Source organism: Triticum urartu, chromosome 1 (assembly GCF_003073215.2).
Source record: "Triticum urartu cultivar G1812 chromosome 1, Tu2.1, whole genome shotgun sequence".
Classification (NCBI taxonomy): domain Eukaryota; kingdom Viridiplantae; phylum Streptophyta; class Magnoliopsida; order Poales; family Poaceae; genus Triticum; species Triticum urartu.
The window spans coordinates 417,835,358-417,906,816 of record NC_053022.1 but is presented as its reverse complement, the minus strand read 5'-3'; the positions used below and the strand labels follow the sequence as shown (position 1 = coordinate 417,906,816).

Sequence of the window (71,459 nt, the reverse complement as noted above, 5' to 3'; positions counted from 1 at the left end):
GGCTCAACTTTTTAGCCATTCGAAGACCATGGAGCAACGCTTCATATTCCGCTGCGTTGTTAGTGCAAGGAAACATCAGCCACAACACATAACCAAATTTTTCACCTCGAGGGGAGGTTAAAACAACTCCAGCCCCTGAGCCTTCCAACTGTCTGGACCCATCAAAGTGAATAGGCCAATATGTGTTGTCTGGTTTCTCCTCCGGCATCTGCATCTCTGTCCAGTCATTAATAAAGTCAACCAGTGCTTGAGACTTGATCGCAGTATGTGGTACATACTTCAACCCATGAGACCCAAGCTCAATGGCCCACTTGGTGACTCGTCTAGTGGCTTCTCTATTTTGAATGATGTCTCCCAAAGGAGCAGAGCTAACCACAGTGATTGGGTGACCCTGAAAGTAATGTTTGAGCTTCCGGCTCGCCATGAACACCCCATACACGAGCTTCTGCCAATGTGGATATCTTTGTTTAGATTCAATCAACACCTCACTGACATAGTAAACTGGCCGTTGAACCGGATGTTCCTTGCCAACATCCTTACGTTCCACCACAATTGCCACACTAACATCCCGTGAGTTGGCGGCTACGTATAACAATAGCGGCTCTTTCTCAACTGGAGCAGCTAGGACCGGCGGCTCAGCAAGCTGTTTCTTCGGATCCTCAAAAATAGAGTTCGCGGCATCGCTCCAAACGAAATCATCTGTTTTCTTCATCATCTGATACAAATGCATCGCCTTCTCCCCTAACCGGCTTATGAACCGGCTCAAAGCAGCAACACAACCCGCTAGCCGTTGAACGTCATTGATGCATGTTGGCCTGGCCAGGGATGTGATTGCCTTAATTTTCTCTGGGTTAGCTTCAATACCTCGGTTGGACACCAAAAAACCCAAGAGCTTGCTAGCTGGGACTCCAAAAACACACTTGGTCGGGTTAAGCATCATTTTGTAGACCCTGAGGTTATCAAATGTCTCTTTCAGATCTGTGACCAAGGTTTCCTCCTTCCTGGACTTTACCACTATGTCATCCACATAAGCATGAACATTACGCCCAATCTGATTGTGAAGTCAATTCTGCATACACTGTTGATAAGTTGCCTGGGCACTCTTAAGCCCGAAGGGCATAGACACATAGCAAAAGGCTCCAAACGGAGTGATGAAAGTTGTCTTCTCCTGGTCCTTGATTGCCATCTTGATCTGATGATAGCCTGAATAAGCATCCAGAAAACTCAAACGTGCGCAACCCTCCATAGCATCAATGATCTGATCAATACAGGGGAGATCAAAAGGGTCGGCTGGACAAGCCTTGTTTAAATCGGTGTAATCCACACACATACGCCAGGTGCCGTTCTTTTTTAGTACAAGCACCGGGTTGGCCAACCACTCTGGGTGAAAGACTTCCACAATGAACCCGGCCGCCAATAGCCGGGCCACCTCTTCTCCAATAGCTTTACACCTTTCCTCGTTAAACCGTCAGAGAAATTGTCTGACCGGCTTAAACTTTGGATCAATATTGAGAGTGTGCTCAGCGAGTTCTCTCGGGACACCAGGCATGTCAGAAGGTTTCCATGCAAAGATGTCTTGGTTCTCACGGATGAACTCGATGAGCGCGCTTTCCTATTTTGGATCCAAATTGACACTAATGATGAACTGCTTGGATGAGTCGTTGGGCACAAAATCAACCGTCTTAGTGTCATTAGCTGACTTGAATTTCAACACCGGTTCATGCTCCGTTGTTGGCTTCTTTAGTGACATCATGTCTGCCGGGTCAACATTATCTTTATAAAACTTTTGCTCCTCCGTTGCACAAACAGACTTGGCATATGCAGCATCTCCTTCTTCACACTCCAGAGCTATTTTCCGGCTTCCATGTACTGTAATGGTGCCCTTATAACCCGGCATCTTGAGCTGCAGATACACATAACACGGCCGAGCCATGAACTTGGCATAAGCCGGTCGTCCGGACAAAGCCTGATATGGGCTTTTGATCTTAACCACCTCAAAGGTTAATTTCTCCGCTCTGGAATCATATTCATCCCCAAAGGCTACTTCCAGTTCAATCTTACCAATTGGGTATGCCGACTTGCCAGGTACCACACCGTGAAAAATAGTGTTGGATTGCTTAAGACTCTTATCAGTCAACCCCATCTGACGAAACGTCTCATAGTAAAGGATGTTGATGCTACTGCCTCCATCCATGAGTACTTTAGTGAATTTATATCCACCAACCTGAGGCGCTACTACCAAGGCCAAGTGACCCGGATTATCAACCCGGGGAGGGTGATCCTCTCTACTCCACACAATAGGTTGTTCTGACCACCGTAAGTAACGTGGAATCGCCGGCTCAACGGCATTGACAGCCCTCTTGTGAAGCTTTTGGTTCCTTTTGCACAAGCTAGTGGTAAATACATGATATTGCCCACTATTCAACTGTTTTTGGTTGCTCTGATATCCGGATTGCTGCTGATTACCTTGGCCGGGTTGTGGATTGTAACCTCCTTGGTTACCCGTATGACACTGACCGTGAAAACCGCCTCCACCTGAACCGGCACCCGGGCCATGAAAGCCGCCTCCGCCTAAACCGCCGCCAGGGCCGTGACTTCCATCAAAAGCATTTGAATTTTTAAACGCCTTCATGATTGTACAGTCCTTCCACAGATGGGTGGCTGGCTTCTCCCAGGTGTCGTGTCTTGGACAAGGTTCATTCAATAGTTGCTCAAGGGTGGGACCTGACCCGCCCGACCGAGGGGGTTGCCTACCCTTGCGTCGTTGATTGTTGCCCTGCGCATTGGTGTTAGCCACAAATTCGTCAGTCTTACGTTTATTACCTCCTTGATTTGCCGGATTATGCTGGTGACCCTTGCCGTTGCCATTCTTTTTTCCCTTCCCTGTCTTTTCTTCATCAGACACAGGGTCCTTGGTACTATCAGAATCAGCATACTTTACGAGAGCTTTCATCAACTGGCCCATGTCATTGCAGTCACGTTTAAGCCGCCTCAGCTTTTTCTTCAGAGGTTCAAAACGGAAATTTTTCTCCAACATTAAGACTGCCGAGCCGGCATGCATCTTATCAGATGAATGAATTATCTCCTTGACCCAACGCACCCAATGGGTTGTGGACTCACCTTCCTCTTGTTTACAATTAGTCAGGTTGAAATGCCCCATATGTAACCTGCCATATTTGTATCCCAACTCTTGCCATTTCCGGCACTAAGTTATGATATTTCCTCGTTGTTGGGTTTCGTCTTTGTTTTGCATTTTGTCTTGTCATGCATCTCATATCATGTCATCATGTGCATCGCATTTGCATACGTGCTCGTCTCATGCATCCGAGCATTCTCCCCGTTGTCTGTTTTGCATTCCGGCACTCCTATGTCCTCCGGCGTCCCCTTTTGCCATTTTTCGTGTGCGGGTGTTAAACATTATCGGATTGGACCGAGACTTACCAAGCGGCCTTGGTTTATTACGGGTAGACCGCCTGTCAAGTTTCGTGCCATTTGGACTTCGTTTGATACTCCAACGGTTAACCAAGGAACCGAAAAGGCCTCGTGTGTGTTGCAGCCCAACACCTCTCCAAAGTGGCCCAAAACCTCTCCAAAGTGGCCCAAAACCCTCCTAAACCCCCTCCATCATCTCGGTCGTTCGATCACGATCGCGTGGCCGAAAACCGTGCTTAATTTGGAGCCTCCTAGCTCATTCTATGTATAAACTAGTGGACCCGTTGCGCCAAATGGCGCAGAGGCACGCTAAATCCATGTGCGCGATGAAAAGCATATCCATGGTTTAATCCCCTTTAATAGGAAACATGGTGGATTGTTATCTACAATGAGATGTATATACACATTTTAATTTGATAGCACAATATATTTGCTACCATGTTCGCAAAGACCCATTTGTAACCATGTTCGTATTGAAAATATTTGCATCTTCAGTGACTATGTGTTTGAGCAAAAAATACATAGGCTTTTGTTTAAAAATATATGTACCTTTAAAATCATGAGTGCTTTCAAAATATTTTCATTAGTTAGGAGCTTTAGGTTTGAGCAAACATGTATGATCGGAGCTTTAGCCCCTCTATATAAAAATAATGAAGGAGCATCAAACGTTAAATAGCAGATGAACAATAGTTTGAAACGTCTCCATAACAGCAATAGCTATCGTCTATGACATTTGTTTTATAACTATCAAACATGGCTAAATCATCATTTCTATTGAATCTACATAACAAGTATTTATGGCAAGGGACATCATCACATAGATTAAAGAGAAAAGAGGGATTCATCAACAGTTCAACACTAAAGCATCAACCACTTGCATGGTGGTAGGAGCAAGTGGCAACGTCTCAAGTCTCTAAGTTGGCTCCATGGTCAGCAATACATCATCATACGCACATCTTGGCTACAACTGATACATGCATCTCAAACAACATGTTGGTGTTTTTACCTGATGAAATAGATAGTGACACAAATTTATTTGCTAGGTACAAATTATACCAGCGACTTGTATGGAAAAAATGCAATGTTTCATTAAGATCACTATTCGACCATATTTACAAAAAGAACCAAAACTGAATCCAGAAAACAAATGTTGTTTTCCCCTGTAATACCTGAATGAGCTAGTCCATAGATTTAATCTGAATTCGACATCGAATGGATTCTATTCAATTTTGTGAGCACGTTGAACACAACCTACTATATTCTAACAGTCGATAAACCATCAAAGTAAACAATTCAAAATTTGCATGGGTACAAACATAGATAAGATAAACCTCCATGTTCGTTATGGTTTACTTGAACTCTACATACTAATGAGAAATTTCAGGAAAATGTGAAAGCACCTCAAACCACATTTTCTTACTACCAAGCTCCCATGCGCTGTCACCTCTTCCTGAACTCAAACTAATGGCTCGTCTCCTTAGCTACCTACTATTCAATCACGCGATCACATAATATCTTTCTTTCTCCAAGGGAGGGTATACCTTGCATCACTACAACTAAAAAGGAAATAATATGAATGAATTAGATGGTGATGGCTTCCTCACCAAATAAGCATGTAAAGATAATAAGAACTTACATATGTTCAAGCGGGAAAAGGAAGCAAACCAAGTACATGTTTGAATGAATATATAATCTATTGTAGACCTTGCCTAGTACAAATAGTGACAAGCAAGCACAAGATGCATCAGCTTACATGCTTTAAACCACTTCCATTGACATGCACAACTGATTACATTACAAAGAAGTATATCGTGTCATATAGGCATGGGCATGATACCACCCGTTGCGCCAACTGGAGCAGAGACCCACTAACACCATGTGTGCTTTGAAAAAAATTCCATATATTAGTAGGTTTAGCTGTGGCCAAGCACGTACACTGCTTTACACCCGTTTCAGAATCATTCTTTTTTAAACCATGCAATAGGATTGCATATATTCCAGAGGAGTCTTTACACAATCGGGGATGATCAAATGACCCAAGCTCACACCAGCCTACTGCCTAGTATCAGGATCGATGACTCTCTGGAGCAGCGCGAAGACACTATTAAAGCCCGCTATCTTGTCCCTCCATATGCTCCAAATGACCACGGAGATAAAAGCATTCACAATTTTCTTTCGCCCACCCTGCATTCTTGACCTAGCATCCTGCCACCGGACACGAAGAGCAAGATCAGTAGGAGTGACCTCGTTTCAGAATCATTCTAAAAAAATACCTAAAGTCTGTCAATATAGACGAAAACAAAATTCTTGAGTACTTACCGAGGCTTCTTTATGTAAACTAGAAGAGAGATAAAAATCAGACATCACAACATATAAAATCCCATGAAAATGTGTTGCTCAACAGTTCTTCCAGTTGGTGTATTCTCATATTCCAGGGAAACATGAAATTCATACAAAATGAAAAACCTAGGACATGGCTGGGTATAGTCTTTAAGACAAAACCAGGATTTGACTAATCAACACAGGAAAACAAAGCACAAATTTTGAGAGTTCAGAGCAAGCACAAAATTTGGAGAGCCAGATTGCATAAAAGTTGACAAAAGGTCACTTGATTAGCCTATAAATGCAGGAGAAGTCAAATTCTAAGTAATTTTTTCTCCTCCATAAGTGCTTACATCATACAGCTCACCTCGACAACCCAGGAAGTAGTCTTTGCTGTAACAACAAAAAGAACAAACTTGTAGGGAAAGATCCCTCCATCTTCAAGCAACATCCTTGAAAGGCTTAGTTATTCCTGCAAGGATTTGAGTAAATATCTTGTTTTATTACAGGACAGCACCGAAATGAGAAAGGTAAACAAACATGAAGCATTGTGAGCGCCATAACGAGAGGCAAGTACATACATAATCTAGCACCTGAGAGCTGAGATTACATGGCACAGCTGAGAGGGTCTCAATAGTTACATAAAAGGGTAAACATTGTAGCTGGCCATGAATTATTTGATAGCAGAAAATCTTGACAGAATAGCATCTCTACAGATCAATTGTTAGCAATGAAAAATATACCAAGAGATAAAGCAAAAGGCAGTACAATTTATTTGGAAAAGATGAATGCTAGCTATTATAATAGAACCAATTATATATGTCATTCCTCATTTAAAGAAAACACTTTATTGAGAGTGACATATTAATCAACTCATAAGTCCTAAATGAGTAAAGAAAGGACATTAATAGAGACGATTTGCGAACATGATGGTTGTTGTAAGGTGCAAGTATATAGGTGCAACAAAGAAAGCAAAACTGCTATTTGGAAGCTACTGGGCAACAAATGTTTCTGAAAATTGATGAACCAATCACACACACATATATACTATTTTATTAGCTGAATGAAACATGGTCCAACCAAGCACCGCAGGGAAGTCCTCGGCTTGATCAACCAACCATTGCATAAAGAAAATGTCAAAGGACGATAGCTAAAGAAAATATATAAGCTTAAGTGGCGAACAAATAGCTTTTGCACTCAGTGTATATAGCCATACTATTTATATACTAAAAGAATAGTCTGCTTGGTTGAAAGCTTTTTCTATACATATCTATCGTATCAAATCGATTTATAATTTAACTCCACAACAACCGAAATTGTAAGTGTGCACACATTTCAGGCACGTATCCTACTATGCAATAGATTTTAGAAGTATCATGAGAAACTAGAGAATTAACTTGCCTGCCTGACCTATCATCTGGAGATTAACAGAAGGCCGAACCAACACATCCAAGCATTTGTAGAATTGGACCCCAAACAATTGAGAAATGATGCCTAGAATGGAAAGGCTGCACAAGGCACACAAGAATAATCTAAAGCAGGGTAATCATAAAAATGGAATATTATCAACCTACCACAAAGCAGGATGCTGAACTATACAACTCATGTCTTTTCAGGAACATATTTGCACACAAAAAATTTAGATGCACAAAATAGAGCCAGGAAAGCTGGATACTATAATCTGAATCACCAAAAATCAGTTGAACTATTCATACCCAAAAGTAGGCAAAAGGGAGAGTACATATATTAGTTCTTCCAAACCATCTAAGACGGGTCATATTTAGCTGTAGGCAAAGAAAGGTACATTTCTGTAGTTATAGACTTATAGTTGCATAAGCACCATGCATGCGGTATGATGGCATCATGACCAAAACTATGAAATTCAAAAGACATTTTTGTACTAATTGGCTCCTCAGTGCAGTGGCGGAGCCAAGGGGGGGCGAGCAGGGGCCTGGCCCCCCCTAACGATCGAGCAAGCAGTCACCAGCCACCACGAGGTAATTAGCGATAACAACAGTGAACACTTGTACCTGGCCCCTCCTATCACCTCAAGGTAAATTCTGGAAAACGGCAAAGAGCCCATGAGAAAGCCCATTAATGGCCAGATGGCCACGTCCGTAGTTTCGTAGGTCGTGGCGCTCTCCCGTGATTAGCGTGTGCGTGGGATTAGCCCTTGCACCGCTGCCATCCGCTCCCCTGCCGCCTGCGTGCCCCTGGCCCTCCCTGCTCAACTTAGGATCAGATTGGATTCAAACGGCGACGCAGTTGCTTCACTTGTCGATTCATTAGGCTCGAGCCAATCGTACTAAACTTGCCAAGGTTAAGATCCTACAGTATATTCTAATCATTCTCAATTCTTTTTTTGTATGTGTGTAATTTATAGATTTCATTTATTCTCTTTGGGTGATCAGTGATGCCGTGAGATTTTTTATATTTTACTTGTTCAAGAAATCATCGTGATGCAAATTATCGTATACTAGTTCCTATATGTGGTGCAAATATTTCATATGACGAACTTATACAGTACAACAAATTCTGAAACTTCAGTTCAACGGCTATGAAGAGAAAAACACCATCAAGCATCAAGATTAATTCATTTCGAAGCATGTTGCTGCATCTAGTTATAACTCTCCCAATTTCAACGGCAAGTGTTTTTTTTACTACTAAAACTGTGAACACCCGTCTTAGAAGTAAAATGTGAGACGGCTTGCTTTGTCATGGCATGATAATCTACATTGATAAATAATTAGTAGATGCCTCATTTCTCTTATAAAATGTGGCGGAGGGAAACCCCTTCTCATAAAAATAATAATATAATTTGCAGCCAAGACCCCTTCTGATGAAATTATTAATATTAAGATTTTTTACTAGCAATCATGGAGGCAAATTTAAACTAATTCAAATGTAATGATCTTTTTATAGCACCAAAGCACCACCTATACGGGTTTTTTTTCTGCACTAGATATTTTTCTTGTCAACTTAGCTTGGCCCCCCCTATGTTCAAATCCTGGCTCCGCCCCTGCCTCAGTGAAGCTGGTACAGAAGAAGAGGATCGTACTGGGTATTGTTCTTATCTTTCTAGAAAAGAAAGGGTAAAAACTGATTCGGAGCTGTCTGCGGATAGGCAAATCTATTCATCTTGATTAACTAACGAGTTTATATACTTATTCCCTCGATTTTATTCTGTCTAGTAGGTTTGCAGTAGACGTGGGTACAGGTTACTCAATCTGAAAGCCGGAACGGTAGTGTTGGAGCAGATCAAACGACTGGGCCACTCAAATGTGATTTTCATCAGTTGGTCATCACAGATACTTGACTCGCATACTTCTTCCCTCGACTTTGTTCTGTCCAGTAGGTTCTGCAGTAGATGGAAAACAAACGAGATGTTTTGTCCTCAATGTGCTAATTCAAACTAAACAATCAGAATGAGGCGTGCTCTCTAGAGATGGAAAGCAACGAACTGAATGTCCCAGCAAAACAATAAACTGTACCACAAGAGTTTGAAGAATTTATTGGTTGCACCATTACTAATGAAGTTAACATCCACCCGCCAAATGATATTTGATCTAGGGGTAGGATAAACAGAACTAAGGGGAATAAAGAGAAGGGAAGCAGAAAAGGTAACAACAATAAGGCGAAGGTGTCGCAATTGTGCGAGATTCTATCTATTTGTTCGTGTTTAAGAATCAGCTTTTTTATCTGTCTGACTTCATGAACTTTTAATTGGATATTCACTCTTGCCGTGATACTTTTTTATTTGTGTGAATGACTTAGTTAATATTCATTCATCGTCATGTACAGTTTAGTTGCAACTGAAATATATGTACTTATAACTATCTGAATGCTTAGATTTTCATGTCTACATATATATGACCAAACAGCAAGTTAGAGGCTTGCAGAAAACACACACAAATCGCCAGATATCTTGTAATAATGCAGTATAGGATATCTTGCAGTTCCGGGCAATACTGACCAACTGACCATCTTCTTAATAGCCCCAAGCTACTGAGAAACCTGCAAACCCATCCAAACCAACAAAAATGACATTAGGAACAGACCCCTTGCATCACCTGCACTTCTCCAAGCTCTACTGATAGAGACATACCTTGCATCTGGTACTCATAGAAGCATGGGGGATGTGGCTGATATACAGGACAGGGGCCGTGTTCTCCGGCTCCTCTGGTTGCTTCTTCTCCCGAATCCTCTGCTCTTTCCCCTCCAGAGGCTACAACAATCACAACACAACATCAGGGACAAGGAAAAGATGCATGTGCGTGTGTTTTTCTATTGGGTTCGATTTGGTTCGAAGGCAAAGCACGCACGCAGCATGAAGTCCTTCCCCTCACGGTCTTGGAACCAGCCGAGCGCCGCAAGAACACCCGCCTCTGTTTCCTCTTCTTCTCCATCAACCCCATCTCCCTCAGTGAAACCTCCATGTAGCTCTCTCTGTCATTGAAGAATTCAGGTTATCAAATGTAAAAGTGTACAATATATGTATTTCTAACTATCAAAATTGACCAGCGGCGCAGGACTGTAGAGTAAAAGACTAGCACGCTATGCATGCCTACCATGTTTCACAATGAAATAAAGCTGGATTGCAACTGAAATATCTCTCCTTGTATCTCCTATATCCCACACACCTAAATTAAACAAGCAAGTTAGCATGTCATTATTTACAAAGAAACACCACAACAACCTTATCAACTACTCCTTTCTTCTCTGTCGTTGTAACTTTTTAACAAGGTGCAATGATTTATCCCTATTTACTCTTACACTAAGATGTAAATTTAGTGTGTGGCATATATGTTAATACACCCAACCTAAAATCTGAGGAGAGTAAAAACTTATGCAGGACAGGAGCATCATGAGGCCTAGGTTGGGATCAGCTCACCTTCTAGCATAGGACGAACTCATCTGGACAGTACCAAATAGAACATTCAATCCTTAACAATGTATTCAATAATATGAAAGAGAAATGCATCCTGTTACAGGCGAAGAAGATCACCTTGCGCCTCATAAGTCCAGTCAACCAAGAGTTAGCTGCATTGTTCCAGATCTCATCTAATACTTTTGTCACTCGTTGCTCTACAATGTTCCAGATCTTAATATATTATCACTAAAGAAACATTCGTGAGAATATTTCGATCAGATTAGAGAATCAACTAATAACTATCAACTACTTTTTCGACGTTGTATTTTTATACGCACCTTAACAAGGCCAATCCAGCTATAGCCTGTAGGTTTGGCCCATGCGGTTGTGGACTATCTTGCATCTCCTCGTTTTATCCAAGAATCCAGTGATGGAAATCCACTCCCTCAAGCCGGAGAAGAAACATAGCTGAGAAAATCTCGCCGGAGAATAAGAACAGAGCATGGGCTGGGACTTACCAGGGTGATGCACATGTAGTTGGCCGGCGGGCGCGGAGGACTGCGCGAAGGGGACGGCGGAAGCGGGATCCGGCACCGGCGGCTCGAGGGGATGGGAGGCTCCCTGCCGCTACTGTCACTCCCCACGGTGAGGAGATGCAGTGGCTGCCGGCCAAGGAAGGAAGAGGCCGCGGCGGGGAGGCGGAGGAGGAGGCGCTCATGGTGGAGGACAGGAGGATGGGGGCGGAGTGCTGCGGCGGCTGTGGGGCTGGGCGTCTGGGCGAAAGGAGTCAGGCACGTCGCGCGCGGCGGGGGAAGTGCGGCCTGGCCCAAAGCGCTCTCGCATGTTCAACGGGCTGACCCAGCCAATAAAGAAACCACTGACGAATAGGACCATCAGCCAACTCGGGCCACTCGTCATAGTGCGAAAGGGTACCGGCGGGTGTGCATGCGACGATTCATCCTTTCCATCAACTGCAGACGAGCCAGGCAACCCACGACGCGTGGCGCGTAGGGAAAGGTTCACGCGGGGAAGTCTCACCCAGCCAATAGACAGGTGCTGAGAGCCCATCAGTCATGGAGGAGAAAAAATAATAGCAAGGTAAAATGTGCAGTAAAGATCTAACGGTCTGGACGACTCGGTTGACCGAAATCTGGCAGATCGAACGGCCAACGAAGGAGCAAATCGGGGGAGCTTCCTGATGGGGAGTCGCCCAGCATTCTTATAGGTTAAAATAGGCATCTCCCCCGAAAATCCCGGATCATTTCCACCCCTAACCCTAGCCTCTTCCTCCTCTCACCGCCGGACGCGTCTGATCGGGCCGGACACGTCCGCGCCGCCGCCACCGACGAATCGCAAGCCGCCATGTGGCCGTCGCCGCGCCAGGCCCGAGGCTGGCCCCCGAGGCCCAGTCGCCCGCGCCGCCGGCCGAGCCTCCCTAGCCGCCGTCCGCCACCGACCGCCGCCTCCTCTCCGCTCGCCGCCGACCCCGACCGCGGCGGCCACCCTCGCCGCCGCCTCGTGCCGCCCCGACGACTCTGGTGGCCGGATCCGGCGTCCCCCGCTCCGGCGACCTCGCCGACCCTCTTCCCCGAGCTCCGGCGCCGACTCCGGCGAGCTCCCCGTCCAACCTCGTCAACCGTGCCCGATCTAGATCCGCCGCTACAGTAAACCCTAGAGGTTGACCCGTTTTCTGCCTAAGTCCCCAGTATTTTTAGCTAACTTCATCATGTCATATCTTTGCATCTGTGGCTCCGTTTTGGGCGTGTAGCATATCAAATTGTTCGTCTGGATGTGCACTTCATTTCATTCCATTGCACCATGTTCATTTGAGTTCATCTTGATGCCCTAAATGTTGTTGCAAGAGTGCTATGTGATGTTAGTCTCAGATTCTTATCAGATTATGGACATTTGTCATTTTTGCCATGTTTAATGTGTGCCTCGTATGATCTTGAGCTCTACATGTGTTTTGTTGTATGTCATGCCATCTTTACAGGGGTGTATGCCATGTATTTTTGTGATCTTTGTGGTGACTAGCACAAGCATGCAAAGTAGCTCTCGTGATGTTGCTGATTTCAGTGACTTAGAATTTTTCTAAGTCATTTTCCTGATGTTATTTTTATGCCATGTATTCATGTTGCTACAGAATGATCCATGCCTCTTTTGAGCATGTTCAATAAGGATGTTTTTGAGATATTGTTATGTTATATCCATCAATGTCTTTGTTTGCAATTATGGAGTACCCTAGCATGATTCAATCTTGCTCTACTTTTGCTATAAAATGTTCCTTGCAGATTGTTTACGTGTTAATCAATCTTGCCGAGATTGTTGTAGTTGATCCATGCATGCTATGAGAGTGTTCTTGTCATGGTTAGCTTATTTATCATGTCTACTTGCTGGGTGTATGCTTAGATTGTCATGCAATGCCTTGTGGTGAGTGCATCGTGCTCGCAAACATGCCTACGTAACTCTGTTTTGCCATGTTCCAGTTTTCTGCTAAGTCTGAATCTGTTAACGAACTTGCTATGTTTACATGGGTGCCATTGTATTTCCTGATCCCTTTTGGCTTATGGTCAGTAAAGGACTTTTGTTGTATGCTTTGTGTAGTTTCATGCCATGCCTTGTTTTGCCATGATATGTTCCTCTAGCATGTTGTTATCTTGCTCTAAACATTGCTTCCTGATGTTAAATCATGTCATGTTGTTATTTTCACTAAGTCTGTGAACCTGATATCTTTTGCACTTTTGCCATGCTTGTTTGAACCTGTTATTGTGTGAATTAGCCGTAGCTCAGTGTTCATATTTTGTCAAGCATCTTGAGTGGATCTCTGCCATGTGCTTTGTTGCTATGTTAGAGTGCAGTAGCTTATTTTTCTTGATGCATTTAGATGGCCTCTTGCTGTTAATCGCAGCTTTGTGCCATTATTGTTTTGCTTGCCATTTGCAAACCGTGCATCCGATTCCGGTGATCTTTATATCGATTTTGACCGAAATCAACTCATCTTTCCAGTGGCACTCTTGGTTTGCCAAGTTGAGGCATGGTTCAATCTTTCCCGTCCAGAGCACGCATATGCATTGCATATCACATCCCGCATATCATGCCATGTTTTGCATCATGTTGTTTGCGCATTGCACCGTGGTTGATTGTTTCTCCCTTTGCTTGTGTTCTTGCTTTGGGTAGAGCCGGGAGACGAGTACGTGATTGAGGAACCCGTTGAGTACGCTTACGAGCATCAAGCTTACGTCAACTCGGAGAACTTTGCAGGCAAGATGACCATACCCTCGAAATCATTTCTATCTTTGCTTGCTAGTTGCTTGCTCTATTGCTATGCCTATGCTACGATACCTACCAATTGCTTATCATGCCTCCCATATTGCCATGTCAAACCTCTAACCCACCTTGTCCTAGCAAACCGTTGTTTGGCGACCGCTTTGCTCAGCCCCTCTTATAGCGTTGTTAGTTTCAGGTGAAGATTGGAGTTTGTTCCTTGTTGGAACGTGTTTATTGTTGGGATATCATTATTATATCTTGTTTACTTTAATGCATCTATATACTTGGTAAAGGGTGGAAGGCTCGGCCTTATGCCTGGTGTTTTGTTCCACTCTTCTCGCCCTAGTTTCCGTCATACCGGTGTTATGTTCCTTGATTTTGCGTTCCTTACACGGTTGGGTTATAATGGGAACCCCTTGACAGTTCGCCTTGAATAAAACTCCTCCAGTAAGGCCCAACCTTGGTTTTACCATTTGCCACCTAGCCTTTTTCCCTTGGGTTCCGCGGACTCAAGGGTCATCTTTATTTTAAACCCTCCGGGCCAGTGCTCCTCTGAGTGTTGGTCCAACTTGTCAGCCACCGGTGGCCACCAGGGGCAACTCTGGGCTGGCCTACCGAAAGTTTGGACAATCCGGTGTGCCCTGAGAACGAGATATGTGCAGCTCCTATCGGGATTTGTCAGCACATTCGAGTGGCTTTGCTGGTTTAGTTTTACCATTGTCGAGATGTCTTGTAAACGGGAATCCGAGTCTGATCGGGTCATCCTGGGAGAAGGAATATCCTTCGTTGACCGTGAGAGCTTGTGATGGGCTAAGTTAGGACACCCCTGCAGGGATTTGATCTTTCGAAAGCCGTGCCCGCGGTTATGGGCGGATGGGAATTTGTTAATGTCTGGTTGTAGAAAACCTGAAACTCTACTTAATTAAAATGGATCAACAGCGTGTGTAGCCGTGATGGTCTCTTTTCGGCCGAGTCCGATAAGAGCACACGGTCTCGGGTTATGCTTGAACGTAATTAGACTTGGATCACTTCTTGATCATACATTCTCGAACGTGCTTTTCCTTCTCTTCTCGCTCTCATTTGCATATGTTAGCCACCATATAAGCTAGTGCTTGCTGCAGCTCCACCTCATACCTTTTCCCTACCCATAAGCTTAAATAGTCTTGATCGCGAGGGTGTGAGATTGCTGAGTCCTCGTGACTCACAGATTACTTCAAAACCAGATGCAGGGACCAATGATACTATTCCAGGAGATGCGACTGAGCTCAAGTGGGAGTTCGATGAGGACTCAGGACGATACTACGTTTCCTTTCCAGACGATCAGTAGTGGAGCCCAGTTGGGGCGATCGGGGACATTATGCATTTGGGGTTGTCTTTATTTTGGTTCCGTAGTCGGACCTTGATTGTATCTGGATGATTGTAATGCTATATTTATGTATTATGTGAAGTGGCAATTGTAAGCCAACTATGTACCTCTTTTCTTATTCACTACATGGGATGTGTAAAGATTACCCCTCTTGCGACATTGCCTACAATGCGGTTATGCCTCTAAGTCGTGCTCTGACACGTGGGAGATATAGCCACATCGTGGGTGTTACAAGCTGGTAATCAGAGCCTTCCCCGACTTAGGAGCCCCCTGCTTGATCGAATCATTGGCGTTGTTGAGTCTAGAAAAATGTTTTGAGTCTTTTAGGATTATATATATCGAAGAGTAGGATTCTTTTTTACTCCTCAGTCCCTTCGTCGCTCTAGTGAGGCATCCTGACGTAGATTTTTGACTCTTCTCTTCTCAAATTTCACTAAAAAAAATTTAGGATCATGCGGGTATCTTGGAATCGTTCCGATGGTTTTGTGACAAGAACATTGTTCTTGGTGCCTCCTGACATTTAGGGGTTGTGCCAATGTCCCGGGAAGTTGAGCTCCGAGGTGTTGTCGTCACAATTTTATCGTTGCAGTTCTGGAATACCCGAGTTTCGCCGACATCGAAAATCTCCTTTATGCAGTTGTTGGTGATATAACCTCGACGCCACCCAGTACTGGGGCGGGAGTTCGGGAGTATTGCCATAACTCGTATAACGGATGCTTTTTGAAGGTTGAGGTAAATGATTTCTGAAGGTTTCTTGGTTATGTGTTGAAGGATGGATACAGCTGGATGTAGGATTTGCTAGTTTTGGGTGAGATATTATGCTTCCCCTGTATCCCCAACACCTGATTGCATAACCGGGAAAATTTCGGGAGTATCATAGGTGGGAATTCATGTAGCTCTAGTATTTCTTCCGTAGATATTTGGTTTGTGATTGGGTAATCCTCACCAAGTATTTGTTCATGTCCGTACCTTGTTGTTTTATTCATCTACCTCTATCTAAGTGGCTTCTCAATTTATGGAAGTGTGACCATTTAATTTGGAATGCATTCGTTCATTCTTGTTCGGATGTTAAGGCTATATGTTGCTATTTCGATCCATTTGATTCAGCTTGAATATATGTCTTTCAAGATGCTAACGGATGTCACCCTCTTCAGGATGGCTCCTCCAACGTGTCAGAATCCGGAACCGCCGCCACCACCTCAACCTCCGGAGGCATGGCAAGCTGTGATGGCCGCTACCAACGCCAACACACAACTGATTATGCAACTCTTGCAAGAGCGCAACCAAGGAAATCAAGGCAATGGCAACAACCAAAATCAGTTTGGTACACTCAACCAGTTCCTCGCAAACCAGCCAAAGACCTTCAGTAACTGTGTCGAGGCCACAGACGCTGATGATTGGCTCGTGGATATCTGCAAACATTTCGAGTGCAGCAACGTCAGGCTTGAGGACTTTGTCAAGTTTGCCTCGTTCCAACTCAAAGACCAAGCGGCAGAGTGGTATCAGCAATACAAAGATTCCAGAGGAGGTCGTGTGATTACCTGGGATGAATTCCGTCAAGACTTCAAAGCTCACCACATTCCTCAGAGTGTTGTTGAGAGCAAGCGTGAGGAGTTCCGCAATCTGAAGCAAGGCAGCTTGTCTGTTTACCAGTACAACATCATGTTCTAGAAGCTCGCTCGTTTTGCTAAGCAAGACGTCCCTAACGAGAAGAGCATGATTTATTAGTTCAGAGGTGGCCTCATAGAAGATCTGCAACTAGCCCTTGTGCTTTTTGAGCCGAAGAAGTACGATGAGTTCTACAACATGGCACTAAAGCAAGAGACTGCTCAGCTCAAGTGCGATGCTTCCAAGAAGAGAGTCAGGGATGCAACTCCTTCTTCTTCCTCAACTCAAGTGGCAACTAAGCAGGAAAAGTATTGGTTGCCTCCTCCTCCTCCATTCCGTCAGCCTTATCAGCAGAAGAGCAAAGGTGGAAATGGATCTTCCCACCCACCCAACCCAGGCTTTCAGAACAAGGCTTCATCTCATGCTCCAAGATCAAGTGCTCCGTATCACCGTCCTCTCTCAGAGGTCACGTGCAACAAGTGTCAGCAGAAGGGTGAAGGAAATATGCCCTAGAGGCAATAATAAAGTTATTATTTATTTCCTTATATCATGATAAATGTTTATTATTCATGCTAGAATTGTATTAACCGGAAACATAATACATGTGTGAATACATAGACAAACAAAGTGTCACTAGTATGCCTCTACTTGACTAGCTCGTTAATCAAAGATGGTTATGTTTCCTAACCATGAACAATGAGTTGTTATTTGATTAACGGGATCACATCATTAAGTGAATGATCTGATTGACATGACCCATTCCATTAGCTTAGCACCCGATCGTTTAGTATGTTGCTATTGCTTTCTTCATGACTTATACATGTTCCTATGACTATGAGTATTATGCAACTCCCGTTTACCGGAGGAACACTTTGTGTGCTACCAAACGTCACAACGTAACTGGGTGATTATAAAGGAGCTCTACAGGTGTCTCCAAAGGTACATGTTGGGTTGGCGTATTTCGAGATTAGGATTTGTCACTCCGATTGTCGGAGAGGTATCTCTGGGCCCTCTCGGTAATGCACATCACATAAGCCTTGCAAGCATTGCAACTAATGAGTTAGTTGCAGGATGATGTATTACGGAACGAGTAAAGAGACTTGCCGGTAACGAGATTGAACTAGGTATTGAGATACCACGATCGAATCTCGGGCAAGTAACATACCGATGACAAAGGGAACAACGTATGTTGTTATGCAGTCTGACCGATAAAGATCTTCGTAGAATATGTAGGAGCCAATATGAGCATCCAGGTTCCGCTATTGGTTATTGACCGGAGACATGTCTCGGTCATGTCTACATTGTTCTCGAACCCGTAGGGTCCGCACGCTTAAGGTTACGATGACAGTTATATTATGAGTTTATGCATTTTGATGTACCGAAGTTTGTTCGGAGTCCCGGATGTGATCACGGACATGACGAGGAGTCTCGAAATGGTCGAGACATAAAGATTGATATATTGGAAGCCTATGTTTGGATATCGGAAGTGTTCCGGGTGAAATCGGGATTTTACCGGAGTACCGGGAGGTTACCGGAACCCCCCGGGAGCTATATGGGCCTTAATGGGCCATAGTGGAAGAAGAGGAGAGGCAGCCAGGGCTTGGCCGCGCCTCCCCCCTAGTCCGAATAGGACAAGGAGAGAGGGGGCCGGCGCCCTCCTCCTTCTCTCTCTCTCTTTCCACCTCGCATCCTATTCCAACTAGGATTGGGGGAGAAGTCCTACTCCCGGAGGGAGTAGGACTCCTCCTGGCGCGCCCTAGTGTGGGCCGGCCTCCCCCTCTTGGTCCTTTATATACGGAGGCAGGGGCACCCCAGAGACACACAAGTTGATCCACGTGATCATATTCTTAGCCGTGTGCGGTGCCCCCTTCCACCATAGTCCTCGATAATATTGTAGCGGAGTTTAGACGAAGCCCTGCTGTAGTAGTACATCAAGATCGTCACCACGCCGTCGTGCTGACGGAACTCTTCCCTGACACTTTGCTGGATCGGAGTCCGGGGATCGTCATCGAGCTGAACGTGTGCTAGAACTCGGAGGTGCCGTAGTTTCGGTGCTTGATCGGTCGGGCCGTGGAGACGTACGACTACATCAACCAAACGCTTCCGTTGTCGATCTACAAGGTACGTAGATCACACTCTCCCCTCGTTGCTATGCATCACCATGATCTTGCCTGTGCGTAGGAAATTTTTTGAAATTACTACGTTCCCCAACAGTGGCATCTGAGCCTAGGTTTTATATGTTGATGTTATATGCACGAGTAGAACACAAGTGAGTTGTGGGCGATATAAGTCATACTGCTTACCAGCATGTCATACTTTGGTTCAGTGGTATTGTTGGACGAAGCGGCCCGGACCGACATTACGCGTACGCTTACGCGAGACCGGTTCTCCCGACGTGCTTTGCACATAGGTGGCTTGCGGGTGACAGTTTCTCCAACTTTAGTTGAATCGAGTGTGGCTACGCCCGGTCCTTGCGAAGGTTAAAAAAGCACCAACTTGGCAAACTATCATTGTGGTTTTGATGCGTAGGTAAGATTGGTTCTTACTTAAGCCCGTAGCAGCCACGTAAAACTTGCAACAACAAAGTAGAGGACGTCTAACTTGTTTTTGCAGGGCATGTTGTGATGTGATATGGTCAAGACATGATGCTGATTTTTATTGTATGAGATGATCATGTTTTGTAACCGAGTTATCGGCAACTGGCAGGAGCCATATGGTTGTCGTTTTATTGTATGCAATGCAATCGCGATGTAATGCTTTACTTTATCACTAAGCGGTAGCAATAGTCGTGGAAGCACAAGCTTGGCGAGACGACAACGATGCTACGATGGAGATCAAGGTGTCGCGCCGGTGACGATGGTGATCACGACGGTGCTTCGGAGATGGAGATCACAAGCACAAGATGATGATGGCCATATCATATCACTTATATTGATTGCATGTGATGTTTATCTTTTATGCATCTTATCTTGCTTTGATTGACGGTAGCATTATAAGATGATCTCTCACTAAATTATCAAGAAGTGTTCTCCCTGAGTATGCACCGTTGCGAAAGTTCTTCGTGCTGAGACACCACGTGATGATCGGGTGTGATAGGTTCTATGTTCAAATACAACGGGTGCAAAACAGTTGCACACGCAGAATACTCAGGTTATACTTGACGAGCCAAGCATATACAGATATGGCCTCGGAACACGGAGACCGAAAGGTCAAGCGTGAATCATATAGTAGATATGATCAACATAGTGATGTTCACCAATGAAACTACTCCATCTCACGTGATGATCGGACATGGTTTAGTTTATTTGGATCACGTAATCACTTAGAGGATTAGAAGGATGTCTATCTAAGTGGGAGTTCTTTAAGTAAATTAACTGAACTTAAATTTATCATGAAACTTAGTACCTGATAAGTATCTTGCTTGTTTATGCTTGTTTGTAGATAGATGGCTCGTGCTGTTGTTCCGTTGAATTTTAATGCGTTCCTTGAGAAAGCAAAGTTGAAAGATGATGGTAGCAATTACACGGACTGGGTCCGTAACTTGAGGATTATCCTCATTGCTGCACAGAAGAATTATGTCCTGGAAGCACCGCTGGGTGCCAGGCCTGCTGCTAGAGCAACGCCGGATGTTATGAACGTCTGGCAGAGCAAAGCTGATGACTACTCGATAGTTCAGTGTGCCATGCTTTACGGCTTAGAATCGGGACTTCAACGATGTTTTGAACGTCATGGAGCATATGAGATGTTCCAGGAGTTGAAGTTAATATTTCAAGCAAATGCCCGGATTGAGAGATATGAAGTCTCCAATAAGTTCTATAGCTGCAAGATGGAGGAGAACAGTTCTGTCAGTGAGCATATACTCAAAATGTCTGGGTATAATAATCACTTGATTCAATTGGAAGTTAATCTTCCAGATGATTGCGTCATTGACAGAATTCTCCAATCACTGCCACCAAGCTACAAGAGCTTCGTGATGAACTATAATATGCAAGGGATGAATAAGACTATTCCCGAGCTCTTCGCAATGCTGAAAGCTGCGGAGGTAGAAATCAAGAAGGAGCATCAAGTGTTTATGGTCAACAAGACCACTAGTTTCAAGAAAAAGGGCAAAGGGAAGAAGAAGGGGAACTTCAAAAAGAACGGCAAGCAAGTTGCTACTCAAGAGAAGAAACCCAAACCTGGACCTAAGCCTGAAACTGAGTGCTTCTATTGCAAGCAGACTGGTCACTGGAAGCGGAACTGCCCCAAGTATTTGGCGGATAAGAAGGATGGCAAGGTGAACAAAGGTATATGTGATATACATGTTATTGATGTGTACCTTACTAATGCTCGCAGTAGCACCTGGGTATTTGATACTGGTTCTGTTGCTAATATTTGCAACTCGAAACAGGGACTACGGATTAAGCGAAGATTGGCTAAGGACGAGGTGACGATGCGCGTGGGAAACGGTTCCAAAGTCGATGTGATCGCAGTCGGCACGCTACCTCTACATCTACCTTCGAGATTAATATTAGACCTAAATAATTGTTATTTGGTGCCAGCGTTAAGCATGAACATTATATCTGGATCTTGTTTGATGCGAGACGGTTATTCATTTAAATCAGAGAATAATGGTTGTTCTATTTATATGAGTAATATCTTTTATGGTCATGCACCCTTGAAGAGTGGTCTATTCTTGTTGAATCTCGATAGTAGTAACACACATATTCATAATGTTGAAGCCAAAAGATGCAGAGTTGATAATGATAGTGCAACATATTTGTGGCATGCCGTTTAGGTCATATCGGTGTAAAGCGCATGAAGAAACTCCATACTGATGAACTTTTGGAACCACTTGATTATGAATCACTTGGTACTTGCGAACCGTGCCTCATGGGCAAGATGATCAAAACACCATTCTCCAGTACTATGGAGAGAGCAACAGATTTGTTGGAAATCATACATACAGATGTATGTGGCCCGATGAATATTGAGGCTCGTGGCGGATATCGTTATTTTCTCACCTTCACAGATGACTTAAGCAGATATGGGTATATCTACTTAATGAAACATAAGTCTGAAACATTTGAAAAGTTCAAAGAATTTCAGAGTGAAGTTGAAAATCATCGTAACAAGAAAATAAAGTTTCTACGATCTGATCGTGGAGGAGAATATTTGAGTTACGAGTTTGGTGTACATTTGAAAAATTGTGGAATAGTTTCGCAACTCACGCCACCCGGAACACCTCAGCGTAATGGTGTGTCCGAACGTTGTAATCGTACTTTAATAGATATGGTGCGATCTATGATGTCTCTTACTGATTTACCGCTATCGTTTTGGGGATACGCTCTAGAGACGGCCGCATTCACGTTAAATAGGGCACCATCAAAATCCGTTGAGACGACGCCTTATGAACTGTGGTTTGGCAAGAAACCAAAGTTTTCGTTTCTGAAAGTTTGGGGCTGCGATGCTTATGTGAAAAAGCTTCAACCTGATAAGATCGAACCCAAATCGGAGAAATGTGTCTTCATAGGATATCCAAAGGAGACTATTGGATACACCTTCTATCACAGATCCGAAGGCAAGACTTTTGTTGCTAAGTTCGGAAACTTTCTAGAGAAGGAGTTTCTCTCGAAAGAAGTGAGTGGGAGGAAAGTAGAACTTGATGAGGTAACTGTACCTGCTCCCTTATTGGAAAGTAGTGCATCACAGAAAACTGTTTCTGTGACACCTACACCAGTGAGTGAGGAAGCTAATGATGATGATCATGAAACTTCAGAATAAGATACTACTGAACCTCGTAGATCAACCAGAGTAAGATCCGCGCCAGAGTGGTACGGTAATCCTGTTCTGCAAGTCATGCTACTAGATCATGATGAACCTACGAACTATGAAGAAGCGATGGTGAACCCAGATTCCGCAAAGTGGCTTGAAGCCATGAAATCTGAGATGGGATCCATGTATGAGAACAAAGTATGGACTTTGGTTGACTTGCCCGATGATCGGCAAGCAATTGAGAATAAATGGATCTTCAAGAAGAAGACTGACGCTGACGGTAATATTACTGTCTACAAAGCTTGACTTGTCGCAAAAGGTTTTCGACAAGTTCAAGGGATTGACTATGATGAGACCTTCTCACCCGTAGCGATGCTTAAGTCTGTCCGAATCATGTTAGCAATTGCCGCATTTTATGATTATGAAATTTGGCAGATGGATGTCAAAATTGCATTCCTGAATGGATTTCTGGAAGAAGAGTTGTATATGATGCAACCAGAAGGTTTTGTCGATCCAAAGGGAGCTAACAAAGTGTGCAAGCTCCAGCGATCCATTTATGGACTGGTGCAAGCCTCTCGGAGTTGGAATAAACGTTTTGATAGTGTGATCAAAGCATTTGGTTTTATACAGACTTTTGGAGAAGCCTGTATTTTCAAGAAAGTGAGTGGGAGCTCTGTAGCATTTCTGATATTATATGTGGATGACATATTACTAATTGGAAATGATGTAGAATTTCTGGATAGCATAAAGGGATACTTGAATAAGAGTTTTTCAATGGAAGACCTCGGTGAAGCTGCTTACATATTAGGCATTAAGATCTATAGAGATAGATCAAGACGCTTAATTGGACTTTCACAAACCACATACCTTGACAAAGTTTTGAAGAAGTTCAAAATGGATCAAGCAAAGAAAGGGTTCTTGCCTGTGCTACAAGGTGTGAAGTTGAGTAAGACTCAATGCCCGACCACTGCAGAAGATAGAGAGAATATGAAAGATGTTCCCTATGCTTCAGCCATAGGCTCTATCATGTATGCAATGTTGTGTACCAGACCTGATGTGTGCCTTGCTATAAGTCTAGCAGGGAGGTACCAAAGTAATCCAGGAATGGATCACTGGACAGCGGTCAAGAACATCCTAAAATACCTGAAAAGGAATAAGGATATGTTTCTCTTATATGGAGGTGACAAAGAGCTCATCGTAAAAGGTTACGTTGATGCAAGCTTTGACACTGATCCGGACGATTCTAAATCGCAAACCGGATACGTGTTTACATTAAACGGTGGAGCTGTCAGTTGGTGTAGTTCTAAACAAAGCGTTGTAGCGGGATCTACATGTGAAGCGGAGTACATAGTTGCTTCGGAAGCAGCAAATGAAGGAGTCTGGATGAAGGAGTTCATATCCGATCTAGGTATCATACCTAGTGCATCGGGTCCAATGAAAATCTTTTGTGACAATACTGGTGCAATTGCCTTGGCAAAGGAATCCAGATTTCACAAGAGAACCAAGCACATCAAGAGACGCTTCAATTCCATCCGGGATCTAGTCCAGGTGGGAGACATAGAGATTTGCAAGATACATACGGATCTGAATGTTGCAGACCCGTTGACTAAGCCTCTTCCACGAGCAAAACATGATCAGCACCAAGACTCCATGGGTGTTAGAATCATTACTGTGTAATCTAGATTATTGACTCTAGTGCAAGTGGGAGACTGAAGGAAATATGCCCTAGAGGCAATAATAAAGTTATTATTTATTTCCTTATATCATGATAAATGTTTATTATTCATGCTAGAATTGTATTAACCGGAAACATAATACATGTGTGAATACATAGACAAACAAAGTGTCACTAGTATGCCTCTACTTGACTAGCTCATTAATCAAAGATGGTTATGTTTCCTAACCATGAACAATGAGTTGTTATTTGATTAACGGGATCACATCATTAAGTGAATGATCTGATTGACATGACCCATTCCATTAGCTTAGCACCCGATCGTTTAGTATGTTGCTATTGCTTTCTTCATGACTTATACATGTTCCTATGACTATGAAATTATGCAACTCCCGTGTGCCGGAGGAACACTTTGTGTGCTACCAAACGTCACAACGTAACTGGGTGATTATAAAGGAGCTCTACAGGTGTCTCCAAAGGTACATGTTGGGTTGGCGTATTTCGAGATTAGGATTTGTCACTCCGATTGTCGGAGAGGTATCTCTGGGCCCTCTCGGTAATGCTCATCACTTAAGCCTTGCAAGCATTGCAACTAATGAGTTAGTTGCGGGATGATGTATTACAGAACGAGTAAAGAGACTTGCCGGTAACGAGATTGAACTAGGTATTGGAATACCGACGATCGAATCTCGGGCAAGTAACATACCGATGACAAAGGGAACAACGTATGTTGTTATGCGGTCTGACCGATAAAGATCTTCGTAGAATATGTAGGAGCCAATATGAGCATCCAGGTTCCGCTATTGGTTATTGACCGGAGACATGTCTCGGTCATGTCTACATAGTTCTCGAACCCGTAGGGTCCGCACGCTTAAGGTTACGATGACAGTTATATTATGAGTTTATGCATTTTGATGTACCGAAGTTTGTTCGGAGTCCCGGATGTGATCACGGACATGACGAGGAGTCTCGAAATGGTCGAGACATAAAGATTGATATATTGGAAGCCTATGTTTGGATATTGGAAGTGTTCCGGGTGAAATCGGGATTTTACCGGAGTACCGGGAGGTTACCGGAACCCCTCCGGGAGCTATATGGGCCTTAATGGGCCATAGTGGAAGAAGAGGAGAGGCAGCCAGGGCTTGGGCCGCGCGCCCCTCCCCCCTAGTCCAAATAGGACAAGGAGAGAGGGGGCCGGCGCCCTCCTCCTTCTCTCTCTCTCTTTTCCACCTCGCGAGTCCTATTCCAACTAGGATTGGGGGAGAAGTCCTACTCCCGGAGGGAGTAGGACTCCTCCTGGCGCGCCATATGTGGCCGGCCGGCCTCCCCCTCTTGGTCCTTTATATACGGAGGCAGGGGCACCCCAAGACACACAAGTTGATCCACGTGATCATATTCTTAGCCGTGTGCGGTGCCCCCTTCCACCATAGTCCTCGATAATATTGTAGCGGATTTTAGGCGAAGCCCTGCTGCAGTAGTACATCAAGATCGTCACCACGCCGTCGTGCTGACGGAACTCTTCCCCGACACTTTGCTGGATCGGAGTCCGGGGATCGTCATCGAGCTGAACGTGTGCTAGAACTCGGAGGTGCCGTAGTTTCGGTGCTTGATCGGTCGGGCCGTGGAGACGTACGACTACATCAACCAAACGCTTCCGTTGTCGATCTACAAGGTACGTAGATCACACTCTCCCCTCGTTGCTATGCATCACCATGATCTTGCATGTGTGTAGGAAATTTTTTGACATTACTACGTTCCCCAACAAAGGGTCACTATGCAAACAAATGGTTCAACTAGAGGCATCTTCCTCCTCCTCCTATGAGATCTGCCAGCACCGCAGTGGTCAAGCATAATCCCAAGTTCGCAAAGGTCAACATGATGAACGCAGCTCAGGCAGAGGACTCGTCAGAAGTGATCATGGGTAACCTTCCTGTTAACGATATCCCTGCAAAAGTTCTTTTTGACACTGGTGCATCGCATTGTTTCATCTCAAGACCATTTGCATCTAAGCATGAGTTGGCTTTCCAAGATTTGCATAGTCTGTTAGCAGTTGTCTCACCGGGTAAATGCTTGCACGCAAGCTATGTGGTGCCGGATGTTTCTATCACGTTGGGCGACTATAAGTTTCTGTCTTCTTGAATGGTCCTTGGTAACTCAGATATTGATCTTATTCTCGGAATGGACTGGCTTTCTAAGCATAAGGCTCAGCTTGATTGTGCTGCCAGGCAGATTCAATTGACACACTCGTCTGAGGATGTGATCGTCTTTGTCGCTCGTGATGATACCATTCGACTATTTTCTCTCAATGAGAAGGGCGAGTTGGATGCCATTTCTCAGATTCCAGTCGTTTGTGAATATCAAGACGTCTTTCCAGAAGAGCTTCCAGGGATGCCTCCTCACCGGCCAGTTGAATTCGTCATTGATCTTGAGCCTGGCACGGAACCTGTTTGCAAACGTCCTTACAAGCTTGGACCTGAAGAGTTGAAGGAGCTGAAGAAACAACTCGATATTCAAGAGCGTATGGGTCTCAACCGACCAAGTTCTTCTTCATGGGGTTGTGGTGTTCTTTTTGTCAAGAAGAAGGATGGAACGGACCGACTTTGTGTCGACTACCGTCCGTTGAACAAGAAGACCATAAAGAACAAGTAACCACTTCCCAACATCAATGAGCTTTTCGAACAACTCAAAGGTGCTCAAGTATTCTCCAAGCTTGACCTCCGTATGGGCTATCATCAGATTCGCATTCATGAAGAAGATATACCCAAGACAGCATTCAGAACAAGCTATGGTTCTTATGAATACACTGTCATGTCTTTCGGCCTTGTCAACGCTCCTCCAACATTCTCTCTCATGATGAACTTCATCTTCAACCCCTACACGAATGACTTCGTCTTGGTCTATCTCGATGACATTCTGGTCTTTTCCAAGAACAAGGAGGATCATGCCAAGCATTTGAGATTGGTGCTGGATAAACTCAAAGAACATCAGTTCTATGCGAAGTTTTCAAAGTGCGAGTTTTGGCTTGATGAGGTTCTCTACCTTGGGCATATCATCTCCGCCAAGGGCATAGCTGTTAATCCTGAGAAGGTGTCTGCAATTGTGAATTGGGAACCGCCTCAGAATGTGAAGCAACTCCGCAGTTTCCTTGGGCTCGCAAGCTATTGTCGAAGGTTCGTTGAGAACTTCTCAAAGATCGTGAAGCCTCTTTCCAACCTTCTCCAGAAGCATGTGAAGTATGTCTAGACGCCTGAATGTGACATCGCTTTCAACACCCTCAAAGAGAAGTTAGTCACAGCTCCAGTTCCGACTCCCCCTGATGAATCCAAACCATTCGAGGTTTTCTGTGATGCTTCCCTTCAAGGTCTCGGTGCAGTGTTGATGCAAGAGAAGAAAGTTGTGGCCTATACCTCTCGCTAGTTGAAGCCCAACGAAAAGAACTACCCCACTCATGACCTCGAGTTGGCGGCAGTTGTCCATGCTCTTTTAACATGGAGACATCTCTTGTTGGGAAGAAAAGTGGACATCTTCACTGATCATAAGAGTCTCAAGTACATCTTCACTCAGCCCAGCCTCAACCTCAGGCAGACTCGTTGGGTCGAAATGATTCAAGAGTATAATCCGAGTATCGAATACACTCCAGGCAAGGCCAATGTCATTGCTGACGCATTGAGCAGGAAGGCTTACTGCAACAGTTTGATTCTCAAGCCCTACCAACCAGAGCTTTGTGAAGCTTTCCGCAAACTTAATCTCCAAGTTGTTCCTCAAGGATTTCTTGCCAACCTCCAAGTCTCTCCTACTTTGGAAGATCAGATTCGTGAAGCTCAACTTCTTGATGCTATGGTGAAGAAGGTGAAGATTGGGATTGCCAAGAGCCAACCCAAGTACAAGTGCTATCGCCTTGATGACAAGGATGCTCTATTCTTCAAGTATCACATTGTTGTTCCTAAGGGTGACCTTCGTAAAGTCATTATGAACGAAGCTCACAATTCACTCCTCTCTATTCACCCAGGAAGTACAAAGATGTACCATGACCTCAAGCAGTCGTATTGGTGGACTTGAATGAAGCACGAGATTGCTCAGTTCGTGAATGAATGTGATGTCTGCAGAAGAGTGAAGGCAGAACACCAACGGCCAGCTGGTCTCCTCCAACTTCTTGCCATTCCAGAATGGAAGTTTGACCATATTGAGATGGACTTCGTGACTGGATTCCCAAAGTCCAAGCGTGGCAATGATGCTATCTTCGTTGTCATCGACAAGCTCACTAAAGTGGCTCATTTTCTCCCTATCAAAGAATCTATCACAGCAGCTCAGTTGGCAAAGCTATATACCTCCAGGATTGTCTCTCTGCACGACATTCTGCAGTTGATATCTTCAAATCATGGAAGCATCTTTACCTCCAAGTTCTGGGATTCTTTTCAGAAGGCCATGGGCACCAACATTCGCTTCAGCACAAATTTTCATCCTCAAACTAGTGGCCAAGTTGAGCAAGTCAATCAAATTCTTGAAGATATGCTCAGGGCATGTGTCATTTCTTTCAGTATGAAGTGGGAAGATTGTCTTCCATATGCCGAGTTCTCCTACAACAACAACTTCCAAGCGAGTTCGGGCAAGGCCCCATTCAAGATTCTCTATGGCAGAAAGTGACGTACTCCTCTTAACTGGTCAGAGACTGGTGAACGCCAACTTCTTGGCAATGACTTGATCACAGAGGCTGAAGAAATGTGCAAAGTCATTCATGAAAATCTCAAAGCCGGGCAATCGCGCCAGAAGAGTTACTATGATAGCAAGCATCGTGACTTGGCTTTCGAGATCGGAGACCATGTCTACCTCCGCGTCTCTCCGATGAAAGGTACTCGTCGCTTCGGTATCAAAGGGAAGCTTGCCCCTAGATATGTGGGTCCTTTCAAGATCATTGGCAAAAGAGGCGATCTCGCCTATCAACTTGAGCTTCCATCCAACTTTGCAAATGTGCACGACGTGTTTCACGTGTCTCAACTCTGCAAGTGTTTCAAGACTCCTGACCGCACCATCAACTTTGAAGAGATTGATCTCCAAGAAGACATGTCTTATCATGAGCACCACGTTGCTATTCTTGAAGAAACTGAGCACAAGACTCGCAACAAGTCTATCAAATTCCTGAAAGTGAAGTGGTCACATCATTCCGACCGTGAAGCCACCTGGGAACACGAGGACCACCTTCGTTCCGAATATCCGGAGTTATTCCAATCCTAGATCTCGGGACGAGATCCTTTCGTAGTGGTGGAGTGTTGTAACGCCCCATATGTAACCTGCCATATTTGTATCCCAACTATTGCCATTTCTGGCACTAAGTTATGGTATTTCCTCGTTGTTGGGTTTCGTCTTCATTTTGCATTTTGTCTTGTCACGCATCTCATATCATGTCATCATGTGCATCGCATTTGCATACGTGCTCGTCTCATGCATCTGAGCATTCTCCCCGTTGTCCGTGTTGCATTCCGGCACTCCTATGTCCTCCGGCGTCCCCTTTTGCCATTTTTCGTGTGCGGGTGTTAAACGTTATCGGATTGGACCGACACTTACCAAGCGGCCTTGGTTTATTATGGGTAGACCGCCTGTCAAGTTTCGTGCCATTTGGACTTTGTTTGATACTCCAACGGTTAACCGAGGAACCGAAAAGGCCTCGTGTGTGTTGCAGCCCAACACCTCTCCAAAGTGGCCCAAAACCCTCCTAAACCCCCTCCATCATCTCGGTCATTCACGATCGCGTGGCTGAAAACCGTGCTCAATTTGGAGCCTCCTAGCTCCTTCTATGTATAAATAGGCATCTCCCCTGAAAATCCCGGATCATTTCCACCCCTAACCCTAGCCTCTTCCTCCTCCTGCCGCCGAACGCGTCCGATCGGGCTAGACACGTCCGCGCCGCCGCCACCGATGAACCGCAAGCCGGCACGTGGCCGTCGCCGCGCCTCTCCGCCGCCCAGCCCGCCAGGCCCGAGGCTGGCCCCCGAGGCCCAATCGCCCGCGCCGCCGACCGCCGCCTCCTCTCCGCTCGTCGCCGACCCCGACCACAGCCGCCACCCTCGCTGCCGCGGAGCGCTGCCTCGCGCCGCCCAGAGCAGCACCGCGCCACCCCGACGACCGGATCCGGCGTCCCCCGCTCCGGCGACCTCGCCGGCCCTCTTCCCCGAGCTCCGGCGCCGACTCCGGCGAGCTCCCCGTCCAACCTCGTCAACCGTGCCCGATCTAGATCCGCCGCTACAGTAAACCCTAGAGGTTGACCCATTTTCTGCCTAAGTCCCAGTATTTTTAGCTAACTTCATCATGTCATATCTTTGCATCAGTGGCTCCGTTTTGGGCGTGTAGCATATCAAATTGTTCGTCTAGATGTGCACTTCATTTCATTCCATTGCACCATGTTCGTTTGAGTTCATCTTGATGCCCTAAATGTTGTTGCAAGAGTGCTATATGATGTTAGTCTCAGATTCTTATCAGATTATGGACATTTGTCATTTTTGCCATGTTTAATGTGTACCTCCTATGATTTTGAGCCCTACATGTGTTTTCTTGTGTGCCATGCCATCTTTACAGGGGTGTATGCCATGTATTTTTGTGATCTTTGTGGTAACTAGCACAAGCATGCAAAGTAGCTCTCGTGATGTTGCTGATTTCAGGGACTTAGAATTCTTCTAAGTCATTTTCCTGATGTTATTTTTATGCCATGTATTCATGTTGCTACAGAGTGATCCATGCCTCTTTTCAGCATGTTCAGTAAGGATGTTTTTGAGATATTGTTATGCTATATCTGTCCATGTCTTTGTTTGCAATTATGGAGTACCCTAGCATGACTCAATCTTGCTCTACTTTTGCTATAAAATGTTCCTGACAAATTGTTTACGTGCTAATCAATTTTGCCGAGGTTGTTGTAGTTGATCCATGCATGCTATGAGAGTGTTCTTGCCATGGTTAGCTTATTTATCATGTCTACTTGCTGGGTGTATGCTTAGCTTTTCATGCAATGCCTTGTGGTGAGTGCATCGAGCTCACAAACATGCCTACGTAACTCTGTTTTGCCATGTTCCAGTTTTCTGCCAAGTCCGCTGTTAACGAACTTGCTATGTTTACATGGGTGCCATTGTATTTTCTGATCCCTTTTGGCTTATGGTCAGTAAGGGACTTTTGTTGTATGCTTTGTGTAGTTTCATTCCATCCCTTGCTTTGCCATGATATGTTAGCATGTTGCTATGTTGCTCTGAACATTGCTTCCTGATGTTAAATCCTGTCATGTTATTTTCACCAAGTCTGTGAACCTGATATCTTTTGCACTTTTGCCATGCTTGTTTGAACCTGCTATTGTGTGAATTAGCCGTAGCTCAGTGTTCATCTTTTGTCAAGCATCTTGAATGGATCTCTGCCATGTGCTTTGTTGCTATGTTAGAGTGCAGTAGCTTATTTTTCTTGATGCATTTAGATGGCCTTGTGCTGTTAATCGCAGCTTTGTGCCATTATTGTTTTGCTTGCCATTTGCAAACCGTGCATCCGATTCTGGTGATCTTTATATCGATTTCGACCGAAATCAACTCATCTGTCTAGCGGCACTCTTGGTTTGCCATGTTGAGGCCTGGTTCAATCTTTCCTGTCTGGAGCACGCATATGCAGTGCATATCACATCCCACATATCATGCCATGTTTGGCATCATGTTGCTTGCGCATTGCACCGTGGTTGATTGTGTCTCCATTTGCTTGTGTTCTTGCTTTGGGTAGAGCCGGGAGACGAGTACGTGATCGAGGAACCCGTTGAGTATGCTTATGAGGATCAAGCTTATGTCAACTCGGAGAACTTTGCAGGCAAGATGACCATACCCTCAAAATCACTTCTATCTTTGCTTGCTAGTTGCTCACTCTATTGCTATGCCTATGCTACAATACCTACCAATTGCTTATCATGCCTCCCATATTGCCATGTCAAACCTCTAACCCACCTTGTCCTAGCAAACCGTTGTTTCGCTATGTTACCGCTTTGCTCAGCCCCTCTTATAGCGTTGTTAGTTGTAGGTGAAGATTGGAGTTTGTTCCTTGTTGGAACGTGTTTATTGTTGCGATATCATTATTATATCTTGTTTAATTTAATGCATCTATATACTTGGTAAAGGGTGGAAGGCTCGGCCTTATGCCTGGTGTTTTGTTCCACTCTTGCCGCCCTAGTTTCCGTCATACCGGTGTTATGTTCCTTGATTTTGCGTTCCTTACACGGTTGGGTTATAAGGGGAACCCCTTAACAGTTTGCCTTGAATAAAACTCCTCCAGCAAGGCCCAACCTTGGTTTTACCATTTGCCACCTAGCCTTTTTTCCCTTGGGTTCCGCGGACTCATGGGTCATCTTTATTTTAACCCCCCCCCCCGGGCCAGTGCTCCTCTGAGTGTTGGTCCAACTTGTCAGCCGCCGGTGGCCACCAGGGGCAACTCTGGGATGGCCTACCAGAAGTTTGGACAATCCGGTGTGCCCTGAGAACGAGATATATGCAGCTCCTATCAGGATTTGTCGGCACATTTGGGTGGCTTTGCTGGTTTAGTTTTACCATTGTCGAGATGTCTTGTAACCGGGAATCTGAGTCTGATCGGGTCGTCCTGGGAGAAGGAATATCCTTCGTTGACCGTGAGAGCTTGTGATGGGCTAAGTTGGGACACCCCTGCAGGGATTTGATCTTTCGAAAGCCGTGCCCGCGGTTATGGGCAGATGGGAATTTCTTAATGTCCGGTTGTAGAAAACCTGAAACTCTACTTAATTAAAATGGATCAACAGCGTGTGTAGCCATGATGGTCTCTTTTGGCAGAAACTGGGAAGAGAACACGGTCTCGGTTTATGCTTGAATGTAAGTAGACTTGGATCACTTCTTGATCATACATTCTCGAACGTGCTTTGCCTTCTCTTCTCGCTCTCATTTGCATATGTTAGCCACCATATAAGCTAGTGCTTGCTGCAGCTCCACCTCATACCTTTTCCCTACCCATAAGCTTAAATAGTCTTGATCACGAGGGTGTGAGATTGTTGAGTCCTCGTGACTCACAGATTACTTCAAAACCAGATGTAGGGACCGATGATACCATTCCAGGAGATGCGAATGAGCTCAAGTGGGAGTTCGATGAGGACTCAGGACGATACTACGTTTCCGTTCCAGACGATCAGTAGTGGAGCCCAGTTGGGGCGATTGGGGACATTATGCATTTGGGGTTGTCTTTCTTTTGGTTCCGTAGTTGGACCTTGATTGTATTTGGATGATTGTAATGCTATATTTATGTATTGTGTGAAGTGGCGATTGTAAGCCAACTATGTACCTCTTTTCTTATTCAGTACATGGGATGTGTAAAGATTACCCCTCTTGCGACATTGCCTACAATGCGGTTATGCCTCTAAGTCGTGCTCCGACACGTGGGAGATATGGCCGCATCGTGGGTGTTACACAGGTCAACGATTGACATAGTTTGCTTACATGTGTCCTTGAAGTTTTGAATGAACCGGGCCTTCAACTCCGCCCATGAGCCGTTGGATTTGGGTGGCAACCCTTTCTACCAAGTGCGAGTCGTTCCATCCAACATCATGGTGAAGTACTTAGCCATCGCTGCATCGCTGACCTCCAAAAGCTCCATTGCCATCTCGTAACTCTCAATCCATGCCCCAGGCTGCAAATCGGCTGTGTAGTTAGGCACTTTACGAGGTCCCTTGAAGTCCTTAGGTAAGCGTTCATTACGTATAGCCGGCACCAAGCAAGGAACACCTCCGGTCCTTGTGGCTACTCCTGCCTCAACGGGGGTTGCTGGATAAGCCGGAAAAGTCTGATGAGCCGCCTGCGCAGCTGCCAGTTGAATCGCCCGCTCAGCTTCTTGTCGAATCCTCTCCTGATCCGCTAAGTTAAGGGCCCCCGCCTGCACCGGCTCTTGCCTGCGCGGCTGGTTGCGGCGTTGAGCGTTGCTTGACATCTCAGCTGAGTCCATATGCCTGCTATAGCTCGGGCTCCGGCTCGGGCAAGGGGTTGAATGGATTCTGTCTCGACTGTAAGAGTACGCATCCTGCTGCGCCAGAGCTATCTGAAGAAGCTCCCTCACCCTTCGTGTCTCGACTGCTGTCGGAGAGTCGCCTTCCATCAGGAGAGCCGCCAAATGAGCCGACGCAACAATGAGGTTTTCCAAAGGATTGCAGAAGTGACCCGGCGGGGTTGGTGCATAATGAGGCGGAGCGGTATGCATGCGAGGCAGTTCCATGGCCCGTGGCTGAACCGGTGCTCCGGGTGTCGTGATCCGATTTGCCTCCGGCGGATTACTTGGACCGGCCCCAGGTGTATGGAAAAGGTTTCTAGGATCGAGCATCAGAGGTAGACGTGATTGAGTTTTCTGGTGCCTTCTCCTCATGACCTAGTTTGACGCATTCAGATCCACCGAGAGCCAGAACGTTTCTGCTTGAAGCTACTGAGCACGAGCGTCCAAAGCCGCCCGCTCCGCGGCCAACCTGACCTCTTAGGCCGCTAAGTTTTCCTTGGCCTGTGCCATCTCTTCACGCACCCGTGCCACCTGCGCATCATGTTGAACTTTATCCGCCGGTTCCACCACGGCAGTCAACAGGGTCATCAGCTTATCTGTGAGGTCCATTAGTATCTGAGCCGGGGAGCACGCGGGGTCTCCTGACCCGGCCGCTGCTGACCCGGTGGCCATCGCTGCCGCAGCCGTGGAGTTCTGCCCAGGCTGGGTGCCTGCCATGAAAACTCCATCTTGATTTGGTGGCTCAAAGGTGTCCGGAATACTGCTGCCATCGGAACAGCCCCCAAGCATGCCCTCCAGCAGCTGATACAACAAGTCTGTCTCGCCTGTTGATGACGTAGCGTCCGAACAGATGGCCGTCTCACCGCCATCCACTGATCCTTCCGAGTATTCACCTGCATGGATGCAACCCACAAAAGCATGGTTTATGGCGGGTCGAGCCTGGGCGGGTCTCACACGCTGAGCCGTCTCGATGATGTTGGTGCAGATGTCCGGCTTAGGGCCTGATTCAACGATCCGGCCAATGGAGACATGAATCCCGCCAAAGGGGACCCGGTACCCGTACTCAATTGAGCCGACCTCGGGGCCCCATCCTTCATCGTCGATGTAGAGCTTGCCGCGACGACTCTTGGTCATCCGGCCCACAACGTATCCCTTGAGCCCTTCGAAGTTGCCCTTCAAGAACTCAAATCCACCATGCGCTGGCCCCACGGTGGGCGCCAACTGTCGTGGAATTGTCACGGTAGATGTCCTAGCAGAAGGACTTAGTCGTAGGGCCATCGCAACCAGGAAGCTTAAAGGGGTTAATCGAGACAAAGGACACGAGAGGTTTTATACTAGTTCGGCCCCTTACGATGAAGGTAAAAGCCTACGTCTAGTTGTGTTGATATTGCTGGGGTTTCGGTCACCAAGAGGCTAGTTCGCCGGCTTGGTTATCGATCTCTTATTTCTTGCCCTAAGCCGCCACTGGGTCGTCCCCTTATATACATGGGTTGACGCCCGTCGGCCTACAGAGTCTCGGCCGGCTTATAAAGCTTGTCCGGCTCGGTGGCTTCTTTTACATGCCTTTCCTTACAAGTCTTTCCGTACATATGGCGGTTTACAATATTGGGCCTTAAGCCGCCTCTGGGCTTAGGCCTTCTATAAACTTTAATAAACTATCGTCTTGACTATTTTCTGGGCTTCCTTTGTGACCCTTCATTGGGACTGACCCGGCCCCTCCTGGGCGGGTTATAACTGATAGCTATATCCCCAACAATGTGGTAAATAAAAATATAGCTCCAAGTAAAGTTACCGATGAACGAAGACGAAAGAGGGGATGCCTTCTGGGGCATCCCCAAGCTTAGGCTCTTGGTTGTCCTTGAATATTACCTTGGGGTGCCTTGGGCATCCCCAATCTTAGGCTCTTGCCACTCCTTATTCCATAGTCCATCGAATTTTTACCCAAAACTTTAAAACTTCACAACACAAAACTTAACAGAAAACTCGTAAGCTCCGTTAGTATAAGAAAATGAATCACCACTTAGGTACTGTTGTGAACTCATTCTAAATTCATATTGGTGTAATATCTACTGTATTCCAACTTATCTATGGTTCATACCCTCCAATACTACTCATAGATTCATCAAAATAAGCAAACAACACATAGAAAATAGAATCTATAAAAAAAAAGGATAGTCTGTAGTAATCTGTATAAAACGTATACTTTTGGAACCCCAAAAATTCTAAAATAAATTGCTGGACGTGAGGAATTTCTCTATTAATCATACGCAAAAATAATTAACTAAATAGCACTTTCCAAATAAAAATGGCAGCAATTCTCGTGAGCGCTAAAGTTTCTGTTTTTACAGCAAGATCAAAAAGACTTTCCCCAAGTCTTCCCAATGGTTCTACTTGGCACAAACACTAATTAAAAGCATAAAACCACATCTAAACAGAGTCTAGATGAATTATTTATTACTAAACAGGAACAAAAATCAAGGAATAAAAATTGGGTTGCCTCCCAACAAGCGCTATCGTAACGCCCCTAGCTAGGCATGACGATTTCAACGACGCTCACATAAAAGATAAGAATTGTAACATAAAGAGAGCATCATGAAGAATATGACTAGCACATTTAAGTCTAATCCACTTCCTATGCATAGGGATTTTGTGAGCAAACAACTTGTGGGAACAAGAATCAACTTGCATAGGAAGGTAAAACAAGCATAACTTCAAAACTTTAAGCACATAGAGAGGAAACTTTATATTATTGCAATTCCTACAAGCATATATTACTCACTCATAATAATTTTCAGTAGAATCATGAATGAATTTAACAATATAACCATCACATAGAGCATTCTTTTCATGATCTGCAAGCATAGAAAATTTACTACTCTCCACATAAGCAGAATTCTTCTCATTCGGGATAGTGGGAGTATGATAAGAGACTTGAATACTATAAATTGTTTCCACATTAAAAGAGTAATTTTTAGAAAAGGGGTAATCATAATCATGACAAGTTTTAGAAATATAATCATCACTACTTTTTATAGCATACGTGTCATCACAATAATCATCATAAGTAGCAACTTTGTTCTCATCATAATCGATTGAAACCTCTTCCACGATAGTCGAATCATCACTAAATAAATTCATGACCTCTCCAAATCCACTTTCATAATTATCATAATAAGATTCAACATCCTCCAAAATAGTGGGATCATTACTTCCTAAAGTTGACACTCTTCCAAACCCACTTTCATCAATATAATCATCATAAGTTGGAGGCATGCTATCATCATTATAAATTTGCATATCAAAACTTGGGAGACTAAAAATATCATCTTCATTAAACATAGCTTCCCCAAGCTTGGGACAAACATTAATTGCAGCAAATATATTCTCGAAAACATCATCTTCATCAAGCATAGCATCCCCAAGCTTGGGCCTTTTCATATCATAAGCATAATCACTCTCATCATTAATAGTATGGATAGCACCAATAGTATAACAATTATCATATTATTTCAAGCAAGTGCCAAAAAGATTTTCAAGATCATAAGAAGTATCATTATCTTCCACAATTATATTTTCATGAGGCACAATAGTAATAGGAGCAGCATTATTTGGGAGAGATATCTTTTTACCTCTCTTCCTTTTTCTTTTCGTCTTCTTCACCACATAATGTGTGGGTTCAATCCTCTTTTTGGAGCTCCTTATTAACGAGATTGGTTGAATAGGAGTCTCCTCCTCATTACCTGATTCATCATAAGAAATAATAGGAGGGTATGGGGAAGTCTCTTCCCTTTCATTAGTATTCTCTTCATCTTCTATGTGTTTTCTTTTCTTTATGTAGTTGGCAATATAAGGATTTTCAATACAATTCACCGCACAATACATATAAATTTCCTCTAGATCAAAGCCAAGAAGTTTATCACGGGCAAATACTGGAAGATAGTTAGTTATACGTTTCATTTCTTCGTAACCCATAAGCAAACTAAGTTCATTATGATGTCCAAGATAAATCAAGTCATCACAGTTTTTGGAAACGAATAGACATGAAACAATTTTTATCGGATGGTTAAATGACCACGTTCATTGCAAAGTTCACAAGTACGGCCAAGAAAATTTAAATTTTCAGCACAAACATCTAGCCTTTCTTGCAACCATTTAGTTTCTAAATGCTTATGCCTCTTGCAATATCTATCTTCCCTATTTGGTATGTACTTGCAAACCCAATGCACTCCACGAAAATTGACATGTTTATAGGAGACATTTTCATCATAACTAGTGCAATCATCATTAGTACTATGGATATTCAAGGAGTTCATACTAACAGCATTGCAATCATGCTCATCATTCAGATATTTAGTGCCAAACATTTTAATGCATTCTTCTTCTGACACTTTGGCACAATTTTCCTTTCCATCATACTCACGAAAGATATTAAAAAGATGAAGCGTATGAGGCAAACTTAATTCCATTTTTTTGTAATTTTCTTTTATAAACTAAACTAGTGATAAAACAAGAAACTAAAAGACTCGATTGCAAGATCAAAAGATATACATTCAAGCGCTAACCTCCCCGGCAACGGCGCCAGAAAAGAGCTTGATGTCTACTACACAACCTTCTTCTTGTAGACGTTGTTGGGCCTCCAAGTGCAAAGGTTTGTAGGATAGTAGCAAATTTCCCTCAAGTGGATGACCTAAGGTTTATCAATCCATAGGAGGCATAGGATAAAGATGGTCTCTCTCAAGCAACCCTGCAACCAAATAACAAAGAGTCTCTTGGATCCCCAACACACCCAATACAATGGTAAATTGTATAGGTGCACTAGTTCGGCGAAGAGATGGTGATACAAGTGGTATATGGATGCTAGATAAAGGTTTTTGTAATCTGAAAATATAAAAAAGCAAGGTAACTAATGATAAAAGTGAGCACAAACGGTATTGCAATACTAGGAAACAAGGCCTAGGGTTCATACTTTCACTAGTGCAAGTTCTCTCAACAATAATAACATAATTGGATCACATAACTATCCCTCAACATGCAACAAAGAGTCACTCCAAAGTCACTAATAGTGGAGACCAAATGAAGAGATTATGGTAGGGTACGAAACCACCTCAAAGTTATTCTTTCCAATCAATCTGTTGGGCTATTCCTATAAGTGTCACAAACAGCCCTAGAGTTCGTACTAGAATAACACCTTAAGACACAAATCAACCAAAACCCTAATGTCACCTAGATACTCCAATGTCACCTCAAGTATCCATTGGTATGATTATACGATATGCATCACACAATCTCAGATTCATCTATTCAACCAACACATAGAACTTCAAAGAGTGCCCCAAAGTTTCTATCGGAGAGTCAAGATGAAAACGTGTGCCAACCCCTATGCATAGATTCCCAAGGTCACGGAACCCGCAAGTTGATGACCAAAACATACATAAAGTGGATCAATAGAATACCCCATTGTCACCACGGGTATCCCACGCAAGACATACATCAAGTGTTCTCAAATCCTTAAAGACTCAATCTGATAAGATAACTTCAAAGGGAAAACTCAATTCATCACAAGAGAGTAGAGGGGGAGAAACATCATAAGATCCAACTATAATAGCAAAGCTCGCGATACATCAAGATCGTATCACCTCAAGAACATGAGAGAGAGAGATCAAACACATAGCTACTGGTACATACCCTCATCCCCAAGGGAGAACTACTCCCTCCTCGTCATGGAGAGCACCAGGATGATGAAGATGGCCACCGGAGAGGGATTCCCCCTCCGGCAGGGTGTCGGAATGGGTCTAGATTGGTTTTCGGTGGCTACGGAGGCTTCTGGCGGTGAAACTCCCGGTCTATTGTGCTCCCTGAAGTTTTTAGGGTATATATGTATATATGGGAGGAAGAAGTACGTCGGTGGACCTCCGGGCTGTCCACGAGGCAGGGGGCGCGCCCAAGGGGGGTGGGCGCGCCCCCACCCTCGTGGGCAACCCAGGACTCTTCTGGTCCAACTCCGATACTCCATGGGCTTCTTCTGGTCCAAAAATAAGTTTCGTGAAGTTTCAGGTCAATTGGACTCCGTTTGATTTTCCTTTTCTGCGATACTCTAAAACAAGGAAAAAACAGAAACTGGCACTGGGCTCTGGGTTAATAGGTTAGTCCCAAAAATAATATAAAATAGCATATAAATGCATATAAAACATCCAGGGTTGATAATATAATAGCATGGAACAATCAAAAATTATAGATACGTTGGAGACGTATCACATAGTTGTTAGATGTAACATGCGAGAATGTGTAGAGATGTAGTTTTGGAGGGTCTACAGAGAGAAAAGCGTAATACGTTCACCGAACTTCAGAATAAGCTGATTACATTCACTATATATGTTTTGCGGTGATTATACGGTCACTTGCTCACAGATCAGCATCGGATTGCACTCTATTGACTGGCCAAATAGTCTGCGTGGCACCATGTTGACCAGGTAAATTGACCACGTTCCTTGTGGGTCCCACCTGTCAGTTCGCATAGGGAAAAGATTAGATAAACAAAAATTTACGCAGGCGCGACAAGACTCCAACACGTGCGCGGGAATCACCTGGTTGTGTATGTGTCTGTCAGGGCCTGATGTGTGGGCATGCACATGTAGGTTGAGCACTTGAGCATGAGAGTGTGTGTTGGTCGTGTGGTGTACTGGTGTGTGCATGCATGCGTGCATGTGTGCGTGAGTGGTGCGTGCGTGCGTGGCTGCGTGTGTACGTGTGAGCGTTGTGTGCGTGCGTGCGTGGGTGCATGTGTTCGTGTGAGAGTTGTGTGCATGCAGTTCGTGTGCATGTGTGCGTGTGTGTATAATCACCACACCAGCTCGTGTGTGTTAAAACAGACGGCTCATCATACCAATGCAAGGCCACCTTGTTCGTTGTGCCCGCGGTCATGACTTCGAACCACCGTCCAATATTTTTTTTGTCATTTGTTTTCATTCTTACTAGCAAGATGCCCGTGCGTTGCACGTAACATCAAGATGCATTTGTATGACTAGTTTATCTTGTGAGAGAAAATGATGAACGACGGAAGGCCTTATTTGCAAATGTGAAGAGGTGTGTGGGTAACTTTTTGCAAAATTGCCATAGTTTCTTTCCTATCCGTCAGATGTAAATCGGACGGACTATATTGCAGGATGGCAGGCACACCAACATCACCAACTCTGTTTTTTATAAGAGTGTATTTTATAAGAGCGTAGATGTAGAGTAGATACAAGCCGACAGGTGGGCCCAATGGTAGTGAGATAATGTGATGCAACACTAGAGGTGCCACGTGGAGCGTTTAACTGGTCAACTAGTCGTGTCTAGAGCAAATATAGAGTTGTACGGTGAGCCAGTGACTGTATAATAATCACAAAACGTAAATGGTGACCGTAATGAGTGGATTCTGAAGTCCAATGTACGTATCGTGCTTTCGCTTCAAATACAATGATCATCACTGTATATATCATGAGAGAAAGATGAAATATGCGTGAATGTGCTGGGGGCTTACTTTTAGAGGACCTGGAGATAGTTTGTGTGCGTATGTGAAAGGGGCGTAGAGGGGGGGTATGTGATGGAGAGAGAGATGCTCTTCGTTTCTCTTTATTATGACTAACTTTATATATAGTATAAAAATATACAAATTCACAAAGTGGAATAAATATCATTGTGGGCACCATGCAATGCAAATTAGCGTTCATACTCCTTCATATAACTTTGTAATGGTCTATATATGTAGAAATTCTAAAATAATTTTTTGGCCACAGTTTATTCAAAAGGAATGTTGTATGCGAAATAAACGTGAAGAGAGGGCTTTTTAGATCAATGGGTACATAATGTAACATGTGTGAATGTGTAGTTGATGCATTTGGCAGGGCCTAGAGAGGTATGTGTGTGTATTACGTATTCGAGAGAGGCATGGATAGAGGGGCCGGCAGGGGGGCGTGGGATAGATAGCACGAGAAATGAGAGTGGTCTAGAGAGAGAGACGAATATGATGTCACGGCGAGAGATTCCCTTGAGTGTGTATATGCAAGGGGGAGTGGATAGAGGCACCAGGAGAATATTTTGTGTGTGTGTGTGGTGTCTGTGTTGGTATGTGTGGGTGTGAGAAGATAACGAGATGTGGGGGCAGAGGGTGTGTCACCGTGTGAGGTCCGGCGGGTCGAGGTGAGTCCCTTTGTTCGGTTCTCTCCTACGCCACATTGGTCGGCCCATGACGCATTTAGGGAGACCCATGGATGACTAGTCATACAAGACAAAGATAACATAATTGTGAAGGACTCTGTGTCCACTGACAAACCCGGCTAGGATTTGTAACCCTAGGTTCTCGGACTAAGGTAACCCCTTTATCTCTGATATTACTATGTTAAGGGGCATCCTACAGAATGCTCTGCTAGAATCATACTCGTCGATTAGGAAGAGAGGTGTGAGACAATGCGTGACACACAGGCCTAAAGATAATGTGCGTACAGGAGACACGTAGGCAGGTCTATGTATATAGAAAGGGTCGATGGGGATTGTGTGTGTGTATGCTTGTGAGGGGAATAGTGCTTGTGATAAAGGTTAGTGAAAATAGTCGTAAATGGTTACGAGAGGGAGGGAGGGTTATATCGAGAGCATGTGTGCGAGAAAGACACCTTGGGAGAGTGTGTGTGAGCATGTGTGAGAGACCACTGATGGAGAGTGAAACTACACGTAAAAGACTGCTGTACACATTGATTAAAGATATAAATTGTATCCAAATATTAGGATGGGATCATGATATTTGCAGTTCGCGTAAGGAACAGTCATTGATCCATCAGACATCTAGATTCTGTTGAATTTGAGCATGCCTATGTTATTATTCGACACAATTGATCCACATAGTTAGTATTTTGAACTCCACACAATGCATCACTTTAGCAATCGAGTATAAACATGAGTATAGTTCATGTTGTGTGTGTACAGCACATTATACATACGAAAGTTAAACAAAGAACATTATAAATAGCTACCTATGAACTAGCATACATTTGAATTCAACTTAAGGTGGTTTAAAAAAATCGAATTCAACATGAAGTCCATTCAATTATTTGAATTTGATATCATGGCATTTGTAAATCATACCTAAATTATGGGGACACCAATCTTTGCTCTGATTTTGTACATAATAGTATATGTAGTCATGTACAAAATAGATTCAAATTTAGCTCCTCCATTCCAAAATAATTCTAGTTATAGGATTTTCAAGTGTCAAAATTTCAAAAATAAGCGGATAATTTAATGAGGTTTTCAAACATACAAGGTCAAATTTAACGTTGTCTATTTAGGTCAATCCTCAAAGTTCAAGAGTACTCTAAACGTGAATGCTTATGTTTCAAAATTTCGAACGAAGCGCCAAAAGAGCCTCTACTCGCCCAAAACCACATGAGACCAATGTTTGGTAGTACAAGGAAATTACTTTTCTAATAACTCCGACCCGTCAAACCTACCGGCCCGACGTCTAAAGGTCTAAACCGGGGTAGGTTTGTAGCTTCATCTAGACGCCACACAACCGCCTTCGAAAAACATTCATACACAATGGCCGCCGAAGCACACATGCGCGGCCGAAATTGCTCCCGCCCACTATTTGGGACACCTAGGATTACCATCCTACCCTAGACCCGCAGTAGGTCCAAAATTTAAGAGGGGGGCAAAGTTTGTACTTTCCCCAAATTTCAAACAAGTGCGGCCCATCGTCTGTTCAAAAAAGCCCAAAACAAGCGCGTCCCAGACCGAAACATGGTTCTCCCCCTCCCCCCGCCCACCCGTCCGATTCCCCATTCGTACTCCGTGGGCGCAAAAACTACCTCTCCACCATCCGCGAAACCCCGGCGTCCTCCGTCCGCCACCCCATTCCACCCATCAACCGCCGCCCTCCTCCATCACGCCAGAGTCGATGCCCTGTTGTCGGCGTCCACCGCAACCTCAACTACAACACCCTCTGAGGGAGTCCTTGACTAAGGGGTCCTCAGGCGTCCGGCCTGTTAGCCATGGGCCTGACCTATGGGCTGTGAAGATACGAAGACCGAAGACTGCACCCGTGTCCGGATGGGACTTGGCATGGAAGGCAAGCTTGGCGGCCAACTATGTAGATTCCTTTCTCTGTAACCGACCTTGTGTAACCCTAGATCCCTCCCGTGTCTATATAAATCGGAGGGCTAGGTCCGTAGATAGGCCGAATACTCATTACCCTAGTCATACAGGCTAGACTTCTAGGGTTTAGCCATTACGATCTCGAGGTAGATCAACCCTTGTAATACGTGTATTCATCAATATCAATCAAGCAGGACATAGGGTATTACCTCCATAGAGAGGGCCCGAACCTGGGTAAACATCGTGTCCCCTGTCTCCTGTTACCATCGGCCTTAGACGCACAGTTCGGACCCCCTACCTGAGATCCGCCGGTTTTGACACCGACATTGGTGCTTTCATTGAGAGTTCCACTGTGCCGTCGACGACAGGATCGATGACTCGCCTCATCCTTGAAGACAATATTACTACCGGAGGATAATTGGCCCTAGGCCAAACCCTCCGGTTGGGCATCTTTACCATGACCGCCCGTTCGGCCGTTAAGCCGATGATGACCTCTCGGGCCATCGAAAATCCTCTTCGTATCGATCCCAAACACTCCAAGCAGATGGATCCGGCAGAGTTTTTGTCTTTAAACGAGCTCCTTGATCGTATCGCTGCCCTGGGAATCGCCACAGATTATGATCGGATCGGTCTCAAACCCGACCAAAGAGAAATCAAATATCCATCGATCACCCACCAGATAGCGGTAGTCGAGGAGCAAGACAGTGAATCTTCCCCTATACCGAAGACGGACTACGTCCGGATTGCTGACCCTACAGATCCGGATACCCACACGCAAAAGGAGGTGACCGGCCTTCCGAACATAGAATCAGATGATGGGCAAAGGCAACCAGAAGATACTCCGGAGCCCGGACTCTTAAGTCTAGAAAAACTTCAGACTCCGGATCATCAATCGTGTCACGGTCCAAATCCAATTCCACCCACCCACCCAGACATAAGAGCTCTCACGAGCATACAGCAGTAGTCTCAGGAAACGGTCCACCACTTCTGGGCCAGATTCCTCCTTGTCAAGGACAAGGTTAAAGATTGCTGCGACGAGGACGCGATATCAGCGTCCCGCTACAATTTCATGAACGAAGGAATCCTCAAGGCCATTAATCGCCGCCGCATACTACACTTCCCTGACTTGGCAACTATCATACAGAAGTACAACGCAATGGAAAGCGCCTGGAGGGATCAGGCATCTTGTTGGGAGCCATCGTTCCTAACTCAACCACTGGTCCAGGCAAAAAGGGCGCATCCCAGTGACATGCCCAGTCCAATAGCAAAGAAATACAAACGCATTACGTGGCGTGGAACCATTCTGGAGGGATGGCTCAATGGCCCATGAAAAAATACACACAACACCGGATGCCATACCAACCCATGGCCTTAGAGCATGTTGGATACTCCGGTAGGTAGCCAAGAGCGGCGAGGACATCCTTACCAAAAACACCCCGGAGCAACACCTTCCAGAAGACGACGACCCCAGAGTAATGACGGTCTTTGAGACATTTGCTTCAAACAATAAGCGCAAAAGGGCACTTCGCGGCCTCGCCGAAGTTTGTCAAATCGCCACAGTAAACCCTTGGAACGATACGGCTATAACCTTTAATGTTGTCGACGAACCAAAATACTGGACAGTCCGAGCACCAGCCACTTTAGTCCTTAGTCCCATCGTGGACGGCTTTCGACTCACCAAGGTCCTCATGGACGGTGACAGTGGAATAAACCTCATCTATGAGGATACACTCCACAAAATGGAAATAGACAGGAGCCGCATCAAGCAAAGCAGCACGACCTTCCGAGGAATCATTCCCAGTCGGGAGGCGCGGTGTGTGGGAAAAATCACACTTGACGTGGTATTTGGCACACTGGAGAATTATCGGTCTGAAGAAATGTAACAACCTGGATTTTGGCCCCTTTCTTTTTCTTTTTGATTTATTGGTTTTTGCTCTGTTTTTCGCTTTGGAGTGGTTTCGTGGCCTTGTCACCTGAGAAATCATCTTCATTTCCTATCCCAAGTGGCTCATCATTCTCAAAACCTTGCCAAGATCATGTCACTTCACTGCTTGACCAAACCCTAAAATCTTTTTCTAGGGAATATTCCTTTTTCTATTAAAGGAATAACCCTATCTGCCCTAGGTTGTGAAGCAACCTATATTTCTGTCCATCCAAAAATCCCCAATTAATTATTATAATTTGTTTGGGTCATATCTTCATCAAATATGGCAAAATATTTCATTGGCCATATTTCTCATCATGCTCAATAAATTCATTCCCTATTCTGTCCTAAATGGCACGTTGTGAAGCAAGTGCTATTTATCTCTACCCATTTGCCCCCAAAATTTTCGGGCATCATATATCATCCAAATAATTTACCTGTGCCAAAATTCAACTTTATTTGCCTAGCCAAACTTCCTCAGTGATTTTTCAAAGTTCCTGTCCGAGGGAGGCCTTTGTGAAGGAAGTGCTAGATAGGTTTACCCAAATGAGTTGAAATTTTGCATGCCTCTTCTTGTGCTCATATCATTGCTCTCCTCCGAAAGTAAACCCCACCCAATCATCTATGTGAGCACAACATCAAATCTTTGATTCTGTCAATATTTTCAGGCTGTGAAGCAAGTATATTTTATATTGCTTCATTTTGCCTGAAAATTTACCAGAGCATTCTCCTACCCAAATAACTTCTCTCCACCAAATTTGGAACTATTTAACCTAGGGAATATTTCTCCAAAATTATTGCAAGATTCTGGCCAGTGAAGATAGTTGTGAAGGAAGTACCATTTTGGTAAAACCAATTGGTATGAAATTTTTACAGCACCTTTATCTGGCAAAATAACCAAGCCCTGCCAAATTTTATCTGAAGTGGTTACTCCATGTGAGTGCATCATCCAAATCTTGATTCTGGACCCATAATGTGAGTTACAAAGCAACTATATTAGTTTGTGCTTCATTATGCCTCAAAACCTCCAGGATCATAGTACTTCCTTAGTTGATCACCCCAGACAAACTCTTTGGTGCCAGTAAAATCCCTGTTGATCACCAGTGTTCACCCAAGTTTACTGCAGTAAACTTCAGAGGGTGATTTTCAGTTAACCATAGCAGTTTCAACCGAGATACCACCGCGGTTGTAACCTACCCTGGATGAACTACCCACTAGATAACATGGTCAAGCCCCTCTCCCTCGCTACCTGCCAGTGCACGCGGTGACCGCGTTAATGTCACCACAGTGCAAGCGCTCTGTGTGTAGTGGTCGCGTCTAGTGGCCATTTGTGCGTCGGCAGCTCCTCTCGTCGGCTTCGCGCGCATGAGCATGTCCAAGAGTTTTACCGCGTCGTCGTCGTCCTCCTGGACCTCTCTCCCTCTCAGTAAAACCCCTCACCGATGCTCACTGACGCTCGCCGCCGAACGCCCACGAGAGCACAGTGGCGTTTTGCCTCGGTTCATCGTCATCTTCTTCCTCCCTGCGCTCCCTTGGCTTTCTCCTCCCCGTGAGCTCTCCACTGTGTCTCCCTCGTCGCCTGCCTCCGACTTCATGCGAGTGGGCACGCGTCCGTGGCGCCGGCCACGCGTCCGTGGCCACGCCAGCTCGACTTCCTAGCCCCGCGACTATATAAGGCCACCCCGAGACCCCGCCAAGCTCACCAGCCTCCTCTACTCCCTCCTAGCTACCTCCCTGACCAGTCACCCGAGCTCCAGAGCCCCTCATTCCTCCTCCATGGCCACCATATCTGCCTCGGATTCGGCCTAAATTGGCTCAAGCCCGACCTTCTCACTCCACTCTACCACCACCAGAGGATTCCCCGTAGTCCAGCGCCCCTCCCCCACCCCTCAGTTCGGCACCGGAGTGCTCGTAGCCGCGAGTTCCCTAGTCCAGCCACCGCCATGGGTTTCCTGCCACCACGCGGTGCCGCGGACACACCCCTCCTTGGCGCCTGCTTCTGCTCCAGGCGGGAGCATCTCGTCTTCCCGATCTCGCCGGTGTGCTGGGCCTCGCCGGAGACGTCCATGGTCGCTGGAACGGGCGCCGACAGCCATGGTCGTCCTCTGCCTTCACGGGCGAGCGAGAGGTAGGAGAAGGAGACGAGGCCAGGCGGGCCCCCTCCTTTCCCCGACCTCACCTGGCAGCCACTTCGGCGCTGACCCCGCCCTATCCACATGGATAAGTGGCGGGCCCCGCCTGTAAGTCCCCGCGTTGACCCGAACTGCTGAGGCGGATAAGTGAAAGCGTATTCTCGCGAATACGTTTTCCTCCATCGAAAGCCCATTCCGTTTCTTCTTCAGCCCAGGATGCATTTTCAGTTCAGTGAAAGCGTATTTCTCTAATTGTGTTTTCTGTTTTTTCTGTCCAGGCCCTGTTTGAAAATATTTCCATTACAGATAGGTCCCTGGCAGAAAACACTTCATATCTTTTCAACCACGACTCCAAATGAGGTGAATCAAAAGCCCACTTCTTTGTTTCGCTGAGCCCGTTCCGATGGAATCATTTTCACCATGTTTTGACATTCTGAAAATGACCGTTTTGCCCTTGCTCTTAATCAGCCCCTCCGAGAGAGAACGTTTTTCGGCGATTCTTTCCGCGAGCTTCTCGCATTTCTTCTCGGTGATTTCTTCCACCCCAGGCAAGCCACACCCTCATTTGCGTGATTGCAATGCAGTGACATGGTTTCTTTATTTAAACTTGTTTAAAATATTGTTCTAGCTACTTGTGATTTGTTCATGGCATATTTCGGAGTATTGTTTTGATCTTGCTATTGCCATGATATTGCTTGGAGTTCTAGGACTTACATTTTGATGAGTATGTGGATGACATGTGCCTTTGGATTCTTAGTGGCTATTATGATTATTTTCATGATGGTATCTGGTATTATTTTGAAGTATTACTTTGGATATCATGTTGCCTTTGGATTATTAGTGGCTAGAGTTTTTTTCATCATGATGCTAGATGATATTATGTTTTGGAGTATGATGTTGGAGGTGAGGCTTGCATGTGGATCATAGTTGGATAATTAGTTCTTAACATTTGAGTAGTAGTTTTATCGTTATTGGATTCATCATGATAGTAATGTTATGTTGTCCTTGGAGTATTTTGGTATGATGATATTACGCTCAGATTATTTGTTGGATATTGCTATGACTTGGATTATAGTTTGATAGTTGATATCGGAGTAGCAATTATCACAGTTATATTTTTGGGGATAAATTCCATCATTAAGTTGGTTAGGTGCCACCGACCCGGGCTTTTCCAGTGCAACCACATTTGCCTCTATGGGAAGGCCCTAATGTGGTCTATTGACGTGCCTATCGCCGATGCCTCCAATGTAGGGAAGGTTATGGGCATGCGCTACCCTGATCAGGTAGGCGGACATGAACCTTGTGAGCCCAAGTTGTTTTGCGCACTTTGTCCCCGTTTGGGACCGTTTTTTCCACGACGGTGGTCGTAAGACCTTTGGTAGGCATGGGCCACCCAGGACTGAACCCAAAATGGGTGTTGGTCGGAGTGGCCGGGAGAGTGTCATGGCAGTAGATCGATTTTGTTGGAACGCCGTTGGTCCACCCGAATGGGAGTGCGAGGCCATGGGTTCCGTGGTGTGGGTAAAGTGCGCTACCTCTGTAGAGTGTATTTAAATCTATCGATAGCCGCGTCCTCGGTCATGGGCATGGGTTCGTAGTAGGTCACATCGTTCGATCAACACTCACATGACGGAATGACTTATAGGTGATATATTTATATGTTGATATGTTGAGTGGTACAGATTGGCAGGATGTTGATGATGATGTTGGAGACCAAGTGTTGGTCATGGTAGTGATCGCTGGAAGGATCACGATTGAGACCAAGTGTTGGTCGTGGTAGTGATCACTGGAATGGTCACCGTTTGGTTTGGATCATGAGGTGATCGAGATGGTATATTGCTTGGTCGGTTAGCCAAGAGAGAAATGGTTATGGAGATCTGAGATGGTGATTTATCAGTATTGTATTAGTTTCATACCATGCTTAGTAGTTGTTTAATCATAATAGTTGTTAATTTATTTAACCTGTTAAATGCTATCTTATTGTCTTGCCTTGATGTTTATGGTTGTTGTGAGCTTGCAAGTACATTCAATGTACTAACCTGGCGTATCATGCCAGATTGCAGGTGATGCCATGATTGCTTGTCGATGGTTGTCGTGCGTGCGAGCTAGATCGTGTCCCAGCCAGAGTCCCTGTGGAGTGGAGTTCACCACCTTCGTCGTTGTTCCACTGCTAGAAGTATTCCGCTGCTACGAGTTGTTCTGCTACTAGCATAGAGCAAGTATAGTATCGCAGGCGTAGTGTCGTCGTGCTGATGTGCCTCTTTGTAACATCAGACCATTGTATTATTATTCTTGTTATAAGATTTGATTTGTTCTATTTCAAGCAGTGTCGTATTCCAGAGACTTCTCCTCGATCTCTGGGCTGGAATATGGGGCGTTCCGGTTTCTCTGAGCCGGGGTGCCACAAGAAATCACCTTCCAAGTGGCTCCTTTCAATAGCGGATACCACGCTGTGTTGGGGCGGGATGCTTTTACACGCTTCCAAACTGTACCTCATTACGGGTATATGAAGCTCAAAATGCCCGGACCAAACGGCATAATCACTCTTGTCAGTGATCCAGACATAGCACTCCGCGCCGAAAACAAAACCACATCCCTGGCCCTTGAGGCATTATCTGAAGCCCTCGCGGCCGAAGAATTAACCGCACTGTGCTCCACGGTGGATAGGGACGATGTGATCTTAGACAAATGACCCAAATCCACCTCCTTCAAACCGGCAAAAGAAATAGTCAAATTTCATGTCCACCCAACGGACCCCAAGAAGACAACATCTATTGGAGCACAACTAGACCCAATGGTCGACGCCGCACTAAGGGATTTCCTTCGCAAAAACTGGGATATATTCGCCTGGCACCCTTCTGACATGCCTGGAATCCCACGTGAGCTGGCCGAACATAGCCTTAATATCTTAAAGGGATACAAACCAATCAAACAAGCACCGCAGAGCTTTTCTGAGCCCAAATGCCAAGCTATGGGGGAGGAGCTGGCCAAGCTAATTGAGGCCAGATTCATCAGAGAAGTAAAACATCTGGACTGGCTGGCAAACCCTGGTGATGGTACCAAAGAAGGACAAATCCTGGCGGTTGTGCGTCGATTTTAAAGACCTCAATAAGGCTTGCCCTAAGGATCCCTTCCCCCTCCCCCTCATTGATCAAATCATCGATGCTACCGCAGGACACGACTCACTGTGCTTCCTTGATGCATATTCCGGATACCATCAAATTAAAATGAAGGAGTCCGATCAAGCTGCAATAGCATTCATTACCCCATATGGGCCATTCTGCTTCAACGACATGCCCTTTGGGCTCAAGAACGCTGGCGCCACATACCAACACATGATTCAAACATGCCTGGAGAAACAGACCGGCAAGACAGTTGAAGCTTATGTGGACGACATCGTCATCAAAACTAGGCGCATTGAAACACTAATAGACGATTTACATCTCACATTTGACAACCTCCGCGTGTATGACATTAAGCTCAATCCAGAAAAGTGTGTTTTCGATGTCCCCGCGGGAAAACTGTTGGGCTTCATCGTTTCCAACAAAGGAATTGAAGCAAATCCAACCAAAATCCAAGCTTTGTCACAATTGGCCACGCCAATAGACCTTAAACAAGTCCAAAAGCTCGCGGGTTGCGTGGCAGCTCTAAGTCGCTTGATATCCAGATTGGGAGAAAAGGCACTGCCACTCTATCGCCTTCTACGACAAACCGATCACTTTGAGTGGATGGACGCGGCAACTGCCGGACTGGAGGAAATAAAAACCCTTCTTGCGAGCAACCCAATCCTGGTCGCGCCAAACTTCGGTGAACCGATGTTATTATATATATCGGCAACACATCAGGTGGTGAGCGCCGTGCTCGTCGTTGAACGAGAACAAGACGGACACAAATTCCCGCTTCAGAAGCCAGTATACTACGTATCCACTATCCTTACACCATGCAAATCTCGGTGCCCCCATTATCAAAAGATAGCATATGCGGTCTTCATGGCATCCCGAAAGCTCCGTCACTACTTCCAGGAGTGTTCGATCACAGTGGCTTCCGAAGTACCACTCAATGACATTATAAACAACCGCGATGCCATGGGCCGGATTGCCAAATGGTCCATTGAGCTCCTTCCATTTGATATTACATACGAACCACTTCAAGCTATTAAATCCCAAGTACTGGCTGACTTCGTCGCCGAATGGATAGAGGTCGAACTCCCCAAAGAGTACGACACATATTCCAATTGGGTTATGTATTTTGATGGCTCCAAAATGGTGGCAGAGCTAGGGGCGGGCGTCGTTTTAACGTCACCTACTGGAGACGTCGTTCAGTACGTACTACAAATACTATACATAGACTCCAATAACGCAGCCGAATACGAGGCCTTATTGCATGGTCTCTGGATGGCTGTCTCCATGGGCATACAACGCCTGCAAGTGCGTGGGGACTCAAACCTCGCAATATCTCAAATAAATGGAGACTTCGATGCCAAAGACCCAAAGATGGCAGCTTATCGCAATGACATCCTAAAAATGTCGGATCGGTTAGAGGGACTCGAGTTCCATCATGTGGCCCGAGAAAGCAATCAAGCAGCGGACATTCTTGCTCGCATAGGCGCTAAGCGCGACCCCGTCCCACCTAACATTTTTCTGGAAAGGTTTTTTAAGCCATCTGTGGTATGGCAGGGGGAGGGCGGCAGCACTAGTCTAGATCCAAACACAACCCAAGATTCTGAACACACCGATATCGTCGGAGGCTCAACCACCGAAATAACACTGTCGGCTCATCTCATTATGGCAGTCATTGCCCAATGGACCGAATCCTTCTTGGCCTACCTTAATAAGAAGGAGCTTCCTGAGGATCAGAATGAGGCCCGCTGCATTGTCCGGCGTTCGAAGGCCTACAAGGTTCATGAGGGAGAGCTCTATAAGAAAAGCGCTACCGGAGTTCTTCAACGATGTATCTCCGAGGAAGAGGGGCGGCAGCTCTTGGCTGAAATTCATGTCGGACTCGGCGGTCACCACGCCGCAGCTCAGACCCTTGTTAGCAAGGCCTTCCGTACAGGATTTTATTGGCCGACGGCCCGAGCAGATGCACAGGACCTTGTCCAACGTTGCGTCGGATGCCAGCTCTTTGCCAACCAAAGCCATATGCCCCCCATAAGAGAAAGTATCTGCTGGTCATAGTGGATAAATTCACTAAGTGGATAGAGGCCAAACCAGTCAAAACGGCCGACGCGGGGCCGGTAATAGATTTCATATCCGGCGTGGTACACCGTTATGGTGTCCCACACAACATAATCACCGATAATGGCTCTAATTTCACAGCCGATGAAGTGAAAACCTGGTGTGCTAATCTGGGCATTAAGCTCGATTACGCCTCTGTCTATCACCCGTATACAAATGGTCAAGTCGAACGGGCTAATGGTCTTATTATGAGCGGCATCAAACCTAGACTAGTGCGGTCTTTGAAAGAATCAGGCAAGCACTAGGTGGAGGAACTCGACTCCGTACTCTGGGGGCTGCGGACCACGCCCAACTGCACTACTAGATATACACCTTTCTTCATGGTGTACAGTGCAGAAGCAGTGTTACCCTGCGATATTATCCATGAATCACCTCGAGTACGCATGTACAAAGAGAGAGAAGCCGAACTTGATCAACAGGATAGCTTAGATGCCCTGGAGGAGGAGCGCGACGTCGCAAAAGCCCGTTCCGCATTTTATCAACAACAGGCTCGCGGGTATCAAAGCAGAGAAGTGCGGGCCAAGACTTATAACGTTGGTGAACTCGTTCTACGCCTGTCGGAGAAGAAAAAGGACAAACTCAAGCCCAAGTGGGAGGGTCCCTTCATCATTGACGAAGTTCTCACCGGAGGATTGTACCGCCTGCGTGATGCGTCAGACAATCACCTAGAGCCAAACCCCTGGAATGCGGCAAGACTACGACGATTTTATGCCTAGCGCCGAACTCTGTGTTCGTCTCCTTCCTCCTATTATTAATGTTATTTTTTCTCTCTTTTCGTTTTTTTATCTTTTTTCGTTTTGCTCTTTAGCCCTACGGCTTTAGTACGGCTAGACCGTCCTCCCCTAATGCATACATCTACACATATGTACGTTCATTATACCTAGGGGTTTCTCGTACAGAAGCTTGCTATTATTCTTCGAGCATCAAGCTCACCACATATGCGTTTTTCCATATGTACCTTTTCTTCTCCATTATATGCATCTATATGACTTAAGTTTTGGCCAAGCTTGGTTGCCTGGCTCCTGTGCTTATGCCCTACGTTCCTGTTAGTTCGGCTAGGGCATAAAGGGAGCACCTCTACGATTATTACTGTCGGGTCATCCGGATGTGTACCTCAGACTGGGTGAAGCCGAAAGCTAGCGTTCTTAAGGGAATACTAGTTGACCCGTTGTGCCAAATGGCACAGAGACCTGCTAAAGACATGTTGTCGATGAAAATAGTTTCATGCTGCAAGAACCTTCAACTAAATCATGCTATTTTTTAAACATGTTTACATGTGTTAAACCATGCTATATTGAAAATATGTTTAGCATGTTGTGTAATCCGAGCTTGAAAAAAAATGTATGACATGTATAGACCAGCTAAGGAAGCTTTTTATTATTTGAAAATATGATTATCACGATGAGAAATCTGATTAAAAACATATTTGTATACAATGTATAGCCAGTTGACCCGCTAAAGGCATGTTGTCGATGAAAATAGTTTCATCTTGCAAGGAAATATTCGATACTGGTAATAGAAAGTCCATGTGTTAAATCATGCTATACTGAAAATATGTTTATCACGCTGAGAAATCTGAGTTTGAAAAAAGATCATATTTCTATAACAGGTATAAATCAGTTAAGAAGCATTTTTTAGTTGAAAATATGGTTATCACGCTGAGAAATCTGAGTTTGAAAAAAACATATTTCTAAAGACCAGTTAAGCATATACTCCATTCATTCCAAATTACTCGTCGTGGTTTTAGTTCAAATTTGAATTAAAACCACAACGAATAATTTGGAACGGAGGGAGTATTTTCTAGCAGTGTATCCATGTGCACGAAAAAACATCTCTACGTTGTGCATATGCAGGCATAGGTATTTGAAAGGCACATATGCTACGTGCCTGTCTGTCCCTCATTTTCTCATTTGGACAAGAGAAGCGTACTCAACTGGTGAGATTTCTCCTTTTCTATTATTTCAGATTCTTTTTTATTGAATGACAGTACGATGTTGTCTTGGGCTCGCAACCCTCCAGGTGGCATCAGTTGCCAAGCAGGAGAGATCAATAGGAATCAAAATGCCGAAGATTAACCAAATCACAACAGCGAAATTGCGGTTGTTTTTCATATATACTACATGGGAGTGGCAGGTCATAGCATTGCTGAAGCGAACTAAAATTCAGGAGAACTGACGAGAACATAAATTATGTAAAGTCAGGTCTGGGTTTAAAATGGGCATATGTAGTATTTCAGTAGAGCTCAGAAAGCACAAAGGCTTAGTAACTGCAATACTAATTTACTCAATGAGGAGCTGCACAATTTACTCAAGGAAGAGCTGCTCAATGTTGTCGTCGGAACCATCTATGATAGGATGGTGGGAATTATATGTTAATGCGTACACACCTTCACAACTATAACTCTATGTAACAATGCACAAAGGAGTAGCAGCTGCAATATTAATTTACTCAAAGAAGAACTGGTCAATTCTGTCATCAGAACAAACTATGATAGGATGGTGCAAATTCTATAAACCTTGAACGGGGTGCATAGTACCTTCCAAAGAATATTAACATCAAGATGTAATAAGGAGAGAGAGAAAAATGATTGTAACTATCTTTTCCTTGTTCAAACATTTGAGAAAACTTAATCCGCCCTGCTGACTTTTGCTCCAATGTTCTCTTTTCCTTCTTTTACCTGCAAAATGAAGCATGTTGCACATTCTGTTTGGGAGAACAAACTAGCAAAATCAATGTTGTTACCAATAGACTTACATATTGCAAGAGGGATTCTAGAAGTATTTATTGCTAACTAAATTCAGGAAAGACCCAAAAGCATAATAATTTTGCAGCCGGTATAAGACTCGTTTCAGCCCTGATGGTGCATCTCGAAGCCCTGCAATCGAAACTGAAACATCACTCCGCATTGAAATCTCTAAACACCAGTTCATCTAACTAATCGAGCAAGTAGCAGTCCTGCAGTGAAACGCCTAAACACCAATTCAGCTGTCCATATTATATACATCTCTGCTACTACAAAATCTAAAAAAAACTGGACCCTCAGTACATCGTCCTGGAACCTTGAACCAAGCAAGGAAAGAAGCAAAGCACTTTGTTTTTATAGATTCTATAAAAACACTTAAGGATGGTTAGCTAAGCGGAACAACAAAGATAAATATTTTAAAATGATTGAACAAGCTTCCGGTGTCCAACTCATGTTACCCAAGTGAAGTAAATTTTTACTGTCCAGGTTGGTCATTAAATTAATAATAAATCAAGTATAGCTATATGATAACATTGTCACCTCTTATTTCAATTGGTGCGTGTACCTCAGGTCAGATGCATGCCTTTGATTCCTCTCATAGTTTTTGGTCATGTTGATTAGAATTAGTCGCAGGCATAGTTAATAACTGACCTGTAGTGGTAGCGAGTTTGCTTGAATGGCCTGGCCTAGTGGCTAGGATGACTGGTGGTGTAAGTTTAGGAATGAATTCACTTCTTTAACAAAATAGGAAAGGTGTGGCTTATAACATGAGGAATCAATGCAAGAAATTAAACTGCTTTCCAAGGAACCACTATTTAGGACAAAAATAACTACAACTAAGAATTATTATCTGTACATAGGTCCCGAAAAATATGAATCTTGTAACAGAAATACCTTGCAATATCTGTAGTGCATACTTCAAATAACAAATTTCTTCCTTAGTCATGCAAGAATGCACAAAGCTATTTCGCTTGCCAATGAGCAACCTTACTAACGGTCCTACAAATCAAAAGAAAATATTGATTTAAGGACAAGAAAAAAACAGCAAAAACATTTAGATATTGACATAGGCATAGCTTGCGATGATTACGAAATGAGATACAAATGGGAGCGGCCAATTATTTGTTCTTACACTGAGCAGACCGCCTCAACACATCGTCAAGACTACCTTACACCAAGTTAACATGGAGATAAATGCTTATTGACAGAAAGTGAAATGTCCTACGAGGAATAGAAACAGCAGGCTGATTATGTAAGAAAAGGCCAAGATGTCTGTTTAAAAATAGACCAGAGAGTAGACAGATCGCCCATATGCACTCACCATGCCGTTCGGAATGCAGAAACGATCTTGCAGACACTCCACAACACAAAAGGCCCAACAGGCACCACAATGACCCTGCCATTGTTAACCAATGCATACTAACTTGAGCATTTGATTGAACTTTATAGTGTTTTGGTATGCTCGAGTTACCTTTAAGTTGTATGAAACAAGGTCACATAAGGTGAACCCATCATGTGCTATTATAAAGTTCACACCATGATGAGGCTTCCGCTGGTTCACCTGCCAATCACATCAAAACTTGATTTTACACGTCGTCCTATTTTGAACTATGTAATTCTAAATCTTCCACATAAAAAGAAGTCTCAAAGCTTATTCACAGAGGCTCCTAGTCCCAGCACCTCCATACAAAGAGAATTGGTCTAAATTTCGAAATGACATCTCCAACAATATTCACAATACAGCCAATACCGTTAAGCATTCGGGTGGATCTTGGAGGAATTAATCAGAATGAGCATTGAAAACAGTGCAATTAGAATTGCAAACAAAATAAATTTGGAGGTTGCATATGTTAATAGCAGAAGCTGCACCCTGATGACACTATGGAAATAGCAAGCGTATAGTTTCAACTTTCAACAACACTGAAGGCTTAAGCTCAGGGATTTCTTTTTCGCAAACAGATAAATGTGTGTTTCCTGTATTTAGCTTAGGAATTTACAAATATTTTTAAAAATACTACAAAACATCAAGAAACAGGGCTTCAAAAGAAAGCATGTTTAGTGATGATATAACTAAGCAAGGAAAATCTTCAACTGATGGATAAAAAGGCAGGCAGGGAAAGAGCGCATCTGAACAAAATACCTGGTAGAGATCAGCAGATCGAGACACACAAGTTGCCAACACCCCCTTCATACCAGGGTCGCCCTGCAAAAACCCTCAAAATGATTAGTGGCATTCAATCATTCATCAGTGCTTGCAGAAATAAAATTGGAAATATAACAAAGAAAGTAATCAGGACAAACTCTTTTGCAGAAGTGCACTCTAAATTCAGATCAAACTGCAAAAAAATAGTTATTGAACCTAGCCTTGTTATGGTACCTATTCAAACTAAACTAAGTACAAAATATAGATAGCAAATTTAACAAAAGTAGAGCGCACACGTCTGCTTGAACAGCTCTAGTAACCTGTGATATGCCAATCATGATACCTCACAAAGTATTCTCAGCACACATTGATCAATATTTATGCAAACCAGCCACCGTCGTGTCACGTTCTCACCTGCAGCTTGGGAGCAGGCCACCATCGTTGGCCACTAATGTGCCTCTTGGCGGCTGGATCCACCCCTGTTGTGGTTGTCGGCATCGATGGAAAGCAGTGTGGCTTGGAGCGGCATGCCACCGTCGACCATAAAAAGCACTACAGCTTCTGCTAATAGTATCATGCTAGCCAGTAACATATATGCATACATCCTAAATAGTAAATATAAATAATACTTCATATCATATATCATGTAAGAATAAAATTCAGCTGGCAGGCTTTTCACTATTAATTCAGTAGGAGACGGCTACCTCATCTTTTACTATTTGTTTACACCTAAAAGTAATATACGGCTTCTCACTAGTAATTCAGGAGGTAGGGCGCTCACTGAGAGTTTTTACCAATGTCAACCATATGATTCATACCTCTGTATCGATGGAAAATGCATCATAAACATGATCCTAGTCTTGTTCAGCCACTACAACTTCAAATTCAAGCCGCCGAAGAGTGGGATCTATCACATTTGGGTGCAATCAGATTCCCTTGATGGATATCTCAAGAAAATGCGATATGACTGTTTTGTAGCTTCCTTTGTATTCCTGAGTATAGTATGATGAACATTATTCAACGAGAAACCAATTTTAGCTAGCAAGAACAGAGGGTAATCCTCAAACTCACCATGGCTAAGAAAAGGCCGTCGCTTGCATGATAGCCAATTTCAACTTCCAGGGACAGAGGGTAAACTCCAAACTCACCATGGAAGAGCCTACATATGCTTTGCTCCTGCTTCTTCTGATAAAATTAACAAAGTTTAGACAAGAATAGTAGGAGCACAAGATCCTGGAGGCCCAATATGATCACACAGTGGACAAGAAACAAACCAGATATGAGATAACAGAAGGGTAACCAGATAGAGAGTACCTCAGAAAGGAAGCAAACCTCGAGCCGCAGAACATCGATCCCATGCTCCCTGACCGGTGCTCCATATTAAGCAGTGGGGAAGTGGAAGAAGGATCCAGGAGTGGTTCAAGCCTCCACCAACCACCAGGTCGCACCTGACCTCGCCGGCGCCGGTCGGTGACCCTCTCCCGTCCGCCGTCGGGCCTCCCTCCTCTCCTTCCTTCTCTCCCTCTCTCCCATCTTCTCCCTCCTACAGGGACCGATCCATGTGGTCGCCCTTTGCCGCCGCCACCGGAGTGGCTCGCCTCCACGGCCGCACGCCTTAGATCTGGCGAAAGGAAAAGGAGGAAGCGACCCGCACTGTCCTGTTCTACGACGGCGGCGACATGCGCACGAGCTATGGGAAGGCGAGGAGGAGAAAAAGGCGAGGTGGTGGAGGAGGAGCCGAGGGCGACGGCGTCGTCCTTGGCCGGGCACACGCACGGAAGGGAGAGGGAGTGGTGCAGCGGCTTGTGGGGGTCGAGGGGAAGGAGAAAGGGGCTAGGGTTCGTTTGGTGGCTGGGGTGAGGAGTGGGGCGAGAGCTGCGAGACGCGGGTGATTGGGTGCGGAGCGCCTGAGCTGATTGGGACAAATCCTCCTGCACGTGGAAAGGGTCAACCTAGCCAACGAGCGACCGACATGAGCCCATTTGTCATTGAACTACGAAAACGACGCCCGAGCTGATTGGGGCAAATCCTCCTGCACGCGGAAAGGGCCAACCCAGCCAACGAGCGCCCAACATGAGCCCACTTGTCATTGGACTACGAAAACGACCGTGAGGTAAAATTAGGTTTGACTGCAGGCGAAGATCCGACGGTTCAGACGCGCCAGAAGGCAGATCGGACGGCCATCGAAGGAAGCGATCGAGGGAGCCTTCTCCATGCGAGTTGGCGAGCCTCTGTATAGTTTTAAATTCGGTCGGCGAATTATAAACGTTTCCGCATTCACTCCATTGTGAAACCCCAGAAGTTACTCACTCTACGAAAAAAATCAGTCACAGTTCGGACATGCACATTAAACGCATGCACACCCAGAGAAAGGAACCATTAGCGGAACTATTCTTTCTGGGAGATGTTTCTTACATAATGTAATATACATAACTAGCCGGATACACATTGTCTGTTCAAGCAACTATGACCCCTGCGCCTGGTTCCCATGCATACCCCGGCATATTCTACCGTTAGGGTATTCGGAAACACTCCGCACCTTCGGGTCCAAAGGTCGAAGTGAAAAGGTCGGCCATGAAAATTGTTTTTATTATCCAGCTAGAAGGAAAGTACATAGTCACTTAAGACTTAAAGACTTCCTCCTCTATACCGTCCAGCAAGCGGTCTAACTTACAATCCTGTTGGGAATATCTAGCGGCCACCTCCACTTGGTCATATACTAAACTAACGAAAATTTCTTCCCCATTCACTAGTAGAAAACAGGGCTATGGTCCAGGCCGGCTCAACACATTAGTCCCGGTTCAGTGTAGAACTGGGACTAATGTGGGCATTGGTCCCAGTTCGTGAGCCCAGGGGGCCGGCCGGGCCACGTGGGCCATTGGTCCCGGTTTGTCTGGACCTTTTGGTCCCGGTTGGTGGGACGAACCGGGACCAATGGGCCTCGCTCCTGGCCCACCACCATTGGTCCCGGTTGGTGGCTTGAACCGGGACCAAAGGCGTCCCTTTAGTCCTGGTTCATGTCATCAACCGGGACCAATGAGGTGCCTATATGTACCCCCTCGCGCAAGAGCAGAGCACAGTGCTCTGTTTTTTCTGGCCGAGGGGGAGAGGCCTTTGTGGTGCTCTAGCTCACCTCCTATGCACATGAGGTGTTCGATGGAATGCCCGAGCCACACTACTTAAGCTTTCTCCTCTCGAAACTCGACCTCCAAGCTCCATTTTCCTCGAGATTTGTCTAGATTTAGCGGTCCGTCACGCCCCGTCCCCGTCTTCACCGCCGTCGATCACCCGCGCCGATCTCATCACCGACACCACCATGGTGAGCCTCTTGTTCTTATCTTCTTTCTGAAAGGAAAAATATTCTTACTTGTATGTTTAGATAGATACTTGTATCATTTTCTTACATTTATTATTGCATCTTATATAGTGCGATGGTTTTGGTATCCGCCCCCGTCGGCCCTCGTCCTGTCTATGATTCGGATTTGGTATGTATATTATCTTTATAACTATTGGTTCATTTATTGTTTATGAAAATTATGCCGACCAACGTGACATAGATTTTATTTATCTAGGATGTATGTGAATCGGAAATGCCAACCGACCCTATTGTCGAGAGGTTAAATTTAGTTGAAGAAGAAAACAATTTGTTGAAGGAAAAAATAAAAAAAATTGAGGAGGAGAAGATGATATTGGAGTTGCATGTTGCGGATGTCGTCGATGATCACAAGATCAAGATGGATGCAATGCGCTTGAAGATTAGAAAGATTAGAAAATATGCCATTCATACCGAGGCTTGGTATCATTATGCCGTTGGATCAATTGTTACCTTGGTTGCGATTATGATCGCATTTGTTTTCGCATTGAAATGTTTTACATAGTTTCAATGTATGGTTTAATTAATTAGATGCTCTGGAGAGCTATATGTTGTTAGATGAGAACTATGTATGCACTTTGGTTTTAATGTGATGATGAACTTCTATTAATTTGGACACTTAATTATATATAATGCACGCAGATGAAACCGGCAATGGATGTACGGTGACAGACACACCCGCGAGTACATTAAGGGCGTGCATGAGTTTCTCGATGCGGCTGAGGCAAACAAGCAGAATGGTTTTATGTGTTGTCCATGCACTAAATGTGGGAATACGAGGTCTTACTCTAACCGGAAAATCCTTCACTCCCACCTGCTTTACAAGGGTTTCATGCCACACTATAATGTTTGGACGAGGCACGGAGAAATAGGGGTTATGATGGAAGACGGCGAAGAAGAAGAGTACGATGACAACTATGTGCCCCCTGAATACGGTGATGCTGCAACGGGGGGAGCTGGTGAAGATCAAGAGGAACCAGACGATGTGCCCAATGATGCTGCCACGGGTGAAGCTGCTGAAGATCAAGAGGAACCAGACGATGTGCCCGATGATGATGATCTCCGCCGGGTCATTGTCGATGCAAGGACACAATGCATTAGTCAAAAGGAGAAGCTGAAGTTCGATCGCATGTTAGAGGATCACAAAAAAGGGTTATACCCCAATTGCGAAGATGGCAACACAAAGCTCGGTACCGTACTGGAATTGCTGCAGTGGAAGGCAGAGAATGCTGTGGCTGACAAAGGATTTGAGAAGCTACTGAAAATATTGAAGAAGAAGCTTCCAAAGGATAACGAATTGCCCGACAGTACATACGCAGCAAAGAAGGTCGTATGCCCTCTAGGATTGGAGGTGGAGAAGATACATGCATGCCCTAATGACTACATCCTCTACCGCGGTGCATACAAGGATCTGAACGCATGCCCGGTATGCGGTGCGTTGCGGTATAAGATCAGACGAGATGACCCTGGTGATGTTGACGGCGAGCCCCTCAGGAAGAGGGTTCCTGCGAAGGTGATGTGGTATGCTCCTATAATACCACGGTTGAAACGTCTGTTCAGAAACGAAGAGCATGCCAAGTTGATGCGATGGCACAGTGAGAACCGAAAGAAAGATGGGAAGTTGAGAGCACCCGCTGACGGGTCGCAGTGGAGAAAAATCGAGAGAAAGTACTGGGATGAGTTTGCAAAGGACCCAAGGAATGTATGGTTTGCTTTAAGCGCGGATGGCATTAATCCTTTCGGGGAGCAGAGCAGCAATCACAGCACCTGGCCCGTGACTCTATGTATGTATAACCTTCCTCCTTGGATGTGCATGAAGCGGAAGTTCATTATGATGCCAGTTCTCATCCAAGGCCCTAAGCAACCCGGCAACGAAATTGATGTGTACCTAAGGCCATTAGTTGAAGAACTTTTACAGATGTGGAATGGAAACGGTGTACGTACGTGGGATGAGCACAGACAGGAGGAATTTAACCTTAAGGCGTTGCTGTTCGTGACCATCAACGATTGGCCCGCTCTCAGTAACCTTTCAGGACAGACAAACAAAGGATACCACGCATGCACGCACTGTTTAGATGACACTGAAAGTATATACTTGGACAAATGCAGGAAGAATGTGTACCTGGGCCATCGTCGATTTCTTCCGACCAACCATCAATGTCGAAAGAAAGGCAAGCATTTCAAAGGCGAGGCAGATCACCGGAAGAAGCCCGCCATGCGCACCGGTGATCACGTGCTTGTTATGGTCAATGATTTACACTACGTAATCTTTGGAAAGGGTCCCGGTGGACTAGCTGTTCCGAATGACGCTGAGGGACACGCACCCATGTGGAAGAAGAAATCTATATTTTGGGACCTACCCTACTGGAAAGACCTAGAGGTCCGCTCCTCAATCGACGTGATGCACGTGACGAAGAACCTTTGCATGAACCTGCTAGGCTTCTTGGGTGTGTATGGGAAGACAAAAGATACACCTGAGGCACGAGAGGACCTGCAAGTTTGCACGAAAAAGACGGCATGCCTCTGAAGCAGTATAAAGGTCCTGCCAGCTACGCTCTTACGAAAGAAGAGAAAGAAATCTTCTTTGAATGCCTGCTCAGTATGAAGGTCACGACTGGCTTCTCGTCGAATATAAAGGGAATAATAAATATGCCAGAGAAAAAGTTTCAGAACCTAAAGTCTCATGACTGCCACGTGATTATGACGCAACTGCTTCCGGTTGCATTGAGGGGGCTTCTACCGGAAAACGTTCGATTAGCCATTGTGAAGCTATGTGCATTCCTCAATGCAATCTCTCAGAAGGTGATCGATCCAGAAATCGTACCAAGGCTAAGGAGTGATGTGGCGCAATGTCTTGTCAGTTTCGAGCTGGTGTTCCCACCATCCTTCTTCAATATTATGACGCACGTCCTAGTTCATCTAGTCGACGAGATTGTCATCCTGGGGCCCGTATTTCTACACAATATGTTCCCCTTTGAGAGGTTCATGGGAGTCCTAAAGAAATATGTCCGTAACCGCGCTAGGCCAGAAGGAAGCATCTCCATGGGCCATCAAACAGAGGATGTTATCGGGTTTTGTGTTGACTTCATTCCTGGCCTTAACAAGATAGGTCTCCCTAAATCACGGTATGAGGGGAGACTGACTGGAAAAGGCACTCTGGGAAGAGACTCAATAACATGCAGGGACGGATATTCTTGGTCTCAAGCACACTACACAATTCTATAGAACTCTACCTTGGTGACCCCGTATGTCGATGAACACAAGAACAGTCTGCGCTCCAAACACCCGGAGCAGTGCGACGACTGGATTACATGTGAACACATCAGGACTTTCAGCAGTTGGTTGGAAACACGTCTCAGAGGTGACAACACTGTTTGTGATGAGTTGTACTTGTTGTCCAGGGGACCATCTTTGACTGTATTGACTTACAAAGGATACGAGATAAATGGGAATACATTTTACACGATCGCCCAAGATCAAAAGAGCACCAACCAAAACAGCGGTGTCCACTTTGATGCAGCAACCGAGAGCGGAAAGGACACATATTATGGTTACATAGTGGACATATGGGAACTTGACTACGGACCTGATTTTAAGGTCCCTTTGTTTAAGTGCAAATGGGTCAATCTGTTAGGCGGCGGGGTACAGGTAGACCCACAGTACGGAATGACAACAGTGGATCTGAAAAATCTTGGGTACACTGACGAACCGTTCGTCCTAGCCAATGATGTGGCACAGGTTATCTATGTGAAGGACATGTCTACCAAACCGAGAAAAAGAAAAGATAAGGAAGCGAATACATCATACGATGAGCCAAAGCGCCACATAGTTCTTTCAGGAAAAAGGGACATCCTGGGAGTGGACGGCAAGACAGACATGTCTGAAGATTATGAAAAGTTTCATGAAATTCCTCCCTTCAATGTCAAGGCTGACCCAAGCATCCTGATAAACAATGAAGATTATCCATGGTTACGGCGCAATAAGCAAATGACACAAGCGAAGAAAAAGTGAAGACTTTCTCCCGCAATAAGCAAATGCTATGTGGGTGAAATTATGATACCATCCCAACTTTCAACTTTTTCAGAGTTCATTTGAAATGCTTTCATGTCTTATGGTTCGAAACTTTGATACTTCGAAAGTGATTGTCCATTTTGTACACGAAGTGCATCAAGTTTTTGTCGTAACCCTCTCTACTTTTTGGAACATGCTATGTGGGTGCAATGATGATAGCATGCCAACTTTCAACCTTTTCAGAGTTCATTTTGAAATGCTTTCCAATTTCAGAGTCATTTAGCTCAAAGAATGAATTAATAGCAAACAGAATGAACTACAAAACTTTTATGAAAATAAAAACAATCAATTAAAATATTATGTTATGATCAACTAAAATAAAACTATAATATTCTTCAATAGCAAAAAGAATATAATTTGTGTGACCTAAAATCAAACTATAAGTATTTAATTGTAAGTATAAATAAAAAATAAATAGCAAAGAAGAAAAAAATTCTAATTTTATAGTAAAGTTATTCATAAACTAGTGATTCACACAAATTTTTAAAAATTCAAATTTAAACTATTTAAAATTTAAAACTAATGGCACTAACAGAAAGTTTATAATTTTTGTGACCTAAAAGCAAAAAGAAATCACTAAAAAACTGTAAGTATTTAGTTTTAAGTAGAAATAAAAAATAAATAGAAAAAACATTCTAATTTTATAGTAAAGTTATTCATAAACTAGTGATTCACACAAATTTTTAAAAATTCAAATTTAAACTATTTAAAATTTAAAACTAATGGCACTAACAGAAAGTTTATAATTTTTGTGACCTAAAAGCAAAAAGAAATCACTAGAAAACTGTAAGTATTTAGTTTTAAGTAGAAATAAAAAAATAAAAAACCAAAAAAATGTAGAAATAAAAAAGAAAAAACCAAAAAAAATGCCACCTACTGGGCCTCCACGGCCTGAATACGACTAGAAACCCTACAGGGGCCAGGATTCAGGCCCGCAGAAGGCCCAATAGGCCCACAGGCAAAGCAGTGTCAAATTAGGCCCATAGGCCTGCAGTTCAGAGGAGTTCGAGAGGGAGGAGGCAGCAGAGCTTATAAACTGGTGTTGGGCGCTGTCAACTAGCGATGTGGGACTAAACTTTTGGGCGCGGGGCAGCACAAGGGTATTGGTCCCGGTTGGTGGCACCAACCGGGACTAAAGGTGGCATTGGTCCCGGTTGGTGGCACCAGCCGTGACCATTGCGCCCCTTTAGTCCCGGTTGGTGCCACCAACCGGGACCAATGGGCTTCGCTTCCCGCCCTTTAGGCTGCCGAAAAGAGGCCATTGGTCTCGGTTCATGGCACCAACCGGGACTAATGCCCAACTTTAGTCCCGGTTGCTGCCACGAACCGAGACTAAAGCCTCTTCTATATAAGGCCACACTTTGGAATTTTTCATTCTCATCTTGCAGTTGCCGCCCCTGACGCCGCCAGGCTGCCCCGACGCCGCCCGCCCCCATCGTCGCCGTCGTCTGCGCCCATCGTCGCCGTCGCCCGCGACGCGCGCCGCCCCGGCCCGCCCCCGTCGCCGTCGCCCTCGTCCCTGCCCCGACGCGCACCGTCCCGTCCCGCCCTCGCCATCGCCCGCGCCGGCCCCTTGCCCGACGCCCGCCGCCCCGGCCCGCCGTCGCCGTCGCCCGCGTCTCCTACCCCAAGCGCGCGCCCACTGCCCCGTCGCCATCCTCGCCGCCGACTCCGCGGTCCTCCTTTGGTCCGGCCGGCGCCCTAGCTAGCATTTTTTTTCATATATATGCTTTTTTTCATATATATGCTTTTTTTTATATATATGTATATATATGTTCTCTGTGTATATATCTATGTTCATGTATATATGCAAAAGATAGTTTTTTAGAAAAATTAGGATTTTTTTTCTGTTCATAGATTTTTTTGGTGATATTAATTATTGTAAATATGAAAATGTTTGTATATTCATATGAACAAATGAATTAGAAGAGGGAGAAGAAGAGGGGGTCGAGAGGGGGTCTAGGGTCGCCGAGAGGTCGAGGGTCGTCGAACATGAGAGGAGGAAGAGGATAAAAAAAGAAGAGGAATAAGAAAAGAAAAAAGAGGAGAAGAAAGAATAGAGGAGATCTTCTCCTCTATTCTTTCTTCTCCTCTTTTTTTCTTCTTCTTCCTCTTTTTTTTATCGGGAACGAGGGTCGTCGAGGGTCGCCGAGCGGTAGAGGAAGAAGAGGATAAAATAGAAGAGGAAGAAAAAAAAGAGAGGGGTCGACGGTCGCCTAGGGGTCGAGGGTCGAGAGGGGGTCTAGGGTCGCCGAGAGGGGAGAGGAAGACGAGGAGAAATAAATAAGAAGAAGAAAAAAGAAGAAAAAGAAGAGGAGAAGAAGAAAGGAATAGAGGAGAAAAGAGAAAAACGTGGGGGGGGGGGTCGAGAACGCCGGACATTCATGAGAGAGGCGAGGAAGAACGGGAAGAAGAGGAGAGGAAGAAGAGGAAGTCTTCTCCTCTATTCTTTCTTCTCTTCTTTTTTCTTCTTCTTCTTCCTCTTTATTTTATCAGGAACGAGGGTCGTCGAGAGGGTCGCCGAGCGGTAGAGGAGAAACCCTAAATAGAAAGTATCGTCGGTGTGAGATACATGTACCGTCGGTGTCGGACACTACACCCACATCCCACAAGTGGCGCGGGCTTCGACGCCCACGTCACTTGTGGGACGTGGATGTAGTGTCTGACACCGAAGGCCACATGTATCTCACACCCACGATACTTGCTAGCTACTTAGGGTTTCCTCTACCGAAAAGAAGAGGAGAAATAAATAAGAAGAAGAAAAAAGAAGAAAAAGAAGAGGAGAAGAAGAAAGGAATAGTGGAGAAGAAGAGAAAATAGAAATTTTTTCTTCTTTTCTTCTTCTTCTTCTTCTTCTTCTTATTCTTATTAGCCGAAAGTAGAGAGAGGTTTCCTAGTGTCAAAGTATTGAAGAAATCCATGCCTTCATCATTAGCCGGAAGTAACCAGGGCATGTTGGTACGAAGTTCTGCAAAGTTGTTCTGGAATGGAGTCCCAGATAGAATAATCCGCCTTTTGGTACCAATTCAGCAAAGGCCTTCCAAATAGCGATATTCGGAAGGCTCTTGCTGAACTTTGTACCAAAAGGCGGATTATCCTATCTGGGAGTCCGTTCCAGAACAACTTTGAAGAGCTTCGTACCATCATGCACATGTTACTTTCGCCTAATGATGAAGACATGGTTTTGTTGAATCCTTTGACACTATGCAACCTCCCGACCCCTCGGCGATCCTCTTGAACATGAGAGGAAGAAGAGGATCGTCGAGGGGTCGAGGGTTCCAGGGTCGTCGAGGGGTCGAGGGTCGCCGAGGGGTCAAGAGAGGTTTCCTAGTGTCAAAGTATTGAAGAAATCCATGCCTTCATCATTAGCCGGAAGTAACTAGGGCATGTTGGTACGAAGTTCTGCAAAGTTGTTTTGGAATGGAGTCCCGGATAGAATAATCCGCCTTTTGGTACCAATTCAGCAAAGGCCTTCCAAATAGTGATATTCGGAAGGCTCTTGCTGAACTCTGTACCAAAAAGCGAATTATCCTATCTGGGACTCCATTCCAGAACAACTTTGAAGAGCTTCGTACCATCATGCACATGTTACTTTCGCCTAATGATGAAGACATGGTTTTGTTGAATCCCTTGACACTAGGCAACCTCCCGACCCCTCGGCGATCCTATCGAACATGAGAGGAAGAAGAGGATAAAAAAAGAAGAGGAAGAAGAAAAAAAGAGGAGAAGAAAGAATAGAGGAGATCTTCTCCTCTATTCTTTCTTCTCCTCTTATTTTTCTTCTTCTTCCTCTTTTTTTATCGGGAACGAGGGTCGTCGAGGGACATAGATGTAGTGTCGTCGTTGTCGATATATACCCCCTCCCGATAGCTTACTATGATTAGGTAGCTAGTTCTACGTTTGGCACTAATATATCCATCTGTCATGTTTGAATAATAATTGCCATGTTGTAAATATTTGTAGAAACTATGGACACCGCCCTAGATGAAGCAACAAAAGAAGCGTTGTTGAGGGACATAATCACAGAAGGAAGTGATGCCATCTCGTTGTTTCTCAACGAAACCGATGGTCTGGAAGGAGAGGGTGAACAAGCTGGCTACGGTGACCTAATGCCGGTGCAAGAAGAAGAACATGAGGACGGCTCCGGTGACCCAATGCCGGTGCAAGAAGGAGACCGTGATGACGGCTCCGGTGACCGAACCGAGTCCGGCCAGGTATATATATATTAGTTAAGCCTATGCTGACTAGCTGATTGATGCATTCATTGTTTTGATATGTACACATGTTAATTAAGTCTTTGTTCTTTTTTCTAGCCCTCCGGATCGAGCACAACTTCGGTAAAGAGACGAGGCCCGAAGAAAAAGTTGAGCTCGGATGAAAAGTTTAAGATCATAGCAATCGCGCCCGACGGCCAACCTATTGAACCCCTCCGGACAAAGAGTGCATTTTGTTGCTCAGTGCGGGGTTCTGGTTAGGGACAAGATCCCGATAAGCATCCAGCAATGGTTTAAGCCGGCTACAGAAGACCCTGAGGTGTCTTATGTCAATGATATGCAGAAAAATGATCTTTGGACTGAGCTGAAGTCAAATTTCACCCTCCCGCCAGAGGATAATCCAGAGAACCCAATTAAAGAGAAATTAATCAAGTCTTTTGCTCTGAAGAGGATGGCAGAACTATTCAGGAGGTGGAAGAAAGAGCTGAATAAGTTTGTCGAAAATAATGAGACACCAGAATTCAAGGGCAGATATGAGAAGATCAGAGATTACTGGCCCGCATTTGTGGCCTACAAGACATCGGAAAAGAGTCAGAAGATGTCGGCGACAAACAAGCAAAATGCTGCGAAGAAGAAGCTTCACCATCGCACGGGGTCAGGTGGCTACCTCGTAGCCCGACCTAAGTGGTCCAAGAGTGAGAATGATCTGGTTCATAAAGGGATCGAACCAGAGACAAATAACTGGCCAGACCGTTGCCGGACTTGGTTCTTCGGGGCTGGCAGAACCCTGGACCCTGAAACAGGGAAGTGCATTTGGACGAACGATCAAATGGACATACCAGTCAGTAAGCTTAAGCAGTATATCGAAGCAGCGCAGGAAGGGACGTTCTTTCCAGACAGAGAGAACGACGAGCTCACAATGGCCCTCGGGAATCCTGAGCACCCTGGACGGACACGAGGCACGCCAGGCTCCGTTCCGTGGAAGGTTGGGTTTCCGGACGCAGGCGGTTACAAATCCCATGAGAGGAGGAAAAAAGTGCAGCAGACCCAAATGCAGGCGCTGCAAGCAAGGGTAGACGCGATAGAGGAACGAGAAGCAAATCGTAGCAAACGTACTGCCGAAGCCTCCCCCGAAGCTACCCCGCCATCTCAGCGCAGAAGCAGCGTGGCTTCCACTGAGCTGCTTCAG

General features: G+C 45.0%; 3 protein-coding genes across 34 annotated transcripts; 1 reads left to right on the top strand and 2 right to left on the bottom strand.

Annotated features, from left to right (window-relative positions):
- Positions 1–5,186: 5,186 nt before the first annotated feature.
- On the bottom strand, positions 5,187–11,439 carry LOC125515452. 20 transcript variants are annotated; one of them, XR_007287042.1, is made up of 12 exons: positions 11,143–11,435; positions 10,963–11,069; positions 10,760–10,839; positions 10,646–10,668; positions 10,323–10,394; positions 10,077–10,200; positions 9,860–9,979; positions 9,728–9,768; positions 7,165–7,262; positions 6,336–6,464; positions 6,122–6,226; positions 5,187–5,637 (listed from the first exon to the last, which is right to left on the bottom strand). XR_007287042.1 is itself a non-coding variant. In XM_048680923.1 (5 exons), the coding sequence occupies exons 2-5, from the start codon at positions 11,025–11,027 to the stop codon at positions 9,757–9,759; spliced, it is 321 nt and encodes a 106-aa protein (XP_048536880.1). In that variant the 5' UTR covers positions 11,028–11,069; positions 11,143–11,434; the 3' UTR covers positions 6,694–9,756. The 20 variants fall into 20 exon arrangements, 1 of the variants encoding a protein (XP_048536880.1); XR_007287025.1 differs by having other exon boundaries at positions 6,336–7,262; positions 7,785–9,768; positions 11,143–11,439; XR_007287034.1 differs by having other exon boundaries at positions 6,336–9,112; positions 11,143–11,439.
- Positions 11,440–47,815: 36,376 nt separating this feature from the next.
- On the top strand, positions 47,816–50,812 carry LOC125534951. The gene is made up of 4 exons (XM_048698012.1): positions 47,816–48,597; positions 48,768–48,849; positions 48,958–49,037; positions 50,546–50,812. The coding sequence occupies exons 1-4, from the start codon at positions 48,452–48,454 to the stop codon at positions 50,562–50,564; spliced, it is 327 nt and encodes a 108-aa protein (XP_048553969.1). The 5' UTR covers positions 47,816–48,451; the 3' UTR covers positions 50,565–50,812.
- Positions 50,813–56,151: 5,339 nt separating this feature from the next.
- On the bottom strand, positions 56,152–60,531 carry LOC125515407 (isoamylase 3, chloroplastic-like). Of its 13 annotated transcripts, none has more exons than XR_007286997.1 (11): positions 59,927–60,526; positions 59,684–59,797; positions 59,431–59,604; positions 59,027–59,217; positions 58,610–58,672; positions 57,941–58,030; positions 57,791–57,865; positions 57,602–57,690; positions 57,364–57,468; positions 56,481–56,601; positions 56,152–56,403 (listed from the first exon to the last, which is right to left on the bottom strand). XR_007286997.1 is itself a non-coding variant. In XM_048680886.1 (8 exons), exons 3-7 carry the CDS (start codon positions 59,108–59,110, stop codon positions 57,460–57,462), a joined length of 321 nt encoding a protein of 106 aa, XP_048536843.1. In that variant the 5' UTR covers positions 59,111–59,604; positions 59,684–59,797; positions 59,927–60,530; the 3' UTR covers positions 56,152–56,403; positions 57,364–57,459. The 13 variants fall into 13 exon arrangements, 2 of the variants coding, with proteins under 2 accessions (XP_048536843.1, XP_048536834.1); XR_007287004.1 differs by having other exon boundaries at positions 59,027–59,173; XR_007286993.1 differs by having other exon boundaries at positions 56,481–56,613; positions 59,027–59,604; positions 59,927–60,529.
- Between the last annotated feature and the right edge of the window lie 10,928 nt (positions 60,532–71,459).

Excerpts from the sequence above, each read along its gene's own strand:
- LOC125515452 (XM_048680923.1), bottom strand. The coding sequence starts at position 11,027 with ATGCAAGATAGTCCACAACCGCATGGGCCAAACCTACAGGCTATAGCT. Across the intron at positions 10,201-10,962 it reads GCTGGATTGGCCTTGTTAAG|AGAGAGCTACATGGAGGTTT; the intron begins GTGCGTATAAAA and ends CTTCAATGACAG. Across the intron at positions 9,980-10,076 it reads GGGGAAGGACTTCATGCTGC|CCTCTGGAGGGGAAAGAGCA; the intron begins GTGCGTGCTTTG and ends TGATTGTTGTAG.
- LOC125534951 (XM_048698012.1), top strand. The coding sequence starts at position 48,452 with ATGGTCGTCCTCTGCCTTCACGGGCGAGCGAGAGGTAGGAGAAGGAGA. Across the intron at positions 48,598-48,767 it reads ATAAGTGGCGGGCCCCGCCT|GCCCTGTTTGAAAATATTTC; the intron begins GTAAGTCCCCGC and ends TTTTCTGTCCAG. Across the intron at positions 48,850-48,957 it reads CAACCACGACTCCAAATGAG|CCCCTCCGAGAGAGAACGTT; the intron begins GTGAATCAAAAG and ends GCTCTTAATCAG.
- LOC125515407 (XM_048680877.1), bottom strand. The coding sequence starts at position 59,110 with ATGCCGACAACCACAACAGGGGTGGATCCAGCCGCCAAGAGGCACATT. Across the intron at positions 58,673-59,026 it reads GGCCTGCTCCCAAGCTGCAG|GGCGACCCTGGTATGAAGGG; the intron begins GTGAGAACGTGA and ends GGGTTTTTGCAG. Across the intron at positions 57,691-57,790 it reads TCTGCATTCCGAACGGCATG|GACATTTCACTTTCTGTCAA; the intron begins GTGAGTGCATAT and ends TATTCCTCGTAG.